The 72,089-nt window shown below is 38.4% G+C and overlaps 2 protein-coding genes and 1 long non-coding RNA gene across 3 annotated transcripts; 1 reads left to right on the top strand and 2 right to left on the bottom strand.

Annotated features, from left to right (window-relative positions):
- Positions 1 to 33,010: 33,010 nt before the first annotated feature.
- Positions 33,011 to 33,544, bottom strand: LOC133814993 (uncharacterized). The gene has a single exon (XM_062247892.1). The coding sequence runs from the start codon at positions 33,542 to 33,544 to the stop codon at positions 33,011 to 33,013; it is 534 nt and encodes a 177-aa protein (XP_062103876.1).
- An 8,677-nt stretch (positions 33,545 to 42,221) lies between these two features.
- On the bottom strand, positions 42,222 to 46,235 carry LOC133816449 (uncharacterized). Its single transcript, XR_009885249.1, has 3 exons — positions 46,077 to 46,235; positions 45,021 to 45,830; positions 42,222 to 44,184 (listed from the first exon to the last, which is right to left on the bottom strand). It is a non-coding gene; the product is annotated as an uncharacterized LOC133816449 (long non-coding RNA).
- A 4,212-nt stretch (positions 46,236 to 50,447) lies between these two features.
- LOC133814992 (uncharacterized) lies at positions 50,448 to 50,918 on the top strand. The gene has a single exon (XM_062247891.1). It carries the CDS (start codon positions 50,448 to 50,450, stop codon positions 50,916 to 50,918), a length of 471 nt encoding a protein of 156 aa, XP_062103875.1.
- Positions 50,919 to 72,089: the final 21,171 nt, after the last annotated feature.

The raw sequence follows: 72,089 nt of genomic DNA, 5'->3' as shown, positions 1-72,089 counted from the left end.
AACTGCCTAAATTGAATCGATATGGTATATCTGTTTATTGGCTAGTATGAAGCATGATGAGTGTGGATATACTTAGTTGTGATAAAATTCGGTAGCTAAATGTATGGCATTGTGGATTTGGCCTAAAATGTTTCATGTGTGCATGATAACTATGATTATTTGGATCTAATTGTGGATTGGTTCATTAATCCAAACTATTCTCAACAAAATCATAGGCTAAAAACTAAAAGAAAACAGAGTAAAACCAGAAAACTTATGGCTGAAACTCACCTCAAACTTGAGATTAAATCCCCTTCAATGGCTGAACCAACTCTATGAACTCAACTCCTTGATTTCCTTGCTTGATTCCTCACTTTGAACTCAAAAACTCCATAGGTGAAATGAGAGAATATGATGTACGGGAAGGAGAAGAACCTTGCTCTGTTTTGTTATATTTTCTACAGCCAACTAAAGCCTCATATAAATCCAAACCAAATGACCTAAATGCCCCTAGGTCATTTAAGGTTTCTAAAGTCACCCCAAGGGTAAAATCAGTATTTTCCACCTATCTCGTTAATCATAATTAACGCTTTCCAATTCCCGCTAATCTCGATAATCTCTAACACTAATAATTTATATCTCGTTACCCTATAATTCCCGGAAATGCTCTAATCATTAAAATCACCCCGAGACTCACCCCGAGCCCCAAGCTTAAGCCTATTATGACCAAACCGATAATTTATATTTAAAGACCGTCTCATGCCGAATAACTCGAACCAATCCACATTATAATGTGGCCTCACAATATAACATTGACATGCAAAAAAATATACAATTATGCCTTCAACGGGCCAAATTACCAAAGTACCCCTGTAAACAAATGTGGACCCACATTCATGCATTTAACATCATATTATAATATAATTCACATATACATGCATAATATCATTTAATGGCATAATTAAACAAGTATGGCCCTCTCAGCCGGCTAATCCCGCCATTAAACCATATCGGAGAATTCGGGGCATTACAGACCCTTTCCTGGAGCATTGTGGCCTTGACAACCGCCTTCTTCTTCCTTTTTGATGAGGCAGAAAATTTTGCCCGAGCCTTTTTTAGCTTAGACTTGGTTTCATCAAGCTCTCTCTTGAGCTCCTGGACCCGGGCCGTGAGACGGTCCCTCTCGGTACTCGACGCGGAAAGATTGTGAGCTGAGTCGGCAAACCGATGAGCCACAGTATAGGCCTGCACAAGAAATATAACAACAACAATGATAAGTAACAAAAAAATAATAATAATAAGACCAACACAAGGTGCATGAACTCACCCATGTAGTAGTGCACGTCAGAGTCTCCCCAAGGCCCGACAGGGCGAAACTCCCAAGACCATTCCAATTTGCTTCAGGGAGGTCTGAGGCGATTTGGACATACCGCCGCCCGTAAGAGGTCGCCATGCGACTCACCCAGGGCACCCCTTCTGAGTCAAGGGCACCTGGCTGGGTAAGGACAGAGGACCCGCTCGCGCGAAACAGGACGGGGTGCAGGAAAATTGGAAAAATGAGCCCCCGGGAGATCAAGAGGGGGTGCTGGAAGATTGGGAAAGTAAGCCCCCAATGGACCGGGGTGGAGGGGAGCCTGAGTAAAAGCGTCAAAGTTCGCAGGGTAGGGGCAAACAAAATGCCTCGGTATGGCATGTTGGCCTTGGGATTGGGAAGCCATGTCCGGGTTGGAAGGGATAAAGGGAGGACATCCCCCAGGAGACGAGGATAGCTGGTAAGGTTGCCCATGTCCAAGGGGGACTTCCTCCAGCACATCCTCAGCCTCACCTTCACCTGGGCAAGGCTCAGCCGATGCAGCCTTCATCCTCTTTGACCCAGGAATCGTCCACATTAACCTAGGATCTGAAACCGGGGACACCAGTGAAGGATAATATTTTCCACAGTGAATAGGTACGCAGCCTTTTTCATGGCGGGGTCAGCGTTGATAAGATCCTTCACGGCGTCCGCTTCTGACCCAACAACCTCGGGTGTGGCGAACTGCTCTGCATGATCCACACCATTGTCGACACTAACATAAGTTATAAAACAATAAGTTTCAACAAAAAGAAAAAAGAGAAGAAAATGTGGCTCAAGGTACTTACTGGGAGCGGCACGGAAGTGCTCGCGAACAGAGAGAGGGCCTTTCACGAAGAAAAAGTCCTGCTTCCAGGACCCCGAGTTGGACACTGAGCCCTCTATCAAAGGGACCTCATTATTGGATTTTTGCAGGTAATAGAAGCCCTTGGACTTGGGAGAGGGCATGATATTGTACAGGAAGTGCACCTCTAGCGCCGTAGGAGCACGTTTCACAAGTTCCGCAAACGCAATAAAAAGGAAGCTCAAGGTCAGCCAATTGTTGGGTGCCAGCTGAAGTAGAGCAAGGTCAAAGTAGTTGAGGACCGCAACGAAGAACGGGTGTAATGGGATGGTACCACCCGCCTTCAGGATGTGGCAGTTGTCCGAAAGGGTGTATAAGGCGTACTCCGGAGGAACACGGCAGTGCTTCATAATTTCCCTCAATTTATTTTCTGACACGTGGGACACCAGGGTGGATGCCAATAAAGGGGCATCGTCCTATTCATTGATGGATACCTGTCGTCGTCCCTTTAGCATATCTGCAAAACCAAAATAAAAAGGTGAGGAAGAGACAGAACACTTGACCCTCCATTTTCTCTTCCTAGCAGGAGTCTTCCACCGGGGCACCAGCTGAGGAAGTGCTAAGCTAGGGAAGATCGAAAATAAAGGCTGAAGAGAAGCAGAAGTGGTCCCATGACAGTCATCAGGCGAGGATGGGCTAGAAGGCTCAGGTGGAAGATGTCCCTCCATAAACTCCAACTCCCCTTGCAAATCTAAAAGGATCACCCTAAGGCTTGCTACGTGGTCACTAAGGTCAGGGGGAAAGGTGCTCTGTCTCCTCTCAACACCGAGTCAATTTCACTCTCCACCACCCAAATTTTATGCCTAAGTTCAGCCATGTGCTCAAGATGACAAATACGGGCCTGCCTTAAGGAGTCATGGTCTTGGTAAGGGTTTTCCTCAGGGGACTCTGAGTATGAAGACAAGTCAACAAACTCAACCCCCAGAGGAATGCCGAACGGACCGTCACTTGCCATGAGACCTCATCCCGAAAGCAAAAAGGGTTCATGTATAAATGAGAGGATTGCTACAAAACACAAAGGAATGGGCTCAAAACTTCTAGGCACAAAACACTCTAAATTACCCTCTACGGGGTGTGAATAAAGGGGCATGCCTCAAGGCTAACTCACGACGTGCTCAGGCCAAAGTACCCCATTTCGAGTGGTGCTAATGTGGATCCAATGAACACAAGGGAAAAAGAGAATATACCTCAAGCGGGATAAATGAGAAACTGTCGAGGTCAAAAGGAGGTTGGGGGCCAAAAGTACCGTCACGGTCAAAAAGAGCCAAATGGTCGAATGTGCGCGTCTGCAAAAATAAACAGAAAAGATGTGTTAGCCTCCAAACATATGAAGGGGTATAGACATACCAAAAACTAGCCCAATAATATATAAAAAAAAAGGGAGAAAACCATAACAAAAGTGAGGTTGTGGGGGATTGAACCCTTTACCTCTTGAAAGGAGCAAGGGCCTAAATACCACTAAGCTAAGAAGATGAAGTGTGAATAATAGGCTTGGCATGAGGGCCTATTTATAAGAATCAAATAGGAGAGTCTACCAAAACACCTAAAGGTCCTCTCCTAGACTGGGGGGCAAGTGTGGATGCTCAAAATTCAACACCGGTAAAGAGTCCACCTCTCATGCCTCAGGTCCTTGGGAGGTCCTAAACAACCATGTTCGAAGTTATTTGAACCCTCAAATTAGTGCTCTAAACGACCCTGCTCCAAATGACCACTTCGCCTCGGACCCCCGTTGACATCCCGCAACCGTCTCGTGAGACCAATGTCTCGCCACACCTTGGCGCACCCAGCGAGGCCCCTCCGCGAGGCTGTCTGTGAGGCCTCGCCCGCACGCGCCCTGCTCCAGCACCCGCGAGGCCATCCGCGAGGCCCCTCTGCAAGGCCATCTCGCGAGGACATCCATGAGGCCTCGCCTCGCGCGCGCGCGCCCTACTCTAGCATCTACGAGGCCCCTCCGCGAGGCCATCTCGCGAGGCTGTCCGTGAGGCCTCGCCTCACCTATGCACGCCCTGCTCCAGTACCCGGAAGGCCATCCGTGAGGCCCCTCTGCGAGGCCATCTCGCAAGGCTGTCTGTGAGGCCTCGCCCGCGCGCGCCCTGCTCCATCACCCGTAAGGCCATCTGCGAGGCCCCTCCGTAAGGCCTTCTTGTGAGGCCATCCATGAGGCCTCGCCTCGCCCGCGCGCGCCCCACTCCAACACAAGCATAGGCCCCACTGATGAGGCCCTTCTTTACTTTCTTAGGAAGGTGTCACCAGCAGGGTATAACACCCCTCTGCTTAACATACTCAAGGCTGCAAGTGCACTTATATTTCACAAAATGAAAAGGGGTTGGAGCAAGGGCATATCTTGAACATACGAGAGAGACCTCCAAATACGAAGTACGTGTATGGGAGCAGGTTGTACGACTAGGGGGAGCGCAAGGACGTGATTCTGGGGTCCGTACTATACAGGTATTGGTGGTACAAGTTAGTACCAATAGTAAAGGCACTGCCTGTACGTTGGTGACCATGTGTCAGGGTCGACACCACAACCACCTGCACCACTACGTCTGGTGCCACTTCTTCTGACACCTGTACTAGGCAAGTAGTGGAGGCACAATCAGGTACCAAAGTAGAAGTGCTCCCACTAACCCTGATCATGTACTAGAGCCCACACCACTACCTCTGAAACCACTCTCCTGCTAGGGTACTCATGTACCATCTGGTCCCCTGGACCCCCATGTATCTGGGGCCATTAGAGCCCGCTATGAAAGCAATCCCACTTCCACTTGGAAGGGGGTGGGAAAAATCACTGTAGCACTACACCATAAGAAATACAATTTCAGTTCATCATTTTTTTTCTACAAGTGTTCTTTAAGTTTCTAATTTGATCTTCAAAGTTTTTCTTTTCATAATCTCTACATTTCTATTTTTCTAACTTAACTTGGTTGACGAGTTCTCACTGTCAACAAGTTATATTATAATATGATTGATTGTGCATGTTTAAGTGTATTAAATGTGCTTAAAGGCCCGCTTTTGTTAAAAATGGGCATATTCCTAATTTTGACCCGTTGAGGGTATAATGGTAATTATATGTGTTATATGTTTGAGACCACATTATTATGTGGATATATTTGAGATAATCGGCACGAGTTGGTTCTTTTGAGCCAAGTACCAGAAAAGTCACAACAGTGATTAATACCCAGCTCGGGGTGAGCCTAAGATTTTTTTGGTAATTTGGCGAATCACCGGGAATTATTAGAGTATGAGTTATATGTGAGGAAAAATATTGATATTTTGAGGATTAGTGAAATTAATTGTGTATTATAAGTGAAATTTGAGGATTAGCAGGTAAGTGGTGTCAAATGACTGTTTTGCCCTTGTGGGCTTTGAGGAGAGACTTAGTAGGCATGGGTATTATGGTCTTTTGCCAAGGGAACGGCTCAAGACTTAGCCAAAGTCTGAAGCAAGGTATCTCACTCACATTCTCTCCCTCTTCTCTCTCTCTCTCTCTCTCTCTCTCTCTCTCTCTCTATTTCACTCTACCTTGTCCCAAGAAGAAAACTCTTGAAGTCTTGATCTTAGAAGCTACCCATGGTGGATTAGGGAATCCAGTGGAGTACTCAAATCCTAGGAGGTAATCCAAGTTCTTGAGCTTTTGAGTTTTTCTTTTTGATTCTCTTGGGAATCTTTGAATTTTGTGTTTGGGTGTGTTTTAAGAGGTTTTTGATGGTTGTATTCCGTGTATCTGAGTTGCTAGTTTCGGTTGGTGGTCAAAAATTGGTTGGAATGTTGTTTTGGGATGAATTTGAGCTAGATTGTGATTTCTGAAACTTGCAAAATCATGGTTTTTGCGGTGACACCGCGACACTTGGTAGGAGCTTCGCGTCCTGCTTGTAGGTCCTCGAGGTTGGGGTTTCCTCGGACCACCTTGGCGCTGCCCCCCTTAGTGGGTAGTGTCGTGCACAAAATGGGAAAAATTAAGGGTTAGCTCTCAGTCAAGTGGGGCACCACAGCCCTTAGTTGTGGCCGACGCGGCACAAAATGTTGGGGAAATTATTAAGGGCATTTCGACCTATCGTGGGGCCACAGCGCAGCTGGGAGACACAGCGGTGCTAAATGGGAATTTTTAAGTATGTGGCTTTGGGTTTTGGGAAACAAAATAAGAGGGCTCGAGAATGATTCCACTACCCGATTTAGTGGAATTAGAGGTCCTAAGGGCTAGGGTTTGGTCTTGAAGCCCTACTTCAATCAAATTATTAATGATTGTTCCTTAATGTGTTGTGACTATGGGTTTCCGCTAGGCACGGGAGGAAAGGACCGTCCTCGGGGTCGCCTCGCCTTATTACTCAGGACTCGAGGTAAGAAAACTACACCTGTGTTGAGATTAGGACTTGAGCCCCGGTTATTGAACGTGGTTATAACCACGCTTGGAATGTTTGTTTAAACATGAACGAATGTATTATGTATAGTTGTGTTATGCGTGAAATGCATATTTGTTTATATCTTGTTGAAAATCTCGGCTTATAAGCCATGGTCGGCATTAGCATGCAGAATGCATGCCGTTATGGGTAGGCCAATCTGGAAGTGTGATACATGATCGTACGACTCTATAACCATTTGAAAGAAAGGAGTGCGGTATGCTCTTGTGTGGCTCTACGACCGCATAGATGGAGTGAATGTCTGCTTGAGTGTTGGTTATAACTGCTAAGCATGCTATTAATGATTTATAACTTGTTGATTATGTGATGATATTAATGATTTATAACTTGTTGATTTTCTGTTTTGTTGATTTTGAGTTATCTTGCTGAGCCTTGGCTCACGGGTGCTACATGGTGCAAGTATGGGCAAAGAGAATCTGGACCAACCATGAGTTGGAGAGCTTTAGGGGTGATGTGTACATAGGCAGCCTGCTCGACTACCACGGTCAAAATCTCTTTTATGGATCTTGGATTTTGATTATTTTTCCACTTAGGTCAGCTAATTTTATACCCTGCTATGTTTGTATTTGTTTATAAACTCTCTTTTGGGATCCCATGTATAAACTAAGACTTTTCAATGAAATGTATTACTTGTTGACCAAAATTTTAAACACCTAACCTATTTATTAACTTTATTTACAATTTTAACTCCAAATGACTCGCTTATCGAGCTTAGCACTATTTTAAACACATGGTATAACAATCCCTGATTAGAAGGGTGTTACAACTTGGTATCAGAGCTGCCAAGATTTAATGGTTCCTGAAGATTGGTTGGGCATGTACACTCACCACTAAAGATAAGCTCGACTCAGGGTTCAGTAACTAATGATGTTATTATGTGCTTAATTGATATATATATATGCCTTATTCGCATGCTTGATTAGGGAACATGAGCAATACTGATGGGGCTTGGCCCTTGACTGCTATGTGAATATGAAAAGACGTGCTTATCAACACTACTCTTACTTGTGAATACCAGGAATGTGCTTATTACCACTATGGTTGAGCATGAATATGAAAATACATGCTTATTAGCATGATTGATGTATATTAAAGCTACTAAAATGATTATTAGCATGGTTATTGCATTTGTATGCTTATTTGTTCAGTTTTGGGATCGTGGAGTGGTGTTGGATATCGTTATCATTGCCTGATGAGTCGAGTCATTGATCGCAGATATACTTGGAGAGTTATGCCTTTAAGGCGATCAGATCGACTAGCCGCCGGCATGATCCAGGCTAGAGATGAAGACCAAGGTCAAAACCCTTCGCCAGCCCCTGAGAATTGGCAGCAAATATTTGCTAAAATGTAGGAGGATAAAATCCTTTTGTTGAGACAACAGGTTGCACTAGGGAACGTTGCACCAGTTGTTCCACTTGCCATGGTACAAGTTATACAATAGTAGCCAGGGGCTCATAACAGATGGGAACCTTTATATGAACAATTTAGAAGCAACACCCTCCTACTTTTGTGGGAGGATTAGAACCAGTGTGAGCAGAGCAGTGGATGAGTATGACCACCTCCATCCTGGATTTCATGAGGGTGGTAGGCAAGGACAGAGTGGCCTGCCAATTATATATTTCAGGAGGATGCTAGTCTCTGGTGGGAGGTGGTATCCCAGACTCGGGATGTGACTACACTTAGCTGGGAAGAGTTCAGAGGCCTGTTTAATGAGAAGTATTATAATGATATAGAGAGTTGCAAAAACAGATGAGTTTTCTAATATTATTCTGGGCAACATGACAGTGACAGAGTATGCTCTGAAATTTGATAGGCTGGAAAAGTTTTCTTCTGAATTTTTGCCAATTGACATAACGAGGAAGGAAAGGTTCCTTCGAGGGCTGAATGCTATGATAGTCTGGGATGCCAGGATCACCTTTGTACCTGGAGTTACGACATATGCTTAGGTAGTGGAGAAGTCCTTTATTGCTGAAGGTACAGAGAACAAGATTTGGCATGAGAGTGGAAGGTGGTACCTCCATTTGTAGGATCTAGTACGGGCGGAGGCTCTAGTGACCAAAAGAGGAAGACTCCAGAACTTCTACAGTTTCAGGCCCAAGCAGGAGGGCTCGGGGCATTCAGGCTGGCCGCCAGGGTGACAATGAAACTTGGAGGACTAATCCGGAGTGTGCCAAATGAAGGAGACACCATCTGGGATAATGCTGAGCGAAGGCATGCTTTTTATGTGGAGTGGTTGGGCATCTCAGGAAGGATTGCTCGAGATCCAAGAAGGAAGAACCAAAGAAGGCGGACAACTTGACTCCAGCTTGAGTGTTCATCTTGACGCAGTCAGAAGCTGAGGCTAGTCTCTCAGTAATGACAGATTAGATTTCTAGTGTTGGTTCTTCTTACACTGTGGTGATTGATTCAGGTGCTATACATTCTTTTGTATTTAGCAAAGTGATAGATAGATTGTGTAGTCCATGTGATTATTGTGTTGTGGGGTTTGGGACCTCATTACGTACTGGGAGTTGGTAGTCTCTAGGAGATGGATTAGATCCTTACCAGTGGAGGTGGATAGTAGAGAGTTATCAATGGACTTGATTGAGTTAGCCATAAAGGATTTCGATGTGATCTTGGGTATGGAATGGTTATCCAAGTATGGGGCAACCATAGATTATATGAGAAGGATAGTGGCATTTGAGTCTGAGGGTGAGGACCCATTTGTATTTGTGTGTACTGTGAATGGACCCCACATTCCTATGATATCATCATTGAGGGCTAGAGACCTATTGTGAGGTGGTTGCATAGGATTCCTAGCTAGTGTGGTGGATACCACTACAGTCGTATCAGGTGGGCCTAAAGAGACTAGATTGGTTTGTGAGTTTCTGTATGTATCCCCAGAGGAATTATGAGGGTTGCCACTGCACTAGGAGATTGAATTTGTTATTGAATTGGCACCGATGATAGAACCAGTGTCCAGGGCACCATACAGAATGGCCCCAACAAAATTGAAAGAATTAAAGGTACAGTTACAAAAGATACTTAATTTGGGATTTATCAGGTCTAGCTTCTCACCATGGGGTGCACCAGTCTTGTTTGTGAAGAAGAAGGATGGGTCACTGAGGATGTGTATTGACTACAGAGAGCTGAACAAGTTGACTATCAAGAACAAGTATCCACTACCGAGGATTGATGATTTATTTGACCAACTATAGGGTAGCACAATGTTTTCAAAGACTGATCTTTGATCTGTTATCACCAGATGAGGATCAAGGAAGAGGATATTGCGAAGACTGCGTTTCGCACGAGGTATGGGCATTATGAGTTTTTATTCATGTCCTTTGGATTGACTAATTCCCCAAAAAAATTTATGGATCTGATGAACATAGTGTTCAAGGATTATTTGGACATATTCGTGATTATCTTCATCGACAACATCTTGGTTTATTCTCAGTCAGAAGCAGAGCATGAGCAAAATTTCTGGTTGGTAGTACAAAGACTGAGGGAGCACATATTGTATGTCAAGTTCAAGAAGTGCGAGTTCTTGTTACCTTAGGAGACACTCCTCAGTCACATTGTTAGTAAAGATGAGAGTATGGTGGATCTTGCCAAGATTAAGGCAGTTAGGGATTTTCTAAGGCCAAGGAGCGCTTTAGAGATCAGAAGTTTTCTTAGATTGGTACGGTATTATCAACGTTTTGTAGAAGGGTTCTCAAGAATAGCTAAGTCATTGACATAGTTTACACACAAGAACTTGAATTTTGTATGGTCAGATAGATGTGAGAAAAACTATCAGGAATTGTAGTGACGATTGATCACTGCTCTAGTTTTGAGTCTTCCAATAGATCAAGAGAAATTTTTGGTCTACTGTGATGCATCTAGATAAGGGTTAGGCTCTGTTCTTATGCAGGCTGAAAAGGTGATTGCCTATGCGTCACAACAGTTAAAGAAGTACGAACATCAATACCATACTCATGACTTGGAGTTGGCAGTTGTGGTGTTTGCACTAAGGGTGTGGTGACACTATTTATATAGAGAGAAGTGCGAGATTTACACCGATCATAAAGTTTGAAATACTTCTTTACTCAGAAGGATTTGAATATGAGACAAAGACGTTGGCTAGAGTTTATAAAAGATTATGACTGTGAAACCATCTACCATCAAGGGAAAGCCAATGTGGTGGCAGATGCCTTGAGTCGGAGAGGTCCAGGACAGTTATTTACTTTAAAGCAGATATCTAGAAAGTTGGTGGAGGATATGGCTATAGCAGGGATAGAGTTGGGGGTGGGCCAGAAGCCAATATCACCTTATAGTCGACTCTTTTAGAGAGGATAAAGGGGGGTCAGTTGAAAGATCCCCAACTGATGAAGCACACAGGGGACGTCCTAGGTGGAGTGGCTAAGGACTATAGTATTTCTGAGATGGGTTTGCTGAGATACAAGACTCGAATCTATATTTCGACGGGCGCTGATATTAGACGGAAGATTCTGGATGAATCTCATACTACACCATATTCGTTTCACCCAGGCACCACGAAGATGTATCATGATCTAAAATCTTTGTATTGGTGGTCTGGGATGAAGAAAGATGTGATTGAATATGTGGCTAAGTGCCTAACCTGTCAACAAGTGAAGGCTGAAAACCAGAGGCCATCTGGGTTGTTACAACCTTTAGGTATTCATGAGTTGAAGTGGGAAGACATCACTATGGATTTTGTAGTGGGCTTGCCTAGAACGGTGGGGCAACATGACTCGGTATGGGTGATTGTAGACAGATATACCAAGTCAACCCATTTTTTGCCTGTGAGGGGGATTGTATATTGAGTTGTATGTCTCCATAGGGCTCCGAAGTCTATAGTATTGGATCGAGACCCCACTTTTACTTCCAAGTTGTGGGGGAGCCTGCAGAAGGCTATGGGAACTTAGTTGAAGTTTAGTACAGCATATCATCCTCACATAGATGGACAATCTGAGAGGATGATTCAGATACTGGAGGACATGCTTAGGGCATGTGTACCAGAATTTGAAGGGTCCTGGAGTAAGTACTTACCTTTGATTGAATTTTCCTACAATAACAGCTATCAATCAATGATTGTAGTGGCTCCATGTGAGATGTTGTATGGTAGGGAAGTGTAGATCACCCATTCATTGGGATGAAATGGGTGAGAGAAAATCTGGGTCCTAAGGCAGTTCAGAGGAACAATGAGCCTATTCAGAAGATTAGAGCTCGAATGCTCACCTTGCAGAGTAGGCAGAAAAGCTACGCTGATCCTAAGCGTAGAGATATAGAGTTCCATGCTAGGGACTATGTTTTTTTCTTTGAGTTTTGCCTTTGAGAGGGGTGAAGCGATTTGGGAAGAAGGGCAAGTTGAGCCCTAGGTTTGTGGGACCATTTAAGATCTTGGAGAGGATTGGACAGGTAGCCTATAGGTTGGCTATACCCCCATCGATGTCAAGGGTACATAACGTGTTTCATATTTCCACACTTCGAAAGTATAAGTCAGATACAACTCATGTGTTGAGTCATAAGGATCTTGAGCTACAAACAGACTTGTCCTATGAGGAGCGGCCAGTACAAATCCTGGATAGAAAAGACAAAGTTTTGAGAAACAAGACTATTCCTTTGGTTAAAGTACTATGAAGGAACAACAAGGTCGAGAAAGTGACCTGAGAGTTAGAGTCATACATGTGGTATCAGTATCCTGAGTTGTTCAGGTAAATTTCGAGGAATTTTTTTTTATTAAGAAGGGATGGTTGTAACGTCTTCAAATTCCTAATAAGGCTTAGTGCCTTGATAAGTGGGCTAGGAAGGCCTAATTGGATTTATATGTGGTTTTATTGAATATTTATGTGATTATGTGAATTACATGAGTTATATTATAATATGATTAATTATGCGTGTTTAAGTGTATTAATTGAGCTTAAATGCCCACTTTGGTTAAAAAGTGGCATATTCGTAATTTTGACCCGCTGAGGGTATAATGATAATTATATGTGTTTTATATTTGAGACCACATTATTATGTGGATATATTTGAGGTATTCTGCACGAGTCGGTCCTTTTGAGCCAAGTAGTGGAAGTCACAACAGGGATTAATAGCCGGCTCAGTGTATTTTGGTAATTTGGTGAATTACCAAGAATTATCATAATATGAGTTATATGTGGGGAAAATATCGGTATTTTGAGGATTAGTGGAATTAATTTGGTATTATAAGTGAAATTTGAGGATTAGCAGGAAAGTGGTGTCAAATGACCTTTTTGCCCTTGGGGCCTTTCAGGAGAGACTTAGTAGGTAGGGGAATTATGGTCTTTTGCCAAGGGAATAGCTCAAGACTTAGCCAAAGTCTGAAGCAAGGTCTCTCACTCACGTTCTCTCCCTCTTGCTCTCACTTTTTCACTCTACCTTGTCCCAAGAATAAAACTATTGAAGTCTTGATATTAGAAGCAACCCTTGATGGAATTAAAGCTGGTTCTTGAGGATTAGGGTTTGCTAAGCTTGAGGAATCCAGTGGACAAATCGAATCCTGTGAGGTAATCCAAGTTCTTGAGCTTTCGAGTTTTTCTTTTTGATGTTCTTGGGAATCTTTGAATTTTGGGTTTGGGTGTGCTTTAAGAGGTTTTTTATGGTTGTATTCTGTTGATCTGAGTTGCTAGTGTCGGTTGGTGGTCGAAAATTGGTTGGAATATTGTTTCGGGATGAATTTGAATTAGTTTGCAATTTCTGAAACATGCAAAATCTAGGTTTTCGCGGTGGTGCCACGACGCTTGGTACGAGCATCGTAGCCCGTATGAAGGTCCTTGAGACTAGGGTTTTCTCGGATTGCCTAGGCGTCGCGACCCTTAGTGGACAGCGTCGTGGCACAAAATGGAAAAAATTAAGGATTAGCTCTCTATCAAGTGGGGCCCTGCAGCCTTTAGTGGTGGCTGTCGTGGCGCAAAATTGTGGGGAAATTCTTAGAGGCCTCTCAGCCTATTGTGGGGCCAAAGTGTAGCTGCAAGGCGCCGCGAAACTAAATGGGAATTTTTTAAGTATGTGGCTTTTGGTTTTGAAAAACCAAATTAGAGGGCTCGGGCTTGGTCTTGAAGCCCTTTGTTAATCCAATTCTTGATGAATGTTCCTTAATGTGTTGTGACTATGGGTTTTGCCTCACCTTATTACTTAAGACTCGAGGTAAGAAAATTGCACCTGTGTTGATATTAGGGCTTGACCCCCAGCTATTAAACGTGGTTATAACCATGCTTGGAATGTTTGTTTAAACATGAACAAATGTATTATGTATAGTTGTTGTATGTGTGAAATGCATATCTATTTGTTTCTAGTTGAAAAGTTTGGCTTATAAGCCATGGTCGACATTTGCATGCGAGACATACCGAGAGGAGTTTTATATGAAGTCCTATAGGCCCATAAAGAATCATCAAGTTTCTGAGACCAATCTTTTCTATTTGTATTGACAGTTTTCTCCAAAATGGACTTGATCTCTATGTTTGATACTTCAGCTTGGCCATTAGTCTACAGAGGATAAGCCAAGGCCACCTTATGCTTCACTCCATATTTCTTCAAGAGTGGCCTGATCACTTTATTGCAAAAATTGTTTCCTTAATCATTGATGATCCCTCTTGGAGTACCAAAGCGACTAAAAGATAAGTTTATGCAGAAATTATGACACCACCTTTGAATCATTTGTTGTTGTTGCAATGGATTCCACCCACCTCGATAGATAATCAACAATGAGCAATATGTATAAGTTCCCATAGGATGGTGGGAATGGTCCCATGAAGTCTATGCCCCATACATTAAACAACTCTACTTCCACAATGATATTCATGGGAATCTCGTTTCTTTGTGAAATGTTGTTGATGCGCTGACATTTACTACATGTCTTGACAAAAGTGTAGCAGTCCTTGAAGACAGATGGCCAATAAAAACCTGACTGTAATACCTTCACTATTGTATGGGATGGCCCAAAATGACCACCATAGGGTGTTGAATGACACTGCTCGATGATTGACTGAGTTTCTTCCATTGGTACACAATGACGAATCATTCGACCCGTGCTCAGCTTAAATAAATATGGATCGTCAAAGAAGTAAAATTTTGAGTTATGAATTAGCTTCCTCTTCTAATTGGCATTGAAATCTGGAGGACGCTTTCCACATATATTATAGTTTACTATGTCAGCATACCAAGGAACTTGAGTTGATATAGACAGTAATAACTTATCCGGGAATAATTCTTTGATCATCGAATCTTTAATTTGAGCTTCTACATACTCTAGCCTTGACAAGTGATCCGCTACAAAGTTCTCACTTCCTTTCTTATCAATAATATTGATGTAGAACTCTTGAAGTAACAATACCCAATGTATCAATCTTGGTTTGGAATCTTTCTTGACAAAGAGATAACGAAGAGCTGCATTGTCTATGTAAATAAAGACTTTTGAACACAGAAGATACTGTCTGAATTTATCACATGCAAACACCACCACTAACATTTTTTTTTCAATGGTTGAGTAATTACGCTAAGCATCATTGAGAGTCTTGCTTGCATAGTAAATGGCTCTATAATTCTTTTGTCTTCTCTACCCCAATACAGCCCCCACCGCATAGTCATTAGCATCACACATAATCTTGAATGCTTGACTCCAATCCGTTACAATCACAATGGGAGCTAAAACCAACTTTTCTTTAATTGAATCAAATGCCTTTTTACATTCTTTGTCAAAATCAAACTCTGCATCTTTCTCTAGGAGATTACAAAATGGCTTGCTGATTTTTGAGAAGTCATTGATAAACCTTCTATAGAAACATGCATGCCCTAAAAAACTTCTTATCCCCTTTATATTTTTTGGTGGAGGTAACTTCTCAATGACTGTTATCTTAGCCTGATCAACTTCAAGACCCTCCTTAGATACTCGATGTCCCAACACAATACCTTCCTGAACCATGAAGTGACTTTTTTCCTAATTCAACACAAGGTTCTTCTCCTCACATATACCAAGTACCAAAGATAAGTTGTGCAAGCAATGATCAAATGATGACCCAAACACAAAATAATCATCCATAAATAGTTCCATGATTTCTTCCACCATATCAGAGAAAATTGCCATCATACAACGATAAAATGTAGCTGGTGCATTACAAAGGCCAAACGACATCCTCCTACAAGAAATGGTGTCGTAGGGACATGTGAAAGTTTTCTTTTCTTGCTCTTTAGGGGCGATGGATTATTACCTAAATAGCCATGTAAGAAGTAGTAATGTGAATACCCCGCTAACCAATCGAGCATCTGATCAATGAAAGTTAGTGGAAAATGGTCCTTCCTTGTAGATTTGTTCAACTTGCTGTAATAAATACACTCTCCATCCAGAAACTGTTCACATAGGAATTAACTCGTTAGCCTCGTTCTTTATGATTGTCATTCCCCCTTTCATTGGTACAACTTCCACATGACTCACCCAGCTGCTGTTAGAAATAACATAAATGATCCCAGCCTCTAAAAGTTTTAAGACTACATCACATACCACTTCCTTCATGAATGGATTAAGCCTCCTTTGAGGCTCAATGGAGGGCTTATAGTTTTATTCCAATCGAATTTTATGCATACAAACAGATGGGCTTATTCCTTTCAAATCTATTATTGTCCATCCCATTGCTCAAGCATGTTCTCTCAAAACTCTTAACAACTTGTCTCTTTCATTCTTTGTTAGTTTTGAAGAGATAATGACTGGTTTTGTGCAATTTTCTCCAAATAATTCATACCTCAAATGATCAGAAAGTAATTTGTACTATCCCAAAATGCTAATAAGGCTTAGTGCTTTGATTAGTGTGACGAGAGGGTATAATTGGATATTTATGTGTGAAATTGATTGATTAAATGTGTGACTACATGGCATACATAATTTATATGGTAATATGAATATATATATATATATGCATGTTTATGTGTATTAAATATGCATGTGGGCCCGTTCTTGTTAATAAGGGCATATTTGTAATTTTGACCTGTTGAGGGTATGAATGTGATTATATGTGTTAAGTGATTGGGACCACATTATTATGTATATATTTGCGATATTCAGCTCGAGGCGATCCTAGGGAGTGGATTAGCGGAATAGTCATAATGGGGTCTAATACCTGGCTCGAGGTGAGTCTAGGGGTATATTGGGAAACTTAGCGTATATTTGGGATTTATCGAGTGACGGGTAATTATTTGATGATTAATTGGGCATACTGGGATTAATTGGGAATTTATAGGACCACTTGAGGATTAATGAGCAATGTGGTAAATGACGGGTTTTCCCTTAAAGGAAATAAGGGGCTGGGGTTAAGTTTAGGGGTAGTTTGGTCTTTTGTGTTAAGGGATATACTTTGAAAAAACTTCAGGAAGTGACCAGAAAACATCAAGACACTCACAGTTCTCTCTCTCTCTCTCTCTCTCTCTCTCTCTCTCTCTCTCTCTCTCTCTCTCTCTCTCTCTCTCTCTCTCTCTCATTTTTTCCCTACTCTCCTTGGTGCTTTGGAGGATTTTGAAGCTCTTGAGGAATTGGCCAGGAAATCCAAGAACTTAAAGATAGGATCACTTGAGAATCAGTTGAAGGTCGTAATTACTATCAAGGTAAGGGGTTTATGCTAGTTTTTGTTAAATTTCTGCTGTAATTTAAGGGGATTTTTAGCGGTTAAACCTTAGGTTGGTTTTGAGATTTTGATAAGGCTATGGAGTAGTTTTTGGGGTAGTTATGTTGACCAGGTTGAACTAATGTGGATTCTAGGCACAATTTTGGGTTTAGGTTTTGATTTGGATATATTTTTGTGGAATTGGTTTGAGAAAAACGTAAGGGATTTATGGGTTTTGGGCTCGAGCCATGGCCCTATGCTTCAGGCGCGCGACCTGTGTGCATGAGAAGGCCCTAGGGGTCTCTGAGATCGCCCAGGCGCTGCGGTGCAGGATGGGGTGCGCCACCCGTGTCCCCTAGGAGAGAGACTTGAGCTCTCTTACTTGCAGCGCGTCGTGGCCCTTAAGTCCTGGGTCGCAGCTCTAATTGAGAGAAATAGCCAAACCAGGATTTTAGGCTCGAGAATTCAAACCTAAGTGCTCGAGAAGGATTCTACTACCAAGTTTAGTAGAATTCAAGGTCCTAGAGGCTAGTATGTTATTATGAAGCTTTTAATTGGTTAAGTTTTACTGGTTATCCATTATCGCTTTGTGACTAGGGTTACCGTTAAGGCTCGGGATTGAGGATCGTGCTCGGGACCGTCTTACACCTTCAGCTCGGGACTCGAGGTAAAAAAAAGCACCTGGGTTGTGATTGGGGATTAGACACTTGTTAATGAATGTGTTTATGATTGTGAATATATATGTAATTGAGAATATCTGGATAGGCATGCTTGTTTGTGCTGCAATCGATCGCATATTTCGCAATCAAATTATTTGTTATATTTGATTTGAAAGTCCAACCTAAGGGAGTCGAGGCTGATGTTCAGCGTGTTGAACGCAGCCCGGCCTAAGCGTGCCAGGGTCAGTTAAATAATCAGAGGGCTCGGCCTAAGGGCGCCGGGCCTAAACATTCCTGAATAAACATAAATGCCTTTTTGCACTTAACTCACTGTGTTGAATGTTATGATTGAATTATATGTTGAACTAAGTAGATTATTAATAGTATTATTATCATTATTGCCTAGCTTATTGATTGTGATTTTTCATTATTGAATTCAATGATTTAAGTGAATAGTTTATATATTGTTGTTCGTTTGTATTTGTGAATTAAGTTTTCTTGCTTCGCCTTGGCTCACGGGTGTTGTGTGGTGCATGTAAGGGGAAGGGAAAGCTGGACCAGCCGTGAGTTGGAGAGGTTTAGGGGTGGTGTGTATATCAACAGCTGCTCGACTGCCACGTTTGAGGGATTGACAGGGACTTGAGCCAAATTTTATTTTTCCACTTAGGCTGGCTTCAGTTGTAATTATTTTGAGGGTTATAATTGCCTTGTAAACACCTTTTTGGGATCCCGTGTACAAACTCTTGCTTTTTAATGAACAACAACTACTTTATGATCAAAATCTTTCAATCCTAATTCGTTAATTGACCTTAGTAACATGTTTATGTCCAAACGACTTGAATAACAAGTATTGAACTATTTAAAATACACAGTGTAATGGTCTTGGCTATCCAAGGCATTACATAGTTTGAGGTCCTTCTTACTTACTTTATCTTCTTTTTCCTCCCCATCTTCAGCTTGTAACAGAGGCTCCTTTGATAGCGCACCGTTAAGGCTCGAATTTGCAATAAAAGCCTTTTGTTGGGGTTTTATGCCCTAATTAAAATCAAATTTCTTTGTAATCTCATTTTATTGTCAATAAAAGAATAGAAATCAATTTTTGACTTGGTTAATCACTTTTCTCGCAAGTTTTATTTTCATGATTATTTGTTTAATATAAACTTCTATTAAATCCCAAACAAATAACTAATCATGTTTATAGTGACGTAATCACAGTGGAATATAAATGTGATTATATGTTCAAACATAAGTTGGTCCTAAGATTAGTCAGTGCACAAGATTTACACTGACTTGTCAATCTACGATATAATCTACTTACACATTGTAGTGTTATCTTCTTTCCATAATATTAACAAAGTAGATAAGATCGGATGTAATTGTTACATCGGACATGACCGATATTGAAAGTAAATAGGATAAGTAAATATACCATTATTATCTATTCTAGTCATATCATATAGTTGACCATAGGTCAATTCAATCTCAATTCTGAGTGGTTAGTATTCTAACTGATTGTATTATGTGAGTTCTTTAACTTGTTCGTTACCAGCTTACCCTACGGACTAGCTGTTGGGGTTTTATGCCCTAATTAAAACCCAAATTCTTTGTAATCTCATTTTATTATCAATAAAAGAATATAAATTATTTTTTTGACTTGGTCAATCACTTTGCTCATATGTTTTATTTTCATGATTATTTTTTTAATATAAACTTCTATTAAATCCCGAGCATATAACTAATCTTATTTATAGTGACGTAATCACAGTAGAATATAAATATGATTATATGTTCAAAATAAGTTAGTCCTAACATTAGTCAGTGCACAGGATTTACACTGACTTGCCAATCTACGATATAATCTACTTACATATTACAATGTTATGTTCTTTCCAGAACATTAGCAAAGTAGATAAGATCGGATGTATTTATTACATCGGACTGGATCGATATTAACAGTTGATAAGATAAGTAAACATATCATTATTATCTATTCTAGTCATATCATATAGTTGACCTTAGGTCAATTCAATCTCAATTGTGAGTGGTTAGTATTCTAACTAATTGTATTATTTGAGTTCTTTGACTTGTTCATTACCAGCTTACCCTACGGACTAGCCCATACTTACATCTTGGGAACTCGGTAGTATAATTGAGTGGGAGTGTTAATCATAGATATGAACATCTATATCTTATGATGAAGAAGTGAAATGATGGTTTCCTTTTAGTTTGGTTCAAGCTGTTAAATGATAGAGATCTCATTTCAGTAATTAAATTAGTTTACTGAAATATCATTTACAAGGAACTAAGTGTTTTAAGGATAAAATACAATGAGGGGTGTTGACCCTCGTTTTGGTCAACTGACATGGAGTCAAATGCTTGATGTGATAGAAAGTATTGAAATAAGTCTAATGGAAAGAAAAGTAAACGACACAACAAATTATAGTGGTTCGAACCCACGAATTGGTAATGACCTATGTCCACTTAAGCTATTATTGATCTTGATTCTCAAAGGAGTGATCAAAGAACTAGGGTTCTTCGAGTTTCACAAACCTTAGAGGGATGATTAATACAACCGAAAGATAATAGCTAAAATTCTCTTCTAAAGCATAAACCAAAATCAGCCAAAAGGTCATTCCCTTGAGCTATTTCTCTCTATTTATAGGCTCAAGGAGGGTTACATGAATTAGTTACAGATATTCTTTCCTAACTAATCGGATAATCAGGTATCATGGGAGATAATCTCGGATATGATTACAATTGTACAAGGTTATCTCAAAATATACGGAGTACACGACCAAGCTGGTCGTATATAAAACCCAAATGCATTGTTAGGGGAATCTCCCTGGTCGATGGTCGAACAGAACCTCTGCCAGGTGTCAGCCACGTGTTAAAAATGTTTGCCACATCATCCACACCTGCTTTTTGGATAACATTTCCCCCCCAAGTTTATTTATTACGGCCAGCAATAAATAAACTTTTAGGAAAATGACCCTTCGATTACCCCACCAAATCTGTCAGAGTAGTTCGTGCCTCCTTGGAGAAAGTAACCTACCCACGTCCAATCATACCTTTTTGGTTCCCAAGCAAACCTTTGACAGCTATTACTCTTCCCCACGCCTCGAAAAAGGGGAACTTATGATTACCTCTTTTTTCATATCTCAGACAATATATATAGCTTCCAGAATTTCCTTTTCACTTTTTACAAGCTATTTTTCTGTCAAGAACTCTTCCAAGAACTCCCAAGTCAGAACCCAGAATTTCTTTGAAGACCATCCTTCGTCGTTCCTGGAATCTGTTGTTCGCACACCTAAACTCGAGATCGTATAGGTAAGCTTTAGAACTTTTGCACCCTTTACTTTGTTGTGCATGTCGATTTAAGCTAGTTTTTTAGGTTCTGATACTGCTTCGTGTTCTTGGGTAGAGATGCATGGAAATAGGGCATTTGTCGAGTGATGCTAAATATGGTAGTGTATATTTGCCTTTTAGGGGGTATGAATCAGTTTGGTAGTCAAGATCATAAATTTAGGACGTAAAATCGAAGTAAAATTTTGATTTTTAGGCTAGTTGAAAAACTAGGTTTTTCCCACCCTTACTGAAGTTAAAAAAGCTTTTTTAGAAGAAACTTTTTACTTTCACTTTTTGATCTGTTTTTCAAACTGTTTGTATGAAAATTTTAGTTTTCGTTAGAATGCTGCTGTATAAAAGTTAGACTTTTATACACGAGCAGCATTATTCTAACCAACTTTTTAGGCTCTTCATCCTCACCTCCCCCTTTTTCTGTTCGCAGCTTTTAATGCCAGATTTGTGGGGAGGTGAGAGGCCGATAGACGACGACCTACTTGCGTAGCTACTCGAGAGCGAAGAACAACCAGCCCAGTGCATCCACGAGATTCCTTTCTCCAGAATTTCTCCTCCCAGACCTCAACCAACTCCAGTTAGAATGGGTCGTGTTAAGTCCACTGCCCAAAAGAAGAAAAATCCTGAAAGCCCTTCAAATCCTCCAGCCCAGCCTGACTCGCAGGCTGGGGCTCCTTCGACTAGTGGTCGAGAAAATATTGTTCCTGACCCTCACATTCAAGTTAGGGCCCATCCTCGGTATTCATTTCTTCCTGACGTTGAGTGGTATCTTTCCCCACTCAGCCATGTAAACCCTAGGATGCTAGCCAACTACTTCAGAAAGTACGGCCTTTCTGGAGTAACCCTCAAAATTCCTACTGCGGATGAGCGAGCAAATTTGCCTGAAGGCGTTTACAGCGCCTGGTCAAGATATCACATAGAGGCTGGGGCTACCCTTCCTCTCCATCCATTCTTCCAGGGGGTGGCGAACTATTTTGGAGTCGCCCCCTTTCAAATTACACCAAATGGATATAGAATGCTTGCTGCACTCTATATCCTTTATAACCACAAGAAATGGCCAGAGCCTACCCCCCACGAGGTCAATTACCTTTTTGACTTTAAGTCCAACCCCCAACAATCTAGTACGGGGTTCTTTCACTTTTGTCACCAGGAGACCAACCGAACCTTCCTGAGTGACACAACCCACATTTCAAACATGGGGAGATACAGTCAGGAGTATTTCCTCACGCCTGACATGGTCGCGAATAACCTGGCCTTCACCCAAGGAGGTAAAAATCTTTTTCCACTGGTCGTTGTTTTTACTTAGCAATTTTCCTTGCATGTTTCTGAAACTTCTTGTATTTTTCAGGCCCATGGTTGCGACCAGACCCAACACCGGACATGGTGTTGAGGTCTGCCATGTTGGCCAGCATGACGGACGTTGAGAAGAGCATCAAATCTCTAGTCACCAAGGCCAACTTGAGGCTAGTTGGCCTCCTGGCCCCTCACTAGGATGTGAGGGAACCTGCGACAGGAAGTTCCACTACCGAGGAAAATCCTGAGCAGCAACCACCAGCGTCTCCTCCTCGCCAGGGACCGACTGGGGTTACAAACAGGGAACTTGTTGGCACTCCCCCAGCAGAAAGGTCTTCTGCCCCCCAAGGAAAGGGAAAATGAAAGGCAGCCGAGCCTGTCATAGACTTAGACGAGTCCTCTGACGAAAACGTTATAGTTATTTCACTCTTAGATAACTTGCCAATTCCCTGTCATTTGTTCGACGGGGACGGCAATTTTACATATGCTCCAAACCTAGGGCCAGACTTCTTCATGCCAGAGAGTGAGTGTATGACTAGTAGAGTCAATAGTATAGCGACCAATAGTAATAGCTCGGGTATTTGACTTTGTGATTTTCTTTATTTCTTTTCTGATGCAACATAACTTGTCATCTATTTTTGGCTTACAGTCCGCATGTTTACCTCTTTTGCAGAAATGGCTTCTACAAACGTTTTCGATATCTACAGCACTCAGGAGGAAGAGGAAGTTCCCTTGGTCTGAAAGAAGAAATTGACCAGGAAACATGATGGGGAGCCCAGTCAGATGCCTTCGGCTAAGAGGAACCGAGCCACCGATCCTTTGACGGATGGGTCCTCTGGTCAAACATTTGTCCATCCTTCTGCTCCTCACGAACAGGAAATTATGCCTCCACCTGCTCATGCTGCCATGACTCCTTCACCTCCGACCCCTACTGAACAGACTCAACAAGCTAAGGGTGTTCCCCCTAGGGCTAAACTATCAGGCCGCTCCCTAAGGTCGGCCAAGGATCACCTTGCTCACATTCTCAAGCATGATCGCTACAAAGAGGCCATGGCTGAAGCAGAAACAATGGGGGTCGACCAGATCCTCAACAGAGCCCTCAATGAAGTGGCCAGTGTAAGTAATCTTCCTTCTCTTCTGTGCTCATGGTCCTGATTTTCCTTTTTGAAGTCAATCTAACTCTTATTCTTTGATTGCAGGCAATGCTAACCATGACGGCTGCTCGCGCCCACACGGGTGCAAGCGTTGAGCAGTCCCGTGCTAGGGAGTCGAAGCTAATGGAGGAGCTTCGAGCCGCAGAGGCAAGGTACGCGGGAGAGCTGGAGGTGGTGACCCAGCAGAAGGATTCTTTGGCAGCGGATCTGGTGGAGAAACATGCCTCTTTGGAAAGTGCTAGAAAACAGAGAGACGAATACCAAGAGGCCAACCGAATCCACTGGCGCGAAGTCAAAAAGCTCCAGGAGGAAAATCTTGCGAAGGACAAGAGCATTGCCATCCTCAAGAGCCAAGTGGAGCAACTCAAGCTCACGAACGCCAAGGACCTGGAAAGGTACAAAAATGTGACACTTCGATGTTTCTATGACTTTTGGAAGCATAATAAAAGTGCCAATTTCGGCTACCTTCCAGAGGATGCCAGGAAAGCTGAGTTGGCTCGCTGTGCTGCTCGACTGGCTGCCGAAGAGAAGGCCAGAGTTCCTGCCTCCCCCGAGATTTCACTAGCCACGGGGATGGATGGAGGGGAAGCTGCAAAAGACGCAGTTAACCAAAATGCTCCCAAAGATCCTCCTGCTGCTCCTTAGTTTGTTTTTTACTTATTTTCTTTTCTTTTCCTTGCATGACCCACATGTCATGATGTTGAGACAATATTTATTCTCTTATTGCTGCATGGGCAGCTTTACCTTTTAACTTAACATTTACATCTGAGTAGTACTGCTCGCGGTGTAAAAGGATTCCTTTGATATTATAATATTTTTGCTTTATTATAACATCTGTTCGCATGACCGAACTTAGCATAGTACTTTGGCTTGATTTAACAAAATATAAATTTTGAAAAATACTCTAAGTACCGTAGCATGATTTCACTTATTTTGCTCATGTGTTTACATACCTCTTGGTATGCTTTGATTTTTATGTACCTTATATGCCCCCCAAGTGATCGAGGAGCTTTAGGTCCTTGGTCACTTGCCTTGACCAAAACCTGTACGAACATTACTGCTCGATATAAAATGTAAAACTTATAATACAGCAAAACAACACACGTAATGAACAAATACTTGTAAAAAATTACAAAGTTTGGCAAGAATGACTAGATGCACACAGTCTCTATAATTCTCGTATTTAAATGGACTAAATATGTCTTTACGAGTGATCTTTGAAATATCTTACACTTATAAGCGATTAGCCATATAACATGACTAACCCTTTTTCAAAACTTGTAAAAAGTAAAAATTAATACAAGCCAGTCCTTTAAGAAGGATTGTTTACTGATAATACTTGCGCAAGTGTTCTCCATTCCAATAACGCGGAACGAGATCTCCATTTAAGCGTGCAAGTTTGTAAGTGCCTGGATGAAGGACTTCTTCAATCCGGTAAGGTCCTTCCCAGTTTGGTCCGAGTACTCCAGCAGCTTGGTCACAGGTGTTTAAGAAAACTATTCGAAGTACTAAGTCTCCGACGTTGAACTTTCTTTCTTTTACTTTGGAGTTAAAATATCGAGCGACACTTTTTGCTGGTACGCAGCTACTCAGAGTTGGGCTTTCTCTCGTTTCTCCTCGATCAGGTCTAGGGACTTCATCAATAGTTGGTTATTTTGGTCTTGGTTGTATGTGATTCTGTGATGCGAGGGCGGATCTAACTCGACAGGAAACATAGCTTCATACCCATATGCTTAGGAAAATGGGCTATGACCTGTTGCTGTTCGGTGAAAAGTTCTATATGACCAGAGGACTTCAGGCAGCTGCTCTGGCCATGCTCCTTTAGCTTCCTCGAGCCTTTTCTTTAGGGTATCTTTCAATGTCTTATTTACTGCTTCGACTTGCCCATTTTCTTGCGGATGAGCAACTGAAGAGAAGCTCTTGATGATACCATGTCTTTCGCAGAAGCCTGTGAATACGTCACTATCAAACTGGGTGCCATTGTCCGAGACAATCTTTCTTGGCAATCCATATCGACAAACAATGTTTTTGATGAAAAAATCAAGTACTTTATTTGTCATTATGGTTGCGAGTGGCTCAGCCTCGACCCATTTGGTGAAGTAGTCGACAGCCACCACTGCGTATGTCACCCCACCTTTTCCTGCCGGCAAGGACTCGATTAAATCTATACCCCATACTGCGAAGGGCCATGGACTTTGCATTTGCTTTAACTCATTAGGAGCTGCCCGTGGGATCTTGGAAAACCCCTGACACTTATCACATTTTCGCACAAACTCCATCGAGTCTTCGTTCATTGTCGGCCAGAAATAACCCTGCCTTAGAATCTTCTTTGATAAGCTCTGCCCCCCAGCGTGGTCTCCACAGAAGACTTCATGTACTTCCTTCATCAGCTCTTTAGCCTTTTCTGGTGTAACACACCTGACCAGTGGCATTGAGTATCCTCTTCGGTATAGAATTCCATCGACTAGAATATACCTAGTAGCCCGTCTCTGAAGGGTCCTAGCTTTGTTTCTGTCTACTAGTAGTATACCGCTCGTGAGATACCCCAAGTATGGTGCCATCCATGTATCCGCTAACTGGACCTCCATATTGGTTTCATCTGCTCGTATGCTTGGTGCGCATAGCCGCTCAACTGGCACTATATTTAAAATGTCAGCATCTTTTGCACTCGCGAGTTTGGCTAAGGCATCTGCGTTTGAATTCTAAACATGAGGTATTTGCTGGAGGGTATATTTTTCAAATTGTGCCAACAGATCTTTTGTTTTGTTCAGATAAGCCACCATTTTTAGGCCTCGTGCTTGGTACTCCCCTAAGACCTGATTCACTACTAGCTGTGAATCACTGTAGATATCCAGCACTTTTATGTTCATGTCTTTGGCTAACCTTAACCCAGCGAGTAGGGCTTCATACTCAGCTTCGTTATTCGAAGCGGTGAAATCAAACCTAATTACGCAATGAAATCGATGCCCTTCTGGCGTTATCAATATCACTCTTGCTCCTGCGTGAGATTTGTTGGATGATTCGTCTGTGAATAGTTTCCACGAAGGAACTTCAACTTGAGGTTCAGGCACACTAGGCTTTTCACTCTGCTCGCTGTCTGGGAGTTCAGTGAATTCGGCAATGAAGTCAGCCAAGACTTGTCCTTTTATTGCTGCTCGCGGTGAGTATGTTATATCGAACTGCCCGAGTTCGACCGCCCATTTCAACAAACGACCAGCAGCCTCTGACTTTTGCAAAACTTGCCGAAGGGGCTGGTCAGTCAAGACTGCGATTGGATGGGCTTGGAAGTAAGGACGTAACTTCCTTGAGGCCAAAATTAGGCAATAGGCTAATCTTTCAATGGGAGGATATCTCAATTCGGCTCCGATTAACCTCTTGCTCACATAATACACTGCATTTTGTACGCCTTCTTCTTCTCTCACTAACACTGCACTAGCAGCACATTCGGTGATCGCCAGGTATATGAACAAAGTTTCCCCATCTACAGGCTTTAATAAGATGGGAGGCTGCGCCATGTGGGCTTTTAAGGCTTGGAAAGCCTGTTCGCAGTCTTCAGTCCACTCGAACATCTTGTTGCCCCTAAGTAGACTAAAGAAAGGGACGCACTTATCTGTTGATTTTAAAATAAATCTACTGAGCACGGCAATCCTTCCAGTCAAACTTTGCACATCTTTGATCTTTACTGGCGATTTCATATCGATGAGGGCCTTGATCTTTTTGGGATTAGCCTCGATTCCTCTCGAATTGACAATGAAACCCAAGAACTTCCCTGATCCTACTCCAAAGGAACATTTGAGAGGATTTAGCTTCATTTGATATTTGTTCAGAACATTGAAACACTCTTGTAAATCCTTCACATGTCCTTCTACCTTTTCTGACTTCACCATCATGTCATCAACGTACACCTCCATGTTTACCCCGATCAACTCCTTAAACATGTGGTTAACTAGTCAGTGGTAAGTTGCACCAGCGTTTTTCAATCTGAAGGGCATTACTTTGTAACAGTATAGCCCTGTATTGGTCTGAAAGCTAGTGTGATCCTCGTCAAGGGGATGCATACTAATCTGATTGTACCCTAGTATGCATCCACGAAGGAGAGGATCTCATGGCCTGCAGTTGCATCGACCAGCTGGTCAATCCTTGGGAGTGGGAAGCAATCTTTAGGACATGCTTTATTAAGGTCTGTGAAATCCACACAGGTCTGACATTTTCCATTGGGCTTGGGAACCAGTACTGGATTAGAGACCCATGGTGGATAAAATGCCACCCTGATGAACCCATTCTCCTTCAATCTTTCAACTTCCTCCTTTAAGGCTTTTGATCTGTCTTTATCGAGCAGGCGCCTTTTCTGTTGCACGGGTGGAAAGCTTTTGTCAACGTTCAGGACATGGCTGATGACTGCAGGATCTATCCCAACCATGTCTTTATGTGACCAAGTAAAGATTTCCTGGTTCTTCCTCAAAAATTCCACCAGTGCATATTTGGTTGTTGTCTCTAAGTTTTTTCCGACCTTCACAACTCTGGTCGGATGTTCTTCGTCGAGTTAGACCTCTTCAAGGTCCTCGACAGGTCCTATATCGTCCTTAACATCCCCAAAGCGAGGATCTAAATCTTTATCCTCACTTTGGGCAACACCCTATTTGGTGACCTCATCACCTGATTGGGCTTGTACATCGATAGCCATTTGCAACTCTTTTGGAGGAACACTCCTTGGCACCCACTTCTTGGCCTTGGTAATTGAGGCATTGTAGCATTCCCTGGCTTCCCTCTAGTTTCCCAATACACATCCTATCCCTGCATCTGTTGGGAATTTCATGGCCAGGTGCCATATAGAGGTGATGGCCCGAAGGTCGACCAGTATTGGCCTTCCAATTACTGCATTGTAGGCTGAAGGATAATCAACTACTATAAAAGTAGTGAGTAGTGTCCTGGTGGCGGGCGTAGTACCTGCTGTTACTGGAAGCCTGATTGACCCTGTTGGAGCGAGTCCCTCACCAGAGAAACCATAAATTATTTGGTTACAGGGCTCCAAGTCCTTGACGGACAACTTCATTCGTTCCAGCGAAGATTTATACAGGATGTTAACTGAACTTCCTGTATCGACCAGTACTCTTTTCACCATCATGTTGGCTATCTGAACATCCACGACCAGCGGATCAGAATGTGGGAACCGGACATGCTGGGCATAGAAATTAGAGAAAGTTATTGTACCGTCCTCTGTTCGAGCCTTCTTTGATTCTCGATCCTCCACAGTCATCATCTCGATGTCCTGGTCATGACGTAGGGTCCGATCGTATCGTTCCCTTGCCTTTCTGCTGTTTCCCGCAAGGTGCGGGCCTCCGCAGATGGTGAGTAAGGTGCCAGCCACGAGGTCAGGCTGTAAAGATGGCGAGCGTTAGCGTGTAGGCGCCTGCTCGTTGCCACCTGGAGCCTTTCGTTGGGAAGCTCTCGCGACCTGCACGTATCTCCTCAAGTGTCCTTGTCTAATAAGGATCTCAATTTCATCCTTCAGCTGGTTACACTCGTTCGTATCGTGTCCGTAATCGTTGTAAAAACGACAGAACTTGGTCGTATCCCTTTTTGAAATATCCTTTCGAATGGGAGCGGGTCTTTTGTAAGGCACGCTGGAACTTGTGGCCTTATACACCTCTGCTCGAGACTCGACAAGGGCGGTGTAGTTGGTGAACCTTGGCTCATAACAATTTCCCTTGGAGCGCTTACTCTCAGAGGTAGAGGGTTCGTTATGGGGCCTCTTCCCCCCATTCTTGCCGTTGCCATTCCCATTGTCGTTGTCGTTGGGCTTTGACCCATTGGCGACTTTGGCGAGGTCTTCAGTCCCCTTATCTTTATTTGGGGTCTTTCCCTCGCTGGCAATTGCATCCTCAAGCTTGATGTATCGATCAGCTCGATCCAAAAATTCTTGGGTAGTTTTAACCCCATGCTTCCTAAGGCTACTCCAAAGAGGCGTACGGCGCCTAACTCCTGCAGTTAGGGCCATCATTTTGCCTTCGTCTCCCACTGTTTTGGCCCCAACTGCTACTCGCATGAAACGCTGGACATAATCTTTCAGCGGTTCTCCTTCTTGCTGGCGTATCTCTACCAGCTGGTTTGCCTCAGTTGGCTGCACACGACCCGCGTAGAATTGTCCGTAAAACTCCTTTACGAACATCTCCCAAGATATAATACTTGCAGGAGGGAACTTAAAGAACCACTCCTGTGCAGCATCAGAAAGTGTTGCAGGGAAGATCCTGCATCGAGCGTCTTCGGACACCTTCTGAATGTCCATTTGTATCTCAAATTTGTTCACATGAGATACCGAGTCACCATACCCGTCAAAGTTCAGAAGTGTGGGCATTTTAAACTTACTGGGGGTTTCAGCCATGGCAATCCTTTGTATGAAAGGAGTGCCCCTTCTCCTATCGTACTCGATATAAGACGTTCCTCCCCCGACCAGCTGTTGCACTGCTTGGTTCAGGGCATCTATTTGGGCCTGAACGGCCTCAGGAATTACCCAGGCTTCGGGTGCCAGGGGAATGTACTCGTCGTGCCATTCTCAGTGGTCGTTGAGTACATCCCTTAGATCGTCATCTCTTCACCGCTTCTCGCTGGCTCCGAGCCGGCTAAAGACGTTGTTTTGTCTGGGCTGCCCTCCAGCATTATGTCCTGCATGTCGATTTTCTCTAGGTGGGGGCCTTCTGCCTCCATGTCTCTCCTCATTCCTTCGACCAGCATTCCCTCTGCCTGAGTCGGCCTCATTGTAGCCGTGGCCATCTCTGAACCTCGATTGGCTATGGTGGGACCGACTGTTTCCTCAGTTGCCTCCTTGGGCTGGAACTTCCCGAGCGTGAGGGGGAGGCCTGCGCTGGTCGGTAGGTCCTCGTGCATTATCATGCCGTGGGGGGTCCCTGACCACAGAGCCTGTCTCTGAGTTCCTTCTATTTCCAGAAGAACGCTTCCCCCTGCTTGGTGGGTACAGCTCTTCACCCCCGGGGCGTCTAGGGCTGCGGAGCAGCTGCCCAGCCCTATTCTGCCTTGGATGTGGGGCATTGCCTCGACCAACCTGGGATGGAGGCTGCGTCTCAGGTTCCCTAGGTGGGACATCATCATGAGGCATTGGTGGCTGCTTTGGCCTTTGAGGGCTTGTTGGCTGGAGCGGAGGGCTAGGATTGGGACCTCTTTGAGGTGGCCCATTTGAGGGCTGGTCAAGCTGCGAGGTAGGCACTGCCTGATTCTTAGCCAATTGGAGGGCTGCTTCGAGGGCTGCCATGGCATCCCTCTGACGACGGTCCATCTCCGCCTATCTTTCACTCAGCTCTTGGCACTGGCGCTCTATTTCTTGTTGCTGTCGCGCCATGGTCTCCGCAGCACTTTCTTAACTGGCCTTCAGATTGGCCAATTTATCTTGCAATACTCTCAGAGTAGTTCTCAGCATTTCGGAGTCCAGTTCCTCCTCATCAAACTCCAAGTGTGGCTCATTCTCAGCCATATTCGGAGGAAGAGGTTGAGATGGTGCAGCGTCAGCAGCCTGCCCAGCCTTCCTGGATGTCTTTGCCATTAGTACTTCAACCACCTCGTCTCAAGCTCTCAATGAAAGCACCAGAATGTTGACCCTCGTTTTGGTCAACTGACACAGAGTCAAATGCTTGATGTGATAGAAAGTATTGAAATAAGTCTAATGGAAAGAAAAGTAAACGACACAACAAATTATAGTGGTTCGACCCCACGAATTGGTAATGACCTACGTCCACTTAAGCTATTATTGATTTTGATTCTCAAAGGAGTGATCAAAGAACTAGGGTTCTTCGAGTTTTGCAAACCTTAGAGGGATGAGTAATACAACCGAAAGATAATAGCTAAAATTCTCTTCTAAAGCATAAACCAAAATCAGCCAGAAGGTCATTCCCTTGAGTTATTTCTCTCTATTTATAGGCTCAAGGAAGGTTACATGAATTAGTTAAAGATATTATTTACTAACTAATCGGATAATCAAGTATCATGGGAGATAATCTCGGATATGATTACAATTGTACAAGGTTATCTCAAAATATACGGAGTACATGACCAAGTTGGTCGTATATAAAACCCAAATGCTTTGTCTGGGGAATCTCCCTGGTCGATGTTCGAATAGAACCTCTGCTAGGTGTCAGCCACGTGTTAAAAATGTTTGCCACGTCATCCACACCTGCTTTTTGGATAACAAAGGGTAAAACAGTATTTTAGTCCTATCTCATTGTAGACCGTCTATAGAGGATTAAGTGACAATTATGGTTGTAACAATGGATAATTAATAGCATATCTATATTTCTTATAGAGCGTTTTATGAATTCAATAGTGCAATTTCGAGTCTATAGTGGAGTCACGAGGAATTAATAAGTTAGTAAATTTATTTGTTAAATTTATGATAACTTATTGGAGCTTGATTTCATAGGCCCATGGTCCCCACTGTATCTTGGATAAAATCATACATATAGTCTCAATTAATTGATTTAATTATCAATTAGAATTATCAAAGTTGACCAGGTCAATTTTGGATAGTTTCACAGAGTTATGTAATTTAGAGAAGAAAAGAGAAATTATGACAAATTTATTAATTAAGATAAATTGGTATCTATATTAATAAATAAGTTTAAATCAAGGTTCAAATTATAAATAATTAATTTGAATAATTATTTAATTAATCAATAGAAAATAACACGGACCTTGATTTTAAGTCCAATGGGCTTATAATTAAATGAGAAATTTCACAGGCCTAAAGCCCGTGATAATTTGACCATTAGGCTAATATTATCTATTATTTTATTGATTTTTTAATTAAACTAAATGACCTAATTGATCCTATAAAAGGAATGCTAAGTGAGAGTTGAAAACATATGTTTTGAGATAATAGAAATACTATCTGATAGAAAATCAAAAGATCTATTCTTGATGCTCTACGTTTTAGATTCTCTCTATAGCATAAGTCCTTTTCTAGGCCTCAATATTCTCTTATATTCTTCTTCTTATTGTATCTATCTCATGTGTTGAGAATTTCCCACTCTAGTCTAGGTGATTCTAAGGATACTTTAGAAGGCTGTGAAGAAAATTGAAGAATAGTTCAGCTTCTTGGTGATACCCTGTGACAGAAAGGATACAAGGGTTAGAGAAACTGAAGGAAGGACTCAATCATTTCGCTGCACAATGTAAGTGTTCTTATCACTATCTCTGTATGAATTCAATTTTAGAAACATGTTATAGGTTTTCTTATATTAATATGTTTAATATAAGATTTACATGAAAATAAACAAGATCCTAAATAAGTTTTCCCATCACCTTTACACATTCCATCACTTCATCCCCTAAACTGTCTCCATTCTCACCAACTTATTCAGAGCGTGTGGCACTAGCAATAAGACTATATTGAAGAGGATCCAAGTTCAACTCTCTTCTTATAGTATCTTTCACTAACACTTCAATTGCTTCTACCCTGTGACATGTGCTTGTGCTATCTGACAGTTTTAATGCTTGATAAATATTGAACTTCACTTCTTCATTTTTATCTCTGAGTGTAAGATGGCCCCCTTGAACATCAATAAGTGCACACCCCGTAGCCAAGAAAGGGAAACCAATAATAATAGGGATTTCCTGGTCTTCTTCCATATCCAAAACAACAAAATCAGCTGGAAGTATGAATTTATGTACCTTCACCAATACATCTTCAATTATTCCTCTAGGATAAGTAAGGGAACAGTCCGCTAACTGAAGAGTAATGGTCATCGGCTTCACTTCTCCTACTCCCAATTTCTTGAAAACTGAAAGGGGCATGAGGTTGATACTAGCTCCTAGATCACAAAGATCTTTGTTGAATGACAAACCCCCAATAGTACAAAGGATTGTGAAGCTGCTAGGGTCTTTCATTTTATGGGGAAATTTCTTTTGATGGATTGCACTACACTATTCTGTCAGTTTTATAGTTTTGAAATCTTCGAGTCTTCTCTTTTTTGTCATTACTTCTTTCATGAATTTCACATAATTTGGCATCTGTTCAATGACATCAACAAATGGGATATTTATGTGAATTTTCTTGAAGATTTCTAAAAAAATCAAAAACTATTCATCAATCTTCTTTTTTCTGAAATCATTGAGGGTATGGTAAGGGCGGTTGGTATGGTGGAGGCATGACTTTCTATTCTTTCTTTTCATTTGAATTCTCCTTAACTGCCCGCTCCTCCTTGTCAACCTCATGCCCTTGTGGCTTTTCTTTCTTCTCACTTGATAAAGCAGCCATATGATTTTGCAAGGCAGAAATTTGAACATTCATTGATGTAATATGATCTACCTCATATATCCCAGCAACTTTCCTGGACCTGACCTCTCACTTCGCCATTGATAACTGTTAATAGCCATCTTTTCCATTAAATTAAGGGCCTCATCTACAATTTTAGCCAACACTACGCCCCAGCAACATCATCAATTATGGTCATTGTTAGACCATTCAACCCATTGTAAATAATCTGTACCTGCATCCAGTTTTCATAACCGTGTCGTAGGCAGCGGCATACTAAATCCTTGAACCATTCCTAAGCCTTGTAGAATGGCTCATGGTCATGCTGTCAGAATTTCCCAATATCACTGCACAACTGGGTTGACTTGGAAGGAGGAAAAAACTTAATAAAAAAATTTCTTGCCATCTCATTCCAATTTGTAATCAATCCAGGTTGCAAAGACTGCAACCAACTCCTCGCTCTTTCCCCTTAAAGAAAAATGAAGGAGTCGCAATCTGATGGCATCATCAGAAACACCATTCTTCTTCACTGTGGCGCATACCTCCATAAATATGGCCAAGTGAATGTTGGGATCTTTTGTAGCTAGACCCCTGGACTGATTTTGTTGCACCATGCTAATTAGTGTTGTCTTCAACCCAAAATTGTTATCAGCAATGCTAGGATTGGAGATTCCAATCAAGTGGTCATTCACAACGGGCATGCAGAAATCATGAATTGCCCGTCATGCTGGATTAAGTGGCACGCTACAAGTGCTGGTTGATTAAAATTGTTACCAGCGTTGCTCCCATCATTGTTGTCTCCATTGTTGTTGTTCACCTCTTTATTATTCCTATCATTCTCCATATTAGACTCTTCAGTCCTCTTTTTGGATCTTAATTTACGAAGTGTGTGCTCGATTTCTGAATTTAGGGATTCAATAAGTGTAGAGCTCTGACTTCTACGCATAAACTGAAAATACAAGCACAAACAATAACATTAGTAACTATAATCGAATTAAAATCTAATTTAAAATCAAGACTTATAGTTATAATACTAGCAAAATTAATGTTTAATCCCCGGTAATGGCGCCAAAAACTTTATACATAATTTTTTAACGGCAAGCGTACGATATATTATAATATAGTTTTATTTCCAAAAGATGTCGAATCCACAGGGATTAAATACTTAATTTTACTAAGTACTGCACTTCCAAGCCGAGTGATTTTAATTAGATATTTCAAATTTAATATGAAAAATAAAATTAAATGGATATAAAGAACTCTACTTTCTAAATTTGACTTTTGAGATGAAAGATGTACTAGAGTATCGATTTCACTATTTTAAACCATGAACTGCAGTTTCCCAATTATCCTAAGTAATTCCACTTATTTGTAATCTCTAGAACCCTAAAGTAATGCAATTATCTCTCTCAAGCATACATGCATTTAATCTCAATTAATCAAAACAATATCTCTACTCATTTTTAATCAATCAAGAAATCATTAAGAATTTTGAGTCTTTTAAATAAAATTCATAGAATTCAAGGAATCTCTTGATCTCACAATCACTCAATGTCATGTAATCCCTAGTCTAATCTAAAGTTATCTTTCTCAAGCATAAACCCTAGATTTCAATTCAGATCAATGGTGATCAAGCATTAGTATGACAAGAATTATAACAAAAATACATGAACAAATAAGAAGAACTTCATAGGAATAAATTCATAAACTTCAATTCAAATTTAATATAGATCCATTAAGTACTCTAGCACATAGGAATTTAGTTATCCATTATAACCATAACACATAGCATTCATATTGTTCTTAAATGAAAATTAAAAACTAAAGATAAAAGTTGGGAGAAGAAGAACTAGATTGATCAATGAAGTTGTCTTCCTCTTCTAGCCTTTTCTTCTCCCCCAAGAAACCTCTCTTCCAGCCTAATCCCCTCCAATTCGTAATTAGAAATCCTCATATAAACTTCTCTCTAATTTTCTTGTCAAAAGACCATTTTTCCCTTATGAAAATCGTCACTTAACTTCATCATACAGACATATGCACTACAACCCTCCAAAGTGGCGTTGTAACCCTATTGCGAAAACTGAAAATCTCCACTCTCTGGACCTCAGACGCTGCAGCATTAACTACTGGCGCTGCAACCCTAATTCCCCATAAATATCGCAACACCCCTTATAGGTGGCTCTGTATCCCCTGACGACGCTCTCTTTACCTTCTTTCTGTACCACCTGGTGTTGCATCCCAAATGAAAGGGGTTGCATCGCTAATTCAACAATTTCTCAAAAAATCTTCATTTCAATGCCATTTCGTGCCAACTTTTTACCACTTCACCATGAACCCAAAACACGTAGAAAACGAGCATAAAACCATAGAAAAGACACCTAGACACCTAACAATAAAACATAAAATGACTATCTAAAGTTAATCTAAAATTCACTTATCAGTGCCCACACACGTCCTTGTGTGTTTGAGGATTGGTTTGGAAGATCAAAGTGTGAGCTTTCAGAATAAGGATAGGAAGATCATTGATTTGTACAAAAAGATTTGTGGACTCTTGATTGGACACAAGATGTAATATCTAATCTACTTGTGTTTGATTTAATATATCTATATATGTATGATCCTAGATGGTATGAATAAATTTTTTAAAAGATCCATTCCACTGCATATCCTAATTTATCATATTTAATACAAACAATTGGTACCAGAGCAGTGTACATATATATATATATTAAATGTTGTGTGGGTTTTTTGCATTTATTATATGTATGTTGGTATGTATATTGAATGGATGGATGTGTTTTTTGACCAACTCTAATTAACGACCAATAAATGGATGACATAATTACATTTATTGATTATATCAATGGACTACAAGAGAAAACTCTGAAAATATAATTCTATAAATACTTAGAGTGAGATTCCATATACATAGTGGAGTAATCATGGAATTAATAAATAAGATTATTAGATTAAAGAGTTTAATTAATAATCTGGTTTATTGTAGCTTCGTATTATAGGTGAATGGTCCTACACTGTCAAAAGAAATATTTGTATAGAGAATGACTTAATTGCAAATGAATTAATTTTCCACGACGAGGAAATAATTATGTGACTTAATTGTGAATTAATTAATTAATTAACTACATAGTTTTTATTTTGAAAAAATATATGTTAAAATAAATATTAATCATGTTTGGATTAATATAGAGATATATTAATAATTATCTTATTTATAATAAGATATTTATTTATTTAAAACTGATATTTTAAGATAAAGTTAATTTTGAATTGACTGATATTTATTTTGGAATAAATGTATTATCTTAAATATTAATTAAACAAACAAATTAGAAAATTAGGGGAAACCCTAATGTGGCTCACAACAGGGCCACTCATGGATAGAAATATCCCTGGGATTTTAATTTTGAATTTCAAATTAATTTGTTTGTTTAATTATATTTACTAATTCTTTTTAAATATGATTTAAATTAAATAATTATATAGATGTAACTGATCGGTTTTATTTTAAATAAAATAAAGATTAATTAAAATAGTTAATTATCTTTATAAACCTGAAAATAAGCAATACTTTTAAGAAGTTGAATTAACTAGTTAACTATCACACTCTCCCTAAAGAAAATAAACGATAAAATTTCTTAAGCATGGTGAAATTCTAATTTTAACAACCTCTCTCTTCTCAAACCTCTCTAGATCTCATGCAATGAGTACATATAGAGAGTCTAAATCAACCTTTTGAATCATACGTGCCCACACACGCCCTTGTGTATTTGAGGATTGGTCTGGAAGATCAAGGTGTGAGCTTTCAGAATAAGGATAGGAAGATCATTGATTTATACAAAAATATTTGTGGACTCTTGATAGGCTACAAGAGGTAATCTCTAATCTATTTGTGTTTGATTTAATATATCTATATATGGATGAACCTAACTGATATTATTAATTTTTTTAAAGATCTATTCCGTTGCGTATCCTAAGGGTGCGAGGTTCCTTCATCATGATTAGTCTGAGTTCATCAGTTAAGTTTCTTTTCCTTAGCTTTTAATTAAACATTGGGGACACTTCGATCTGGAATTCCCAGTAAATCTTTGACTCCTCGAATACAATGGGATTTCACACCTGGATTGAGTTTGGGAGAAATGATTTATTCTTTTGTATATATTAGGTTGTGTGTTTGTGTTAGTTTGAGTTGTTTTGTTTCAGTTATGTTTTGTCTAAGGTGTTAGTTGAATCAAGTTGACAATAATTAGCCAATGAAAATATGTTGAATGATATGTTGTATCAATTGAATGGAAATGAAAGCTATAAAAATCTGCGTGCTTGGTTGAATTTTTCTTTTCATTTTTTACTTGGGTCTACTTAAATAATTCAGAGTTCGACCATGATTTTTAATAAATTTTTTTGAGATTGAACAATCTTTATGCTTGCTGAATTTTGAAAATGAAAATAAAATATGAAAATTTTGTATCTTAGAACTTGTTTGTTTGCTTTTTTAGACGAAATCCTAGATGATGCATGCTTAGGAAAGTATTTAGGCAATTCTTTGAGCCGATTGAGCCTTTCAAGCCAACCTTTATTATTTAATTCCTAGTTACCCAATTTTGAGCCTAATATGATTCTTTTGATTGGTTGACACCCATGTAAATGAGCTCATTTGAAGACTTCGTTATCTTTTCTTCCTTCGATTTATACTATGAGCATATGAAAAGTGATTGGGGAATTTGTTTGTAATGGGGTTTATATTTGGGATTTTGTGTCATCAGAAAAACAAAAAAATTGAGAGAGAAATAAAAGGAAAATATTGAAAATGAACTACAATCCAATTGAAAATGCAAAGAAATAAGTTTGGGGGGGGGGGGGGGGGGGGTAGTATCATTAAAAAAAAAAAAAAAAAGAAAAAGACCATGTTTATGAATTCTCTCTCAAAACAAGAAAAAAAAAAAAAATGGGATTGTGTTTTGGGGTTTGTAAGGTTGATATTAAGAGTGGTGTTTGTGGTTTGTGTGATTGTTGTATATGTGAGCCTAAATGACTATTTCATCTACCTTTACCTAAGTTGTTCACCATAATCCATGAAATTCCTATTGATTTCTAAGCATGTATTGTCTACATTAGTGGAGATTAGAAAGTATAACAAGCTTATGGGATAATGATTGATTGTAATGAAAAAGAAAAATCAGTGAGCATGAAATTGATTAAAAAATTTATTTATTAATCATGATTAGGAGAGCTTTTATTTTTGTTGGACCTAAGTAAGTTGGAATAATGTTTTGACTGAAATTCTGGATTAGTGGTTGTTTTTCCTGAAGGTTATATAAGTATGTTATTCATGATATTTTGAGGATTGAATTATTGTTGTCGGCTTCATTCATTTGAGTTGGTTGTTTTAGGTTTTTAGTTTTGTTTTTGTTTGTCTTTTGTGTTATTTACTCAAGGGCGAGAAAATGGTAAGTTTGGGGAGTTTGATAAACGATTTCTAGACTCGTTTTAGTGTGTCATTTTAGGTAGTGTTTTGGTTAATTAAGTTTATTTTCTTATATTTTACGCTTGTTTTGGTTTGATTTTAGGTTTTGAAGGACTTGAGATGCTTTGGAATGAAAATGGGTGAAAAATCGACAAAAAGATGAAAATTCTGTCGAAACTGGTGATTTGGAGCAAGTGGCGCAACCACACCAGGAGGGTCATGACCGCGCTAGGTGTCTAGAAAAGAGGAATTTCTGAAGATTTTAAATGAAGGGAATTTTGGTAATTTCACTTGGGGAAAACATACGGTTTTGTATTTTAATGCGATTTTCATTAGAATAACCTACTTTTTCAGAGCCTAGATTGGGAGAAGACGGCTGAAAGCTCAGTGTAAAGGATTGGATCTCTTTAGAGTATTTTTTAGGGGTGAACATTTGACCCGAAAAACCCACAAAACCCGCTAACCCGTCCAACCCGCAACCCGAAAACCCGTTTTTTGGGAAAACCCATCGGATTTGGGTTAAATTCGACCCGAACCCGAAAAAATTCGGGTCGGGTTCGGGTTCAAACCCGAAATCTGAAAAAATGGTATTTTTGAAAAAAAGTGTAAAAAATGGTATTTTTGCAAAATTTGGATTTTTGGCCCAAAACCCAATTGGCCCAGTCCAACCCAAAATCTGAAAAAAAAATTGTATTTTTGAAGAAAAAATGGTATTCTTGAAAAAAGTGTAAAAAATGGTATTTTTGCAAAATTTGGCTTTTCAGCCCAAAACACAAATGCCTAAGCCTAACCTGAATCAAACTCGAACCCGAACCCAAATAAAACCCAAAACTCGAAACCCGAAACCCGAAACCCGAAAAAACTCGAAAATTTCGGATCGATTTCGGTACCATTTTTCTCAACCCGAAACCCGTAAAACTCGAAGAACCCGAAATCCGAAAATCCGACCCGTGTGCACCCCTAGTTTTTTTTTTCTTTCATCTTCTATTTTTTAGTTATGTTTTATTTTAGTTTAATGGATGTTAACACTATGATTATGAACTAAATCTATTTCTAGGGTTTTAATGTAGTCTCTTGAAACTTTGTTATTAGTTAATGCAATTTCTATGATTTCTTCTTCTTCATTGTGATCTTTCAATTTGTGCGTAATGAATGTAAATAATTTGACTTTGATATTTGCATTACTTATGAATTTAATTCAAAATCTCAGAGGTGAAAGTTAAATATATGCTATAGTTGAATATACATAGATTTTGATATAGGACAAGAGTACCTATATGGTTTGTATAGCTTTTAGGAATTCTATTCTTAATGTTTGCTTATGTTTGGAATTTATCACAGAGATGTAAAAAATTCGCATATATGTTGAGAGACCTATATATCCTAATGAGAATTTAGATTGTTTTAGTAAATTCGTTATCACAATAAGAAAAAGAAAAAATGAAAATTGTATTGGTGAAATAATAAAGTGAATAGAAGATGAAGTTAAATACCCTAACTTTACATCCATTGAATTAATTTGCTTTTACTTGTTTTTGTTATTTGTTAATTGTTATTTTTGTCAATTCTTGATATTCTTGAATCTAAGTTTTAGTAGCCAAATAGAATTAGGAAATTAATTATTCGTAATTAATAAACAATCTCTGTGGGACGATATTCTACTTAACTCTATTATTACTTGTCTATGATTGTATATATTTGCACATTGGAATTTTCACAACATAAAGTCTCACATTGTTTAGAAAGTAAACATTTATTTTTCCCTCTTTTATAAAATTATTCAAAATACTTACACTTCTAACAACAAACACACTAAGCTTCTTCTAGACTTTTATGATCTTAAAAGTAAAACTAAAATTATTATTATTTAAATACAATTGTTTAGTTAATTATTTTATAATAAAACAATTTAAAATTTTAATAGTTTGGTTATAACCTAACGAAACCACACCAAACTATTTATTTATGGTTTTGTTTGGTTTGATATTTTATTTTTAATAGTTTGGTTTGATTTTTCATTTTAAAAAAACTGCATGTCAAACCGTGTACACCCTTACCATTTACATCCCTAACTAATATGGGAAACATTATTTTAGTTATTTTTTGGTAACATATTATTTCGATTACTTTTTTAAATACTGACTTATTATTTCAATTAATTTATGATGTACTTTAAGAATAAAAAATAACTTATTATTTTGGTTACTCTTTGTATTTCTAAAATGAATCTTGATTTGGAAACTTTTGGTCATTTTTAAATTTAAAATAACTTATCCAATTAGAGTTATGAGCAACAAGATATGATAGATAGGACAAAAGATGTTCAATTTAAGCCACTCATCGATCCAGTCTAAGTGGAAGTAGTGAAAGCACACTACAAGAAAATTTATAACTCTCAAAAAGTGTTATCAAATGAAATTTATAACACTTTAGCAAGTGTTAAGTCTGCCTATGTTATTAAAACTCTCACTATTTGATTACATTTTTTACATGTTATGAAATAGACTATTATAACATTATTTTGGTGTTATATATTATAAATAGTTACATTATCTAAATGTTATGATTCATTATGTAAATAGTTTTTTCTATTTAATTACATTTTCAAAATGTAATCTTATTGTTTTTAATTACATTATTCTTATCATTGTTATTTTGTTATAATAACTCTATGTTGATGTTATTTTTTGAGTTTATCGTAACACTTTTAAAGTGAAATTATCAAATTTAACAATGCCTATTATTTGTCCCAATAATGTAATTAGAATTTGATAATGTTTAATGTATTTTCTTGTATTAACCAAAATATCGAATACATGTGTCCCAAATAAAAAAATGTACAAAATACCATAGTAAAAGTAGTCATGCTGAGAATATAATGCGCAACAAGTCTAATAAAATACAAATTGTAACATTTGTCCTGTGCTTTCTCTTTATTAATTGCAAGCATCCAAATCTTGTGTTGCTATCTTCATCACCTAGATAACATATATGAAAAAAAATGCAATAAGTAAACAAAACTCATGTGATCTTCATAACCAATAAGCATAATAGTTGGTTACTATTTTTCTAAAAAAAAATCGGTAGCATAACAACTATTTTTCAATAAATCCAAAATTTTGAAACGTACAATTAAATCTTAGATTTTCACAGAATAGTTCCATAAATAATATGGTACAACTCATTATGACATGTATGATTAATCTATCAATAAAATCCTAAGTATATACTTAAGAATTTACTAAATGCATCTTATCATATTACCTGTTGATGGATACCCAAGTTTTATCAATCACAAAAGATTCAATCCACTGCCATAATCAACATATTATATATTAATGCATCATATTATATATATATAAATAGAATAATGGCCTGCTGGTAGTACTACAAAGCATTTAGTATTAGTTCAGGGGCTTCTTAGAATAATCTGCAAATATGATAAAACACAAAACTGTTTCAGAAATGAAATATGAGAAAGAATCTGACTTTTATGCTAGCAAAGACACCATTTTTCTACACAAGATACGGTGACAAGCAAAGGAAAAAGCATAAGCTATAGCTTTGAGATGAACAAGTAATCAATTAAGAGTAGACACTAAAATTGTAGAGCTTCAACACAGACAAACAAGCAGAGATGCACTTAAAAAATCACAACATCCAAAGTGATAATGTCGGAGCCGAAGAGGCATACAATTATTGAATAAGATAAGGATCTACAAAGATACAAACAAAGGAATTGCCCCTAGAAATTTTTATTTTTGAAAGGAAACTGAACTTGTATTAATATTTTAAAAATAAATAGAAGTCAATATAGTAGAACATCAAATTGATAAATTAAAGAAAGTGGCAAGTTTCATATAAGTCCAAAAAGTCCAGCATAAAACCCATGGAAGTGTCAAAACAAATTGTCAAATGGCCTTGAAACTTAAAAAGCTTTCCATTACAGAACTTAATCACTCTAAATGAGCTAAAATTGGCTAGTAAAATGCTTGAAGTCTTCTTGAAGAACAATAAGCTTTATTCGTAAATACACAAAACCACAACATACTCACACTTTTTCCGTTAGAGTGTTATCTCCTTCCCTTTCATATCTATCAAATCAAAAGTACCTGATCACAGTTCTGTGTATGAATATAATGAGCAGATTAACATTACTATATCCAATTTAAAAAGCCAATAAAATTCAATAGAAGTACAATAGTAGTAATAAACAATTATAAAGAGAGAAATCATGATTATCAAAAATAAAAAGAAAAAAAAACAGAGAGAAATCGTGAGGGTATTTATATTAGTACTTTTGTGAACCAATACTAATGCTAAAATGATATTAAATAGAAAATTTTGACTCAATCTTTATCTACAGTCTTTATTAAAAAAGAAAAGAAAAAGATAAACTATATCGTCATTGTCCATTTGTTCTATATCATATAGTAAGAGTGGGTTTAAATATGTAACATTGGTTCTATTAATTATAAAAACTATATCAGCCTTATTATTGGTATCCTCAAACATCACATCAATTATTACTAAATCGAGTTGAATTAGTAGAACAGTAAAATTATGGGAGTGAGAATTATATGGATAAAATACTGAAAGACATTAATTAATATTCTTTTACTATAAAACAGAGTAAGCTCTGTTCAGCCCAGATACATATCATGACCCCACAAAATCATACAAGTTTAGGATAAAATAAAGAGTGATAAAAGAAAGAGAAATATATCCACCGTGAGCAAAGGAATCCCAAATGTTAGGTGTTCTACAATCTTTATCTGCTGCTCCTTCCACCTTCATAGACACAACATTCCAATCACTACTGTTCTCCCACAAGCATACATACATAATATATATATTTTTTTTAAATTGAGAGTAAAAGGAGTAGTGACCTGGTCTACGGAGGTGCTGAACAAAACATAAAATTAAAAGGAAAATCATTCATGCTATATTCAGTACTATTGCAAATACCTGCAATTGTTATAATACTTTATACACATATATGGTGTAAATTAATATTTAACATTTGATAGCATAGAGAGATATAGAGAAAGAGGCTTAATAGTTAATTATGGAGTCAAGAAACTCTCTCCAAAATTATTAGCTATAGAATTATATGTACTATTTTGTTCAACTACTTTCATCCCATGTGGCCAAACCATGTAAATAAAGTATATATATATTTATACAAAAAATTATACACATGTTGGTTTAGAGAGAGAGGGAATGCAAAGCAATGCCAAGCCCCAAAACCAAAATGTGGTTTGGCCTGAACCTGATCAAACTTGTATTTCTATTGTCAACAAATAATTTTAAAAGGATAGAGAATATATGAACATATATACAAACTAATGTATAACTTCCTAACATCTAATTAGTACTATACTCACGGCTTACCAAGATTCAAATATGTCATTAGAGTAAAAATAACAGTGTATGAGGTAACTGAGAATTTATGTCAAACAGTTTATGGGCACACGAGTTCTGTCCACCTTCCAAACTATATAAGCACACTTTATCATAATATTATGAAACACATTTTTACTACTCCAACTACAAATGAGAGTGATACATATATAAGAGAGCATTGTAAGAAAAATGAAATGAAAACAAGGGATCTCAATTCTCACCTTAAGACTCTAAGTGATGAAGCTTTTGCTAATTCTTTAATTTCTTCTGATATACTATAAAGTGTCAAGTCGATGCGCTATAATTTGGGTTTGTATATTGCACATTCCAAGCATCAAAGGTTTGATATGTCACAAGGATGCTTATGCTCAGCATTTGTACAGTAAGTAATTATGTGCATCAATTTTCTCATGCTTTATGTGTATAGGATAGACAAAATACAGAAACACAAAAGCGATAGCTCAAATGAAAAGAGAGAGTGGTGTCATGGAGTGGAGATAGTTATTTTGTTCGCCCCAAACAAAGGACCATGCTAGTTGATGGACAAAAGAAAAAATAATTAAGTGCCAAAGCTTTCAATCAATAATAAATATAAGTGCCTAGTGAGATAGTTAAGGGTTCATTTTTTGTAATTTTTCAACTCATTTAATTAACTTCAAACTTATAAATCAAAAGGGGCAAATGAGATGAGATGTGATAATATGTAGCATTTTTTATTTAAATTGCCACCAAATACAAATACAAATACAAGTATTTTCCAAAAGGTTTAAAATAAATACAAATTGGACTGTATACATAATATATATTTAAAAAAATACCTTGGTATGTAACACCTATGACCATAGTCTCATCATATTGCATATATAACTTATGCATAAGTATCTACTCAGTTCCATTTTAGAAATGAACTTTAACGTACATTTCTATGGTTTATTCTTAAAACATATGATATTCAGAACAAGCAAGCCAACCTGGTCAAGTGTCGACACAAGATGTGGCTGAAACTTTGTCTTAAATGTAATTGGGCCAACCTACAACCAGTGAAAGTAAGTTCTCTTAAATATGAAAATTAGACATGACAGAATAGGAAAACTCTATTTCTAATTAGCATAAACTACAAGGAAGAATGTGGTAAACCTTGAGAAGAGAAGTAAAAGCGCAAAAATAGAAAGCATACATAGCAAGTAATCAAGAAGAATCTAAATATATGAAGTTTATGAACATATATAGATATATATCAATGGATTCTATTTTTTGATTAATTATGACCTATATACCTGTAATTATTATTATTATGACCTTGTATCAACACTTGGCTTTGGGTCCGGCAAATTTATGCTATGCTAATAATTGTAGAGAAAAATAGAAGAACACCATCTTGGGCTATGAGACTTCAATTAAGTTGAATATATTGCTTTTATTCTATACCAAAGTCTCAGCCAACTGTAGTTCCTTTGGCCTGTTGAAAGTAAAAAACCTCAATTCAATAGAACAATACATTACGAAACAATAGAAATGGCAAAACATAAAGAGAGAGCACAAACTCCAAACACAGAATGCTTATCACTAAACAGAGCCAATATCATATAGTTGGGATACAAAACATAATATATATACATATATACATAAATGAATAATACGTAACATAATTACTACTCAATACAATTACTAGACCCATTTTCAATAACATAGCACTACTATTATCTCCATACAATAATTTAGTTGGAGTATACTAGAGCACATCTATTTTCTCCTAAAACAAAACCGATTTATGACCCTGGCAAAATCTAATTCAATAACAGAGTACTCCACAAGACTATTTTCCCGTAAATTAAATTCAACATCAAAGCTGATTTGTGACCCTATGATTAAAAAATCAATGAATTGGTGATGAAAAAAGAAAAGAAATTAAATTGAATACAAGATGACACCAAAATAAAATAGGACTTATGTTACTATACGAGCTCTGGCTTTTTCAATATACATATATATATATATATATATTTATATATACATCAGATACAAAATCTATTGACCTTTTGAACCCCTGTGTCTAATTAAATTTAGCACTCAATATTATACTAAAGGAGAAGTATTACGAAGACCGTACCAATAAAACCATTCGAAGTGTGCAGTATAATATTTAATCAATGATTAAAAAACAAGACATGAATAAAAAGAAAACATGTAAGTCGGAAGTTTGCTCAGTAGAGAAAGCTGCTTTCTCAATTTAGCTACTTACCTATCACAATGTCTTTGATCTTTATCGACTTCTTCTTGTTGCCTCCTCAACTGTTTCTTTATCTCCAACTTATTATCTCTTTGAGACATTTTATCAAACAATTTTCTTGCAATGTAAATTCAACAATTTTCAGTTTATAACTTAATTCAATAACAGAGTACGTACCACAAGACTAGAAACACTACCTATATATTAATGTAACATATTAATCAGCCTTATAGATAAAGAAAATAAAGAATATAAACACTACCTACATGGATAAAATCATATATTTGTTTGTTTATGGATTAAATTTTGGGTGTATTTTGGCCCAGGTTTTGGATTACTTTTGTTAATGGAAACTTAGAATGGTCTCTTCACGTCACGTTAATTTTACTATATTGTTTTAATTTTAATCATTTTTGTATTTTCAAATATTTTATAAGATAATTCCCATTACACCACATTTTAATTTTAACACTATTTAAGAGTGACTAGATATATAATTTATATAATATAAATCTTTGAAAAAAATACTTATCCATATATACTCCAGTCGAAATATATTAACCACACACATGTGTCAAAATCAGTTTTAATATTTTTATAATAATTTGTTAATCTAAGTTTTAGTCCTCATGTAAATAAATTTTTTAATTCCTGCAAGTATGTAATTATATTAAATATATAATGGTTGGGAATGCATATTTTATTCTTAACCATTTACTGGATTTAAATTACAAAATAATCACCTGATATGTATTATTAACCAGAGTTAATATAATTATTTCGTACAACGGTGTTTGAGAACGGAAATGAGAGAAATGGAATTTTAAAGTTGGTTTGAATACTATAATACACGTACCAATTGGTGTTGGTTACATAGAATTATTGGAGAAGTTGTATTCGAAAGCTGAAAATGGATAGGTCATTGTTTGACTTAAAGTTGGAAGTGTCGTTTATATGCAATGATTTTAGCTTAGATCCCATTGAAATCACGGACGATGAAGGAGTTAGTGCTCTTATTCTTGACAATTCGAAGTTCTTAAACATCGGGTTCCTTTATGCGTTAGTTCGATTGCAAATAACACTGCTCTTCTTGATCCATCTCTTAGAGCGAGTGTTAATAAGGAAAATCATAATCAATATTGCACGGTTGTTCCACAAACATAAGCATGGCAAAATGGGGCGGCGGGGCGGGGCGGGGCCCTGACCCGACGGGGCATCTTTGCCCCGGTAAAAACGGGGCGGAATTCGGGGCGGGGCAGCCCCGCCCCGCTAGGAATTTAAACGGGGCGGGGCCGCCCCGCCTCAATTTTTTTTTTTTTTTTTGTATACTCTAACTCAATTCTCTCATGCTACTTATATACATAGTATGTAAAATTGACATTTTATATGTAGTTTATAATATTTTTAATTCTACATAGACTAGAAAGAATTATAAATATTGAAAAATATGTTTTATATAATTCATCCTTATTCTTGTATTTATTTTGTAAATTTTAAAATAAAAAACAAAATATAATATTTGATGGTATAGTTGATACCAAGTGTAAAATATAAAGATTACAATAAAAAATAATATTTAGGCTTAGGGAAAATTCTAAAATTATAATTTAATGTTTCTTAAAAAAAAAAAGAAGTTAAATGAGGCAAATGGGGCGGGGCAGACCTGCCCCGTTCCAAGAAACTAATCGGGGAGGGGCGGGGCGGGGCAGACCCACCCCATTTACATCCCTACACAAACAGCTCTTGGGGCAAGTGTATGCATGGGAGGTCCTAGTCAAAATGAAAATTTTCCCCCAACAAATCTTCCGCATAATGATGGGTATGAGTATGAGCCTTATGTCAATGACAATCTAGTTTCCCATTTGGGTGATGATGATGAAAGAGTTGAGGGGTGCATTAGTTTTGATGATAACTCTGAGGATCGGTTGTCGATGCTACATGTGGAGCAAGTGGATAATTTAAATGTACGACCCTTGTCAAGACGTCAAGAAAGCATAGGATGCAGGACTCCTGGCTCAGAGAGCAGTCGTCCAACTACACAAGACGATAGAAATAGATGGAGTTCTTCAGCATATACTGCTAAAGATATCCCATGCCCCTCTTATGTTATCCCCACAATATATGGAGTGTGTTGTGGAGTAATAGAAGTTGGGAAGGTTTTTGAGAACTAGTTAGAGTTGAAGACGAAGACACACAAGCAGAACTTCAAGTTTGTGGTGAAGAAGTCAGGTATTGAAGTTTGGTATATCACTTGCAAGGATATTGATTGTGGGGGAAGAGAATACCTAAATCTAATATGTTCGAGATAACTTGTTTCACCAATAAACCCCCTTGCTCACTTGTCCTCCAACATAAAGGCCATCGCCAAGCTGCACCTTGGGTTATTGGTCAGTGCATAAAGAAAAAGTATCAGGTTGGATCGAATGCGTACATGGCAAACAACATAGAAGAAGACATTAAGAATAATTATGGCATTGATCTGTCATATGGAAAAGCTTAGAGATGTCGAGAGAAGGCTCTTTCTTATGTCAGAGAGGCACTGGAAGCATCCTAACAGAAGTTACAATCGTACTTGTTCATGCTTCAACTAGAAAAGTCCCGGGACATTGACAGATTTTGTCACTGAGGAGGATCGGTTCAAATATTGATTTTTCTCACTCGGAGTTCGTATAAGAGGTTTCCGTACATGTCGTCCTGTGTTATGTGTAGACGACAATTTTTTAAAGACAAAATATGGTGGGCAGATGTTATGTACAGTCGCGCTGGATGCAAATAACCATCTATAACTAGTTGCATTTGGTATTGTGAAAAGTGAGAATCATGAGTCATGGTAGTATTTCATGTCAAAGCTAAAGGGAGCGATTAGGGAAGTTGAGGACATGGCGTTTGTATCTGACAGCCATGCAAGTATTAAACATGCCTTGGAAACTATTTTCCCCGATGCCTATTACGGTGCTTGCTACCACCACATTAGTATGAATGTGGTTGCTAAATTCAAGACTAATCATTGTCATGTGTTGATGTATAATGCAACATATGCTTTTAGGAAATCCGAGTTCCATGCTCACTTTGAAAAAATCAAATAAAAAGACCCAGCCATTGCTCTGTACCTAGAATGCATGGGTTTTGATAAGTGGTCTCGTGCTTACTTTCCTAGAAATAGGTATGTTAGTTATGAAATCTTGTAAATGTACATTACAATTAAATGTTAGTTTTCCTGGATACTATGTACAATATAATGATAAGCAATTACGCTGAAAGTTTTAACAATAAGACCCGAGACACTAGAAGTTTTCCGATAACTACATTCGTCGAATTTATTCGTTTCACACTTCAGTCCTGGTTTTGTGATATGAGATAAAGTAGAAAGAATACTACTACAACTCTTGCACCGACCTACGAGAAAGATTTGGTGGATATGGATGAGAAAGCTCGATTCTTGATCCCTTATGCAGTAGGGACACATGAGTTCCATGTGTTAGATGGTGAGTTGAATGGTGAAGTCAACCTCCTGAATAAGACATGCACATGTGGTGTATTTCAGCTTATTGGCATCCCATGTGTTCATGCACTATCTGGATCCCTTAAGAGAGGGGTGAGCTTTTATTCTTTGTGTTCAGATTACTATAAAATTGAGACATGGAGGTCCTCTTACACAGAATCTATATATCCTAATGGTAACGAGGAAGAGTGGATTGTTCCACATGACATTATGACAATGAATGTGAGAATACCTAGGCAAAAAAATCTTGATTGTCCAAAGAAGAAACAAGGTAGGCCTAAGAAGAAATGCCATCCTTCCAATGGAGAAAAAGTGGTTGTACAATGCAAGTGTAGCACATGTGGAGGTTTAGGCAATAATAGGGCAACTTGTAAAGTTCAAGTTTGAAATTTATAGCATCGATGTTAGACTTTTTATTTGTGTAATAATGGACTTTGTTAATCTTTTTCTTTGTGTACTAATGTACCTTGATTGACTTCTAATTTGTGTAGTAATGGACTTTGATTTCCTTTTAATTTGACATAATTTTTAAAAATATTAACATGCAATCTGTTTCGATGTACCATCAATGCACCATCGATATAGCATCGAAATCGCGATGGTTATGGCTTTGTTTTACCATAAATACACCATCGAAATGGCATCGATGTGCATCGACATGTCTAAATGCAATGTTCTGTAATCATTTAGCCACAAGCTTCGATGTGGCATCAATATACCATCAATATGGCATTGAAATGGAAGTAAGCAATTTTTAATGGAGGTCTACCATCAATATGCCATCGAAACGACATCAATGTGGCATCAACATGTCTAAATTCACTGTTCTTTAATCATTTAGCCATAAGCATCGATGTGGCATCGATATACCATTGATGTGGCATCGAAATAGAAGTATGCAATTTTTAAAGGAGGTCTACCATTGATATTCCTTCGAAATGGAATCAATGTGTCATCAACATGTCTAAATTCATTGTTCTTTAATCATTTAGCCATAAGCATCAATGTGGCATCGATATACCATCGATGTGGCATCAAAATATCATATAGCAGTTTTAATTGCAAAAAATATACTATTATGTACCATCGAGTAGCCGTCAAAATGACATCTATGTGACATTGTTTATATACAAAACTAAGGAGAATTCAAAATAAATGTTCTAACAGATAAAAAAAATAGGGTACACATTCTCGTAAAAAATGTCTATGCATAATTTATCCATGGAGTACTGAATGTGGTCCTCGATGGCATATGATAAGGGAATGTCTCCAAGAATAAACTCCAAGTGCTTGATGGCGAATACGCCGCAATCTCTGTTGAAATCAAGAAATCGCATTTGTGAGTTTATTGAAAATTAAAGGAGAACAGGGTTATGACAAACTAAAGTTAGTATGTCTAAATACCTGGTTCTAGATTGTGGGACAATATCAGTGGACATGCGCCGCCAATGAAAGTTTGGAACGGTGATCTTCAGTCTAGTTATTTTCAACTTGGGATGTCCTTTAAACATACCAGGAGCATTGAGTAAAGATGGAAGTATCCTAGTCCAAGCCTTCAGCAACTCAGTCAACTTACCATGGCTAAAGTTGGAATGTTCGGAGTCAAATACAATGATCATCAACCAGTCAAATTTATCTCGCAAAGGACCCAATGACGATTTTCCAGGCACTAGTGGAAGTAGATCTTGTTGCAATCAACCCAAGGCTTCTTGTATTTTTTATCATCTCCTTTCGTGAAATTAAGAATGTCCTCATCCCATTGGTAAGTCCTGCTCTTGTTCTTGAAGTCGTCATTGTTGGTATTAAATGATAAAATCAAAGGTGCGCAACAGAATATATGGACCCATTTTAATAAAATTAATCAGCTAGGTCATATACATATATAAACCTCACATACAAAACAGATCAAGGATTACCTCTTGTAGCCTATCAAGTGTCCTTGAGTCTTTTTGTATAAAATCAACGATTTTCCTATCCAGTAATCGGAAAGCTCACACCTTGATTTTCTAGACCAATCCTGAAACACACAAGGATGTGTGTGAGCACATAGGATTCAAAAGGTTGATTGAGATAAAGAGGTTTTGAATAGTTTTCAGGTTTAGAGAAAACTATCGCTTTAGAGAGAGTCTATATTTTTTAATCTCATAAAAAATAAATTAAAGTTTGTTATGAAAGTCATTTACTATCAGACTTATATAAAATTATTTAATCTAATTAATAATCTTTATTTCATTAAAATTCAAATTCAAATTAAAATTAAAATCGATATGATATTTATATTAATTATTTATTTAATTCATATTTAAAAATGAATAATTAAATAACTGATTAAACAAACTTATTTGAAATTCAAAATTTAAATCCCAAGGATAAAAAATCTCTAAGTTAGGTGCCACACACTATACAGTACAATGTGTGTTGCCCAGCCCTATTAGTGTTTCCCTAATTTTCTCATTTGTTTATTTATTCAACTTTTAATACAATACATTTATCCCAATATAAATATCATTTAATTGAAAATTAATTTTATCTTAAAATATCAATTTTATATTAAATAAATAAATATCATATTCTAAATAAGATATTTATTATTTTCTCTCTTTATATTAATCCAAACAAGATTAATATTAATTTTAACCTATAGTTTTTCAAAATAAAAATTATATAGTTAAATAAATAATTAATTAATTCACAATTAATCAATCACCCATAATCATCACATAGTTATTTCCTTGTCCTGAAAAATTAATTCCTTTGCAATTTAGTCCTTCTCTCAACAAATCTTTCTTTTGACATCCTTATCCTTGACAGTGTAGGAGAAAGGTAATCTGGGGACCATGGACCTATAATACGAATTTGCAATAAACCAGATTATTAATCAAAATCTTTAATCTAATAATATTATTTATTAATTCCATGATTACTCTATTATAAATGTAGAATTGCACTCTGAGTATTTATAGAATTATATTTACAAAATTTTCTTTTGTAGTCCATTAATATAATCAATATATGTAGTTTTGTCCTCCATTATTGGTTCATTAATTAGAGCTGGTCAAAATCACCGTTTAACCCTTCTAATTACCTCTTGATCCTTAAGTACCATTAATTCACTAGTGAATAATTAATCTATAATCTAATTATAGATTTGAGCTCAATAACTATTCAACTCTATAATTAACCCTTAAATAAACCAATATTCGATCCGTTAAGAAAGCATGGATTCCAATATTGTAATTCATCTTCCCAGCCATCCATGATATTGGATCTCCAAAACAAAATTCATTAGCCTCATTATTCTAAGACACCTTAATGAGTGAATCAAAAAATCCAATAAACACAAACAAGAGATCATGAATACTCAGGATTTATAGTGATCTACAAATTATCATCTACTAGGATAATAATTAAATCTTTATGTCAAACGACAAGTTTATAAAGATAATTAATTCTCATCGGTCTTGTCATATATAATCTCTATTATATCCATCACCTTTACTAAGATGTCTATCCACATCAGAAATTTGAATCTAGATTACTTGCATCTTCTATGCTTAGCGAACCGTACTAGTAACCATTCATTGAAGATTCCCTACCTTAATATATTACTGACTATTTTATTCATTATATATGATCTTAATTATCTCGTACTAATACAATATCACATTCTCATGAATGAATAAGAAATTTTCTTGATATTATCATATAAATAATTCAAACAATAATTATAACAATCAAATATAATAAAATTGTACTTTTATTTAAAACCAATAAAATGTCTTTACATGCTTTTAGGACATTAATACTAACAATCTTCCACTTGCCCTCAAAGTAAGTGAGACATCTCCCTTAATCCCATATCGCGCATGTGACCCATGAACGACTTAGCAGGAAGTGTCTTGGTAAATGGGTCAGCCAAGTTTTGTTCTGATGCTATCTTCATAACAGTCACATCACCTCAATGTACAATCTCTTTTAACAGATGGTATATCCTTTCTATATGCTTTCCTCTCTTGTGGCTTCTCGGTTCTTTGGAATTAGCTACTGCTCCGCTATTGTTAGAGTATAAGATTAGTGGCTTATCCATATCTGGAACTACTTCTAGATCAGTGTAGAACTTCCTCAACCAAATCGGGTCTTTATCTGTTTCACAACTCGCTATGTATTCGACTTCCATGGTTGAATCAGCTATGCTGGCTTGTTTAATGCTTCTCCAGACAACAGCTCCTCCATCAAGAGTGAACACTAACCTAGATGTCTGATTGGAAATTAGAATCAGTGTATCTAGTGGGTTCAGTTCACCCCCTGAATGTACAAGCATATAATCTCTCATTCTCCTAAGATAATTGAGAATGCACTTTATTACGATCCAGTGTTCCAAATTAGGATTTGATTGATAATGACTTACAATCTCAACTGCATAACATATGTCGACCCTTGTACACAACATAGCGTACATTAGACTCCCAACCACTGAAGCATAGGGATACTTTCTCATATCCTCTTCCTCTTGAGGTTTCTTAGGACATTGTTCCTTGGAGAGGGAAATTTCATGTTTGGTCGGTAACTGACCTTTCTTGGAATTCTCCATAGAGTCTTTCATGCACCTTTTCTATATAGTTAGCCTAAGAAAGTGCCAAGAGCTTGTTCTTTCTATCCCTTAGGAATTGGATTCTCAGAACATAGCTCGCCTTGCCCAAATCATTCATTTGGAACTTTTTGGCTAACCATTTCTTCATGTTTGACAATGTCTACATTGTTCCAAATGAGCAAAATGTCATCAATGTAAAGAACTAAGTAAACCGCCACTTTTCCTTTGATGTATTTATACACACATGCTTCGTCAACATTCTTTTCAAAGCCATATGTTTTAATTGTTTTATCAAAAGTGATATTCCAAGATCTAGATGCTTGCTTTAATCCATAAATTGATTTCAGCAACTTGCACACCTTTTGATCTTCCCCATTCTTTATGAATCATTGTGGTTGTACCATATAGATACTTTCATCAAGATAGCCATTTAGAAAAGCTGTCTTGACGTCCATTTTCCATATCTCATAATCATTGACAACCATTATGGATAAGAGGATGCAAATGGATTTGAGCATGGTCACAGGAGAAAATGTTTCTTCATAGTCAACACCTTCTCTCTGAGTGTAGCCTTTGGCTACTAGCCTCACTTTGAAATTCTCTACTTTCCCATCTACACCTCTTGTATATCCACTTACACCATATGGGCCTAACATATTCAGGTGGATCCACAAGTTCCCAAAAAGAATTGGAATACATCGATTCCATTTCTTGGTTCATAGCTTCTTTCCATTTCTACTTTTCAGGATCATCCATTGTTTCTTTAAAGATTAATGGATCGTCCTTGTCTGTATTAGAAACAATGATATGTGCCTCATGTTCTTAGCGAACAGGTTGTCTCACAATCCTCCCACTATGACGTTTCATCGGGGTTTCTCTTTTAGGAATCGTGGTTTCCTCGGTTTGTCATTTATCATTTAATGATGAAGATTATTGTGATGGGATCTTATTAGTTGTGAGTTCCTCCAATACTACCTTGCTCCTAGGTTTATAGTTATTCATATAGTCATGTTCAAGGAAGGTCGCATTTGTGGAGACAAATACCTATTGATCCTTGGGACTATAGAAATAACCGCCTCTTATTTCTGGAGCGTAGCCAACAAAAATGCATACTTTAGACCTTGAATCAAGTTTCTCTAATTTAGGTCTAAGAGCATGAGCAGGACTACCCCAAATACGTAAATGGTACAAACTAGGTTTGTTTCCATTCCACAGTTCCAGTGACATTTTGCTTATGGTCTTAGATAGGACTACATTCAAAATTTAAGTCATCGTTTGAAGTGCATATCCCCATAATGAGAGAGGAAGTGATGAGTAGCTTAACATAGACCTAACCATGTCCAACAAGGTCCTGTTTCTTCTTTTAGAAATACCATTTTGTTGTGGCGTTCCTGGTGCTATGAGTTGGGATAGAATACCATGCTCCAGTAAGAAATCTTTTAATTCTACATCCAAATATTCTCTACCTCGATCAGATCGAAGAGTCTTAAGAGCCTTACCTAACTACTTCTTAGCCTCAGCTTTGAGTTCTTGAAACTTACCAAAGGTTTCAGATTTCCTAAGCATTGAGTAAGTATGACCATATCTTGAGTAATCATCAATAAAAGTGACGAAGTACTCATACCCACCTCTTGCTTTTTACATTGATTGGACCACAGACATCGCTGTGTACAAGCTCCAAAGGTTCTTTGGCTCTATTTCCTTTTGCTGAGAAAGGACCTTTGGTCATTTTCCCTTCTAGACAAGATTCACAAATTGGAAGAGTTCCAACTCTTAGTTCTCTCAAAGGTCCATCTTTTGTTAACCGGTTTATCCTATCTAGACCTATATGACCAAGTCTAAGATGCCAATGATATGTGTCGTCCTCGTTTGAAACTTTTTGTCTTTTGTTACCTTGCAATTTGCTACTTTAAATAATTCTGAATTATTAAGCATTTGTTCATTTTAATGAAAGTGTTAAAGTGCAAAATATTCAATTGCATGTCTAAAGAAAAATTAAGAATAATCAAATTATAAATAAAATATTCTAAAGTCATTACATGCAATAAAATTAAAAATTAACTAAAAATAAAAATAAACTAAACATATTTCAAACAACAATAAAGTTTTCTTTTAAATAAAACTAAAGAATTTTAAGTAAATGGACTTTCTTCAATGCTTTCTTGAACTAGTCACTTTTCCTCTCTTCCTTTTCATCTTTTTGTCTCCATCTGCAAGTTTCTCTTGATTGCTCAAGTGTCTGTAAAGAAGAACAAAAATAGGTTTAGTGGTTTCTAAATCAAATATTCCAAACATTATATATCATAATCAACTATTAAGTCTAAGGTAAAGTAAATCATATCTACCTTTTTCACGAGGTCTTGTATGTATATCCTCATAGATAGCGTCCCACATGTCATGAGCATATTCAATGTGTTCGAACTTTTTCCTTAGCTTCTCTTCCATGGTACTAAGACAGTAAAATCTCTCCATGTGATTTGATCTCATCCAATCAGCATATTTCTCATGTTCCTCTTTCCTTGCATCCCATGATGGTAGAGGAGGAGGCCTTCTATCATTATAGATATGTTTATTCTTTTTGGCTAGAAAGACAAACAAAGTTGAATTTATCCATCATCCTTCATCTTCTTCAGTCAGTTTTACTTTACTTATATGATCATCAATCATTTGATGCATTACTGGGCACATAATAGGAAAATAATTGGGTGGCAATATTTTATGACTGAAAATAAAATACAATAATTTTATCATTTAAAAAATATCAATATTTTGGAAAGTAAACATGATTCATGAATGCAACAATTAAAAAACATAAATTAAAATTTACTTTTCCATGATAAAACTACCCAACAAATAAAGTGCTGCCTTAGGGTCGATCAAGTTAAATTCACATAGCTTATAAGACAATCTTATCTTTATAATTTACAACTTAAAATAACTCTTTATTTTCTCTTTTAAATATAAAGTACCGCTGGTTTGGTCAAGATGCAATTATCCACCGCAAAAGCTTAATTGAATCTTTGTAAGTGTAACCCATTATTTTGGAATTCATGACTTAACTTAGAGAGTGCCGCCTTAGGGTACATCACTCCTTCCTATCTTCGTAAGATGCCAACCTTGGTATTGATATGTCCAGAAACTTTCCTTAGGGGGACGGAAACAAAGCTTCCTCGAGGCCATATTCATATCTTACGGTGTTGTACTAATAATAGAAACCATAGGTGACATTGAGATGTTCACCTTCTCCCACTTACTATTTTGGATTAAATGTGTTTTGTTAAACTAATCAATTAATTCCAAATTATATAATAGTTTATTAATTAATTAGAAAATACATTTATAATTATAAAAGAGGTTGTTTCTATATTTAATGTGATCTTGATAATTATCCATTACATTCATCTAACTTTACAAAAAACGCTTTTTACATAAAGTTGGTTATCTTAAAGGCCTATAAAATCTATTGCCTTTATTATGGTGTGAGTTACCAAGTTTTAACTATATTAATACTTAGTAGTTTACATGAAATTGATTTCTCCAAAACAATTCATATAAACAAATAGGACAATCCTAAATAATCATGTTTCTAAAAGATGCATGATTAATGAGAAATTGTGTGGGGTTTCATGAATGGCATGTAATTGACTTATGCATGATCATGTTATCATTTAAACATCAATGAATATTTATTTAAACAAATACAATACATAAATAAATAAACAATAAATGATGAACCGAGTATTATTGGGCATTTCTAAAATTTACCACCCTTGGAAAAATTAGAAATAAAATTGCAATCTAAGCCTATGTAGCTTTCAAGACTCTCCAAGAATGCTTCTCCTCACCTTTAGGTTTTCTTGCTAGTCTTTAGGAACTTTGTTATGCCCATATGTTTAATTAGAAACAAATTTTCTAATTAATTTATTTTAAAACTAACTTTTAGTTGAATTTAAATAATTGATGAATCAAATTCAAATAATTATTTAAACTTAAAATAAAATCTTAACCAACTAAAAGATATTTTATTTTTCTAATAAAAATAAAATAAGATAATTAAAATTTTAAATTAAAATAATTTAAAATTAATTAGATAAAAATATAGCACAAAATTAGGATCTAGGGTTTTTGGGTAGCAAGATTGGTGCTCTAGACCACTAGGGCCAGCGACACATGGAGCCTCAAGGGCTCGGGATGGTGGTTGCCGCATGCAGCAGGTGTGTACACAACAGGGGCTTGGGCAGGGGCCGCAGGGCTGGTGCATGGTGCGGGTCAATAAGCCAGGGCCTCGGTCAGGCTGGGGTGCACGTAGCTGGTGGCAGCCTGGGCTTGCGAGACCGTGCGCAGGAGCGCGGACTGGTGCGCAGGCGCAGGGGCGCGGGCTAGTGCGCAGGCGCATGGGTGCGGGCTAGTGCACGGGTGCAGGGGCGCGATCTAGGCAATGCCCGTGGCTGGCTGGGGAGGGCTCGGGCCGCTGGCTTGGCTTGTGGCTTGGGTCCCTCTCTTCTTTTGTGTGCAAATTTTTTTTTTTAAAACTACATATTTCAAAAATTAAATTTACAAAAAATCCTATGCACTTTGTGACTTACACAGGATCTAGAAACTCAAATTACTAACCCAATAGCACCGTATAATTAACGATCCATCATTCAACCATACATTCAAAAAAACATATCCATCCATTCAATATTCATATCAGCACACATATAACAAGTGCAAGAAACCCACACAATATTTAATTTATATATATGTATAGACTTCCCTAATACCAGTTGTTGGTATTAAATGATCAAATCAAAGGTGTGTAACGAAATATATGGAGCCATTTTAACAAATATTAATACCAGCCATGATCATACACATATATAAAGCTCACATACAAAACAGATCAATGATTACCTCTTGTAGCCAATCAGGTGTCCTTGAGTCTTTTTGTATAAAATCAACAATCTTCTTATCCAGTAATTTGAAAGCTCACACCTTGATCTTCCAGACCAATCCTTAAACACACAAGGACGTGTGTGTGTGTGTTGGAAAACCAATCAGAGCACGCAGCAAAAACTCACGCGTGGTGGGCCCGTTGTTTTGTTTATTGAGAACAACAGAACAACAACAATCAAATTTTTTTTCATTAATCAAATAAACAATTTATATGACCAAGAAAACAATCCAGAAATATTATTAATGTAACGACTCAAAAATGCTAATAGGGTTCAGTGCCTTGATTAGCATGCTGGGAGGGCATAATTGGATATGTATGTGATTATGTGATTTAAATGCATGACTATGTGGCATGCATGATATATATGATGATGTGAATATATTATATGCATGTTTATGAGTATTAGATATGCATGTGGGTCATTTATTGTTTATAAGGGCATAAATGTGATTATATGTGTTAAATTGTTGAGACTACATTGTTATGTGGATATATTTGCAGTATACGGCTCGAGACGATCCTAGTGAGTGGATTGGCGAAATAGTCACAGCGGTGAATAATACCCGGCTCGGGGGTAAGCTTATGGGTATTTTGGGAGGTTCAGTGTATATTTGAGATTTATTGAGTAACGAGTAAGTATTTGGTAATTAGTTGGGCATGACAAGATTGATTGGGAATTGGTAGGATGACTTGAGGAATTAGCGGGGATTGGGAAAAATACAATTTTACCCTTAGAGCAATTAGAGGGTTGAGTTGTATTAAGGGGTATTTTAGTCTTTTGGTTAAGGAGTATGATCAACTAAGGTTTTAGGAAACCACCAGAGTTATTAGGAATACACTTAATCTCTCTCACTCTCTCACATATACAATTTCTCTCTCTCTCTCTCTCTCTCTCTAGAACCTAAGCGAAAGTTGAAGCTTGAAGAAGGAAAACTCAAGGAAATTAAGTTGGGATTTGAGCTAGAAACCAGGAGAAATCAAAGCTAGGACCAGTCAAGAAGTTTTGAAGAGATTAGGTTATCAATTGTGGTAAGATTTTAACTTGCAATTACTGAATTCTGTTGAATTATGGTTAGGACTTAGAGCTTGCATGAAAGAGGTTTCCAAAACTGATTTTGGGTATTTGATGAGTGTAATGAGTGGTTTATATGTTAGTTGTGATGGTTAGGCTATAAGGTTAAGCATACTGGACTTAGATTTGAGTTTGGCTGATGTTTGGGGTTGAATTTTGAGGTTTTGGCCCGAGGAAAAATGCAGAGAAAAGGCTTGTTTTCTGGGTTTGGGGGCTCAGGCTGCGGCCCTATTCTTCAAGTGCCGCAGTCCGTGTGCTCGAAGAGGCTGGAAGGCCTCTGTTCTATCTAGGTGCACCGCGTTGCAAGTTGTAGCGTGTCGCGGCCCGTTTCCTTCAGTAGAGAGGCATTTTGCCTTTAACTTGAGCGCGTCGTGGCTCTTAAGGGTCTAGCCATGGCTCAAATGCAAAACCAAGGTTGTTTGAGGGTTTTAAGCTCAGGATCCCAAATGTTCAGGCTCGGGAAGGATCCTACCACCCGGTTGGTAGAATCCAAGGTCCTAGAGGCTAGATTAATATTCCAAAGTTGTTTTCTGGATTGGGATTTGATAGTTATCTATTTTTCTTGTGACTAGGGTTACCATTAAGGCTCAGAACTGAGGATCGTGCTCGGGACTCGAGGTAAGAAAATCAAACCCATGTGGTTGTGTTTGGGACTAAGGTTCCCTGTAATTGAACGTAGGTGTTGTGTAATTGTATGGCTGTTGTATGCAATATGAAAGTATGACCTAAGGGTGTCGGGGCTGATGATAAGCGTACTGAATGCAACTCGGCCTAAGCAAGCCGAGATTAGCTAAATAATCAGAGGGCTTAGCCTAAGGGCATCGATACCTAATTTCTTGGATTACTAACTGAAATATATGTTGAAAGTATATATTTATTGTTGTCAAGATTCATATATGTATTCTGCTGATTAGTTGACCCGATTGGATTGAAATTGATTAGACGCTCTTGTTGCTATCTATGCTTGTTGTTTATGGTTTTCTTGCTGGGTCTTGGCTCACAGGTGCTACGTGGTACAGGTAAAGGCAAAGGAAAGTTAGACCAACCATGATTTGGAGAGCTATGGGGGTGGAGTGTACATCATCAGTTGCTCGACCACCTCGGCCGTGGGAACATACAAGAAGTAGAGCTCTAAACTGTATTTTCCATTTAGACTGGCATTTTGTTGTACCAACTTTTGAGGGTTGTTTTTCTGCCATGTAAATACTATTTTTGGATCCCATGTATCAAACACTAGTTTTAATGAAAATTAATCGTTTATGATCAAAATATTTTAACCCTAACCTGTCAGTTGACTTTAGAATCACATTTATGTTCAAACGACTTGATTAGCAAGTCCTGTACTAGTTTCAACACACAGTGTAACAATCTTGGTTATTCAGGGCGTTACAACTTGGTATCAGAGTGGTCTAGGTTTAAGGGTTTCTGAAAGTTTGAAAAGTAAACAATGTAAAGAAAAAGATATGAAAGAAAATGGGAGAGTCAATTGTATTATTCAGCCGTACATGACTAGATGACTTTTGGATATATATAATACAGATGGGTATGGAGGATTTACACATGTGAGCAGAATATTACATAATCTTATCATAATGGCATAAAATCATAAATCAATGCACCCAATATTATGATAGGTGTAACTTCTAGCTGTCAAATATTTTTATCCTTATCGCTTATTTTCTCAACATCCCCTCTCAAACGTAGCGGGGAGTGAACAACGCCAAGTTTGTCTATGAGAAAGTGAAATCGAGATGGTGTCAGACTCTTGGTGAGGCAATCGGCTATTTGATCATGTGAGGGCACAAAGCGAACTTCAAGTTGCTTCTGTAAAACTTTGTCACGAACAAAGTGGATGTCTAACTCAATGTGTTTCATTCTAGCATGGTATACTGGATTCGATGCTAGAGCACTAGCACTCAAATTGTCACACTAAGTAATAGGTGTTGTGGAGCATGGCATCTTCAATTCACGAAGAAGTCCTTGTATCCAAGAGATCTCAGCTGAGACATGAGCTAAGGCTTTGTACTCAGACTCGGTACTAGAGCGAGAGACAACAACTTGTTTCTTTGATGACCAAGACACTAATGTGTCTCCAAGATACACACAATAGGCTGCTACAGATCTTCTGTCATCAGGACAGCATGCCCTATCAGCATCGGAATATCTTGTGATGCTCAAGTGTCTGCTATACTTGATGTGAAGACCATAATTTATAGACACCTTTAGATATCGTAACACTCTCTTGACAGCACTCCAATGAGCAGAATTAGGAGCTTTGAGAAATTGGCTGAGCTTATTTACTGCAAAGTTGATGTCCGGTCGAGTGTGAGTAAGATACTGCAGTCCTCCTATAATGCTGCGATATAGACTAGGATCTGTCAGGAGAGCTCCATCACTGATGGAGAGTGTCTTCCCTGTGGTCATTGGTGTCGGGCAAGGCTTAGTGTTGAGCATGTTACTCCGTTCCAGAAGCTCCGTAATATACTTTGATTGAGTCAAATAGATGCCAGTGTCATCATGGAATACTTCAATTCCCAAAAAATAATTAAGACTGCCGAGATCCTTGAGAGCAAATAGCTTATTCAACTTTAGTGTAAACTCGTGAAGCTGAGTTGTATGATTACTGGTGACTAGAATATCATCCACATAAATGAGGACAATGATAATTGTGTTGCCAGAAAGAAGATAGAATAGAGATGAGTCAGCCCGAGAGTTATTAAAGTTCCAACTGATGAGAGTACCTTTCAATCGATCGAACCAGGCACGAGGGGCCTGCTTAAGGCCGTATAGTGACTTGTGAAGTTGGCAGACATGATTGGGAAACTCAGGGTGCTCGAATCCAGGTGGCTGACTCATGTAAACAGTTTCAGTGAGATGCCCATTTAAAAATGCATTATTGATATCAAGCTGACAAATATCCCAACCTTTAGAAACAGCAATGGTGAGGATTACACGAACAGTGGAAGCTTTAACAACTGGTGAAAAGGTCTCTCCAAAGTCAAGACCGGGTCTTTGATGAAAGCCTTTAGCAACCAAGCGCGCTTTGTAGCGCTGAAATGAACCATCAACATTTCTTTTGGTTTTGAAAACCCATTTGCAGCCCACAATATTCATGCCAGAGCAATAGGGAACAAGAGACCAGGTATTGTTTCGAAGCAGAGCTGTGTGTTCTTCGGTCATGGCTTGATGCCATCCTTTGTGAGTAAGGGAAGACGCAACAGATTTAGGTTCTTCATGACTTGGCTACCATTGAGATTGTCCAAGGTACACCTTGGGTTTATAAATGCCAGCCTTGGATCTCGTAATCATTGGATGAGATGCAACAGTTGGGACTGGGGGTGCATGAGCACTAGGAGAATCATGATCAGAATTTGTAGCAACTTCGTTGTTGTCATCAGACATTGTGGGGCTGCTAGTTGCATCAATCTCATTAGTAAACTCAGCACTAGTACTAATGTGATCATTGGGAGAATGTACTTGATTGTTGCTTGATGAAGGGGCACATGAGGGTGAAGCTTCAGAGGCTGCCTGAGAGTGAGACCTATCAATTTGAGAAGCAGAAGGATGAGATGTGTTTGTAGGAGTGGAAATAGGCACATGTAAGAGTGTGGAAGCAGACCAAGAAGGAACTTCAACTAGGACTGACTGTTCAGGCCTGAAGTTGTTTAAAAATCCTGATTTGAATGGAAATTCAAGTTCATTAAAGATAACGTTTCGAGAGATATAAATTCTTCCTGTAGAACTTAAGCACTTGTACCCTTTGTGAGCCTCACTGTAGCCTAGATTGACACACTTAACTAAGTGAAATGAGAATTTATGAGACTGGTATGGGCGTATACATGGAAAGCAAGCAGAGCCGAAGGTTTTAAGGAATTTATAATCTGGAATACGAGAATAAATGACCTAAAATGGAGATTTTCCATTGAGTATTGGTGATGGAAGCCTGTTGATTAAATAGACAGCGGTGACAAAGGCATCCCACCAATATTTTAAAGGCATACTTGCCTGAGCTAGGAGAGTGAGGCCCATCTCGGTGATATGGTGATGTTTTCTCTCAGCTCGACCATTTTGAGCTGATGTGTGGGGACAGGAATGTTGGAAAATAATTCCGTGATCAGTGACAAGTTTGGCAAAGGATTGGTATTCCCCACCCCAATCTGTGTGTAATTTTTTTATTTTTCTCTCGAATTTGTTTTTTACCAAGGTTTTAAATTGAATGAAGGCTTGTAATGCTTCAGATTTAGCTTTGAGTGGATAAATCCATGTATACCTACTGTGATCATCAACAAAGTGGATATAAAATCGAAAGTTAGTATTGGAAAGGATAGGTGCTTGACCCCAAACATCGGTGTGGATTAAATCAAGAGGAAATTGTGCTCTATTATTTGAAAGTTTGAAGGGTAAAGCATGAGACTTACCAAACTGACAAGCATCACAGAAACTATCATTTTCATTGCTTAAATTTTTTACATTCAAACAGTTTAAAACTTGACTCAAGATATGACTTGAAGGATGGCCTAATCTCCTATGCCAAACTTCTTTTTTGGAATTTAAAAATTTGGACAGACTAGACTGACTCGAATGAGAAAACAAAGCAAGTGTTGAACCCAACTTATTGGAATTAAGAGACTCAAGATGTTGAACCGTAGATTTACTAGTTTGAGCAGCGGGTGTGTCAAATTGATAGATGCCATCCTTAAGCCTCCCCTGAAGTAATACCCTCCTTGTTTGCTTGTCCTTCACAAAGAAACAATCAAACAGAAATTCAATGAGCACATTATTATCCAATGTAAGTTTAGAAATGCTAACAAGATTTTTAGTGATTTTAGGAACATGTAGAATGTCCTTTAGTAGTAAGTTATGACCTGTTTTGGTCTTAATATTACCATTGCCAATATGAGCAATATTGAGGTTATTACCATCTCCAACTACCAAGTTATCCTTACCATGGTACTCTGTTTTCTGTTGTAGATTATCGACATTGGAGGTGACATGGTTGCTGGCACCACTGTCCGCATACCATTGGTCATTTTCGACCATCTCGGGCGTAGCTATAAAAGCTGAAGGGTTAGAAGACAATTTACCCTGAGTATTTCCTCCTGGTTGAGAGCCCATATAGCTTTCGTCATAGCGGTTGTAGCATATTGCAGCGGAATGCCCATACTTTCCACAAACTTGGCAAGTGGGCTTTTGCGACCCTAACGACCATTGGATCTTCCACCTCTACCTCTAGACCGTCCACCACCTCGATTATAACCTCCCCTATTTGCACCAGAGGAGTCGCTGCTCTGATGGTGCCCTTGCGATTTGTGCATAAAATTTGCTTGTGGTTGAGTTGAGTGGGGTAGTTTGAGCGTGCCAGAGAGGGAACTCAACCTTTCCATCTTGCTGTCAAAAGAAAGGAGAATGTCTTGGAGCTCTTGCCAGGAGGTAGATATGCGGGCCTCAACTTGAACAATGATTGGTAAGTACTTTAAATCCAAACCAGATAAAATATTAGCAATGAGATGTTTTTCAGGGTAAGGATCACCTAAGAGAGCAAGAGTATCGGCCCATTGTCGTTTCTATCGCAAATACTCAGTCATGGATAGAGCTCCCTTCCTGGCGGTTTGGATCTTTGTTCGAAGTTCATCCGCACGAGACTTCGAGTGAGCACCAAAAAGTGCGGCAAGACAGTTCCATAGAGAATAGGACGAGTCGCACCCCATAACTTCGGCAGCAACGGACTCGGTCATGGAACCATAGAGCCAACCGAGAAGTAACTGGTCATGAAAAATCCATTGTTCAAATTCTGGATTGACGGTAGAAACGGCGGAACCTTCAATGGAAGTGGGAAGCAGTTCTGGAGGCTTGGTCTTGGAACCATTGAGGAACCCATCGAGTCTGTGCCCTCGAACAATGGAAATTATCATTGTTTTCCATAGGGAGTAGTTGTTGCGGTCAAGTTTTAGGGCAAAAGGCTGGTTGAGGAAGGTAATCAGAGGAGTGGAGGAAGGTGGAGGCGAAGAAATATTTGATGCATGGGGGGCTGAACTAATGTGGCTGGCGAATGATTCTTTGAGGTTCCCAGATGTGGGAGTTTTGTCGCTATCGTTGGTAGCCGACATTGGCTCTTGATACCAAGTTTGAAAAGTAAACAATGTAAAGAAAAAGATATGAAAGAAAATGGGAGAGTCAATTGTATTATTCAGCCGTACATGACTAGATGACTTTTGGATATATATAATACAGATGGGTATGGAGGATTTACACATGTGAACAGAATATTACATAATCTTATCATAATGGCATAAAATCAAAAATCAATGCACCCAATATTATGACAGGTGTAACTTCTAGCTGTCAAATATTTTTATCCTTATCGCTTATTTTCTCAACACTGAAGATTGGCTGGGCATGTACACCAAGCTCGACTCAGGGTTTGGTAACCATATATGTGATTATATGCTTAAATGTTTAAATGGAATATAAATGCTTTATCTGGATGATTAATAGGGAGCATGAGATATACTGATAGGGCCTGGCCCTTGACTGCTATGTGAATATGTTAAGGTGTGCTTCTTAGCATTGATATAGTATGTGAACGATTGTTTAAATGCTTGTTTGCATCATGATAGTGTTTTGTGGCCTGGATGTTGGTGTTGGACCATGGAATGAATATGAGCCTATTATCATTGTCTCACCAGCTGAGTCATTGACCACAGATAAACTTGGATAGTTATGTGTCCAAGGCGATCATTACGACTAGCTAGCACCGGGGTTGAGGCAAGAGATGATGAGCAGAGCCAAAACTCTCCGCCAATCCTTGAGAACTGGCAACAGGCTCCGTTAGGGAGTGTCACACCTAATTTTCCACCTGTTGTGGCACCAGTAGTACAACGAAGATTTGAAACAGGTGGGAGCCACTTTATGAACAATTCAGGAGACAACATCCTCCAATCTTTGCGGGAAGACTAGATCCACTAAAAGCTGAATAGTATGATTACCTCCCACCTTGATTTTATGAGGGTGGAAGGTAATGACAGGGTGGCATGTGCCACCTATATGCTTAGAGAGGATGCCTGTATTTGGTGGGAGGTGGCATCACAGACTCGGGATGTTTCTACTATGACTTAGGATGGGTTCAGAGATCTACTCAACCAGAAGTATTACAACGTTGACATCGGGGCAGCAAAGGTGAATGAATTCATGGGGTTGGTACAAGGCAGTATGATAGTCACTAAGTATGCCTTGAAGTTTGATAGGCTAGCAAAGTTTGCACCAGACTTAGTGCCTACAGATGCTGCCAGACAGGACAGGTTTATTCGAGGGCTTAATGCTATGATAGCCTGAGATGTGAGGATCACATAAATACCTGGGGAGATGACTTATGTCGAGGCTGTTGAGAAGGCTCTTACTACTGAAGAGACAGAGAATAAGATATGGAGAGAGAACGTTGTGAGATGGGATGTTTGCAGGGCAGTGCCTCCATATACAGGGTTTAGTAGGGGCGGAGGCCCCAGTGATCAGAAGAGGAAGACCCCTGACACCTCAACCACTGCTGGTCCTGATAGGAGGGGTCGCGGTGCCCAGGGAGGTGGTGAGTCATGGAGGAGCTATCTAGAGTGCACTAGATGCAGGAAGCGCCATCTAGGCAAAAGCCTGTTACTTGTGCGGGGTGGTTGGACACCTCAAAAAAGATTGCCAGACACTGAAGAAGGATGAACCAGTGAAGGTGGACAGCTTGACTCCAGCTCAAGTATTCATCTTGACATAGGCAGAGGCTGAAGCTAGTCCCTTGGTAGTGACAGGTCAGATTTCTAGTGCTGGCTCTTTATATACTGTATTGATTGACTTTGGTGCTACACATTCATTTGTTTCTAGTAAAGTGATTGATAGATTGTGTAGGCCTAGTGAGTATTATATTGTGGGGTTTGGGACTATATTGCTTACAGGGGAGCTGGTAGTTTCTAATAGATGGATTAGAGCACTGCTAGTGATGGTGGATGGTAGGGAACTATCAATAGATTTGATTGAGTTGAGTATGGATGATTTCGATATAATTTTGGGGATGGATTGGCTAGTCAGATATGGGCCACTGTAGATTGTAGGAAGAAGATGGTAACTTTTGAGCTTGAGGGTAAGGTCCCCTTTGTCTTTGTGGGTGTTGTGCATGGACCCCGCATTCCTATGATATCGACGTTGAGGGCTAGGGACCTACTACAAGGAGGTTGTATAGGTTTTCTAGCTAGTGTGGTGGATACCACTAAAGTTATGCTAGTGGGGCCGGGAAAGACTAGACTAGAATGTGAGTTCTTAGATGTGTTTCCTGAGGACTTAACGGGACTACCTCCGCACAGGGAGTTTCAGTTTGTCATTAAGTTAGCACCGGGTACAGAGCCAGTGTCGAGGGCACCGTATAGAATGGATCCGACCAAGTTAAAGGAGTTGAAGACACAGTTGCAAGAGCTTCTAGACTTGGGGTTCATCAGACCTAGCTTCTCGCCATCAGGTGCTTTGATTTTATTTGTGAAAAAGAAGGATGGGACTTTGAGAATGTGTATAGACTACAGGGATTTGAACAAGTTGACCATCAATAATATGTACCCCTTACCGAGGATAGATGACCTATTTGATCAGCTGCAGGGTAAGACGGTATTCTCGAAGATTGATCTTTGATCTGGTTATCACCAGCTGAGGATCAAGAAGAAGGATATTCCAACGACGACCTTTTGTAGAAGGTATGGGCATTATGAGTTCTTGGTCATGTCGTTCGGTTTGCCAACGCCCCAACATCATTTATGGATCTGATGAACAGGGTATTCAAGGACTTTTTAGATTAGTTTGTAATTGTCTTCATCGACGATATCTTAGTTTACTCTAGTTAAGAGGCAGAGCATGAGCAACATCTGTAACAGGTGTTACAGAGATTGAGAGAGCATCGATTATATTCTAAATGTAAGAAGTGTGAGTTCTGGCTACCAGAAGTGACATTCTTTGGACATATTGTTAGTGGAGATGGGATTAAGGTAGATCCGGCAGAGGTTCAAGTAATTAGAGATTGGCCGAGGCTAAGGAATGCCTCGGAGGTTAGAAGCTTCCTTGAATTAGCAGGATATTATAGACGGTTCGTAGGAGGGTTCTCAAAGATTTCCATACCATTGATTGAGTTGACATGGAAGAATCTGAAGTTCACTTTCTCTGACAAGTGTGAGGGTAGCTTCCAGGAACTGAAGCGACGACTGATTACTGCTCCTGTGTTGAGTCTTCCTTCAAAGGGAGCGAAGTTTATAGTGTACTGTGACACATCGAGACTGGGATTGGAGTGCGTGCTGATGGAGAATGAGAAGGTTATCACCTATGCGTCGCGACAACTGAAAGAGTATGAGCAGCGGCACCCTACCCATTATTTGGAACTAGCAGCGGTGGTATTCGCACTGAAAGTTTGGCAACATTACTTGTATGGGGAGAAGTGCGAGATATACATCGATCATAAGAGTTTGAAGTATTTCTTCACCCAGAAGGACTTAAACATGAGACAGAGACATTGGCTGGAATTGGTGAAGGACTATGACTGTGACATCATTTACCACCTAGGAAAAGCCAATGTAGTGGTAGATGCATTGAGACGGAGGGGCCCAGGGCAGTTGTATAGTTCGAGGCAGATATCCAGGGAATTGGCAGAGGAGATGGCCAGTGCAAGGATAACGTTGGTTGTGGGCCGGTTGACCAATATTAATTTACAATCTACCCTTCTAGAGAGGATAAGAGAGGTTCAATTGGATGATGTGCAGTTGTAGGAGGTTAGAGGGAATGTCCAAGTTGTAGTGGCTAAGTATTATTCCATTTCAGAGACAGGTTTACTACGGTATAAGGACAAGATCTATGTTCCGATGGATATGGGGATTAGACTAGAGATATCCATGGTGGGCCCATTGTTTTGTTTATTGAGAACAACAGAATGACAATAATCAATTTTTTTTTTCATTAATCATACAACCAATTTATATGACCAAGAAAACAATCCAGAAACATTATCATACAGTGCTATTAATGTAACGACCCAAAAATGCTAATAGGGTTTAGTTCCTTGATTAGCGTGCCGAGAGGGCGTAATTGGATATGTATGTGATTATGTGATTTAAATGTGTGACTATGTGGTATGCATGATATATATGATGATGTGAATATATTATATGTATGCTTATGAGTATTAGATATGCATTTGGGCCCTTTATTGTTTATAAGGGCATATTTGTAATTTTGGTCCGTTAAGGGCATAAATGTGATTATATGTGTTAAATGGTTGAGACCACATTGTTATGTGAATATATTTTCCGTATACGACTTGAGATGATCCTAGTGAGCGGATTGGCGGAATAGTCACATCGGTGAATAATACTCGGCTCGGGGTGAGATTAAGGGTATTTTGGGAGATTTAGTGTCTATTTGGGATTTATTGAGTAATGAGTAAGTATTTGGTAATTAGTTGGCATGACAGGATTAATTGAGAATTGGTAGGATGACTTGAGGAATCAGCGGGAATTGGGAAAAAGACCATTCTACCCTTAGAGCAATTAGAGGGTTGAGTTATATTGAGGGGTATTTTAGTCTTTTGGTTAAGGAGTATGATTAGCTGAGGTTTTAGGAAACCACCAGAGTTATTAGGAATACACTTAATCTCTCTCACTCTCTCACATATACGATTTCTCTCTCTCTCTCTCTCTCTCTCTCTCAAGGAAATTAAGCTGGGATTTGAGCAAGAAACCAGGGGAAATCAAAGCTAGAATCAGTCAAGAAGTTTTGCAGAGATTAGGCTATAAATTAGGGTAAGATTGTAACTTTCAATTACTGAATTATGGTTAGGACATAGAGCTTGCATGAAAGAGGTTTCCAAAACTGATTTTGGGTGTTTGATGAGTGTAAGGAGTGGTTTATAGGCTGGTTATGATGGTTAGCCTATAAGGTTAAGGATAC

This window comes from Humulus lupulus, chromosome 2, assembly GCF_963169125.1.
Source record: "Humulus lupulus chromosome 2, drHumLupu1.1, whole genome shotgun sequence".
In the NCBI taxonomy this organism is placed as follows: Eukaryota; Viridiplantae; Streptophyta; class Magnoliopsida; order Rosales; family Cannabaceae; genus Humulus; species Humulus lupulus.
The sequence above is the reverse complement of the archived record's forward strand: the minus strand, read 5'-3'. Positions and strand labels throughout refer to the sequence as shown.

What these genes read in the sequence shown, in the direction of transcription:
- LOC133814993 (XM_062247892.1), bottom strand. Translation starts at nt 33,544, where the DNA reads ATGAAAGACCCTAGCAGCTTCACAATCCTTTGTACTATTGGGGGTTTG.
- LOC133814992 (XM_062247891.1), top strand. Translation starts at nt 50,448, where the DNA reads ATGGATGAGAAAGCTCGATTCTTGATCCCTTATGCAGTAGGGACACAT.